The 72,089-nt window shown below is 38.7% G+C and overlaps 3 pseudogenes; all 3 read right to left on the bottom strand.

The window, feature by feature from the left end:
* Positions 1-22,783: 22,783 nt before the first annotated feature.
* LOC149193638 (E3 ubiquitin-protein ligase At1g12760-like) lies at positions 22,784-23,731 on the bottom strand (annotated as a pseudogene).
* Positions 23,732-28,021: 4,290 nt separating this feature from the next.
* Positions 28,022-28,863, bottom strand: LOC149193637 (E3 ubiquitin-protein ligase At1g12760-like; annotated as a pseudogene).
* A 4,347-nt stretch (positions 28,864-33,210) lies between these two features.
* Positions 33,211-55,988, bottom strand: LOC149193636 (E3 ubiquitin-protein ligase At1g63170-like; annotated as a pseudogene).
* Positions 55,989-72,089: the final 16,101 nt, after the last annotated feature.

The following is a 72,089-nucleotide window of genomic DNA, read 5'->3' as shown; positions in this document are numbered from 1 at the left end:
AATCTGCCTTGCAACATTAACCAAGTACTGAATCCAAGACAACAAACTCTAATGCTCATACAACAACTAGAAATCTATGTTTTTGGGGCTGCTGAAGGGTCCCTTCCTCAAGTCATGGTCCCAGAGGGAGGAAGTGAGGCTGAGACACTTGCTGACAACCTTGTGGTGATCCTTTTTCTCCTTGATAACCTGCTACTTGAAAGAAGGCACAATTGGAAGCAAACTGTCACACAACCAATCTAACCTACACTGCTATAATGGAAATGCAGCTACCAAACAAATGAACAATTAAGCTATGAATCTACACTAGCATACATGTACAATAAATAGAATCCTTGGCTACTAGGGTTAGGCCCTAACCCAAGAGCTTCATCCCTCTGAGTTAACTCAATGCTGGCTCAAAAAAAAACTCATTCTTATTACCAAAACAATGGATTACATAAAAAACTGTCACAAGTCTTGCAACTAGAAAATAGAGTAGAGTTTTACAATAAAAAATCCGAATCCTAATGAGGTCCTAGGCCTCCATACTTATACATTTGAAGTCTCCAAATACTTCCTTAAAATTAGGGAGGCTCAACTCCCAAACTCAAGATAAACTGGTGCTTTGTCTTTCACTTGCTCGGCTGCCTTCTAGTCCTCATGAATTGGCTATTTGCACTCCGAGCTGATGGAGGAATATTCAAACGGAGGGGTAGTAAATGAGGAGGATTTACCTCCTATAATCCCTCTCTCTTGTCCCATTCGTGTTTTTACCTTGGTCTTTGCCAAAATTCCTTGCTTTTATCCTTTAATCCTGCATTAAATGCACATTAGACCACAAAGCAAAATATCCAACTCTAACTCATCTCATAAACAAAATATAATCAAAAGTATGCAATAAGTTATGAGAATAGTTGGTTTGACTAAGCTAGGAGGTGAATTAAGGCCCATATAATTACCCAATGATGAGGCTCATCAAATAGTTAAATCAACAATATGACCAACAGGTAAAGCTTTAAACCATTTCTTGACATCTCCTGCTAGTGTTTGTGCAAATAATCTCATCTGTACATATTCTTCATCAATTTCATGTAATTCAAAATAATCATTCATTTTATTTACATGTTGTTGTGCAGTATATTGACTAGTACCATCAAACTGAAAGATTTTACTCTGGTAGTCTTGGGGCATGGCATGCACTTGAGCTGGTAAGACTAAAGGAGCATATCTGGAAGCCATGGCTAAGATTCTAGCTTGGCTAGGAGGTAAAGTGGTAGTGCTTGAAGATGAACTTGAAGTGCTTGCAGATGAGCTTGAAGTGCTAGAAAATGTAGCAGAAGTGCTAGAAGATGAACTTGAAGTATTTGGAGATGGAAATAAAACTCTGGGCTGAAGAGGAAGCTTGGGGATGAATGATTATGTGGAATGAAGTGTAGTGGAAATAATAGATGAGGTGGTACTAAATAAATATGAATTTACAAACTCTGAAGGAATGGTAGAAGGCTTAGGAGTAGCAGCAATTAGGGCAGCTAATTCAACTGACTGTTGAAAATAGGCTTCGTCTATGTGTCTTATCAAAGTTGAGGTTAAAGCATCAAGTTTGTCAAAAGTGTCTAGAACATGTTGATCTAAATCAGGATGTATAGTATTCTTCTTTGATTCAATAAATTGAATAAAAGTAGGGTCTATTACAGTATCATGGACTGAATTTTCAGATTTGGTACGAAACAAAGAATGCTCAAATGATAAATCAAATTGTAAATCCTCTAAGTTTGATAACTCTTTAGGAAGTGAATTTGCTTTGATTCGCTGACTAATGCTTTCTTAAGTTTCTACTTTATTGTTTTTTCTTAAGATTCTGTCGTGATTATCAACAATTATAGTAGGGTTTGGATCTGGATGTGCCCTGGTATAGTGTTGGAAATAATACTGAGAGGGGGGGTGAATCAGTATTATCAGAACTATAAAACTTTTTCAATGCTCAGAAACATATACGCTACTTTAGTTAAGTGAACCAGCGTGTACACGCAACTGTGTCTAAGGAAAATAACGTATAACCAAAAATCTTATAATTCAGTCAGTTTATCTTCAGTTAAGTGCATAAGGACATTATTCACCATGTTAAGAGTAAACAGATGCAGTAGAACAGATCACACAAAAACCACACACATGAACACCATGATATAAGGTGGAAACCCAATGTGGGTGAAAACCACCTGCTGCAAGTCGTCTCTATCTTTCTTTAATATGAAACTTCAGTTTACAATCATTTTGTACTGGTGCAGCCTTATACCAGTACGCAGGCTACAACCTGCAGAAGGCTACAACCTTCTCTCGTTCTCCAAACTTCCTTGGAAGGGAGCTCCAACCCCCTTTGCTCTTGTACTAGCCAAGATACTAGTACGTAGGTGCTGGCCTACAATCTTCTTTCTTTCAGGTACCACCTTTCATACATTTTCAGACTGGATATTCCTGAAGCACAACATTACAATCTGAAGACCACAATTCATTCAATTTTCACAACAAATCATTGAAGCACAAAACATCCAATACTAGCATCATCAATCTCTGAACCACTGAAACCCTGTCAAACACCAGTTACCAGAACACAGAGCAGACTACAGAACTCTGCAATAACAGTCAGATCCAACTGTAACCCAAAAATCAAGCTCCAAAAGATATATGCTACTTCAATGAGAGAAACCCGCGTATACACGCGCTTTTACCGAAGCCAACCTGCGTACAGATCTAAAAATAAATTCTCTCAACTTGCAGCTGTACCAGACATCAGTTAGACCCAGAACATAACATTGCGTCAGTATGCAGATCTAGAAATACGCATAATCAACCATATCATAATAGTGCATTTCAAATCATTAGATCCCGATCTATCCTTAGATCTAGTCTTCCATCAACCGAAGTGATCTCTCCTTAGCTTAGATCAAGCAACCCAGAACCTGCATACCAGATCTCTTTCTTCTTCAGATATTCAAGCCTTTTCAAGATGTCTTTGCCTAATGATCTTCTTCTCCTTATATAGCCTTAAGCCTTGCTCAATACCAAGGGCCAAACCATAGAAAACCAATACCATCAACTTAGAAACTAGGGATCAACACGTCTGTCGAGATACTTTGGTCCAAATACATAGGCTCAAGTACCGAGGACTAACTACCACGGACCAAAGGGAAGCTTCCCGACATATACGCCCTTTTCTGTTCATGCATAAGCGTGTATACGCTCCTTAGTATTAGCTCTCCTGCGTATACGCGACTTAGTATGCAGATCACTTGCGTGTATACGCAACTTAGACTTAATTAACCTGCGTATATGAGATTTTTCTTCATTCTGTAATCTGAACAGAGATCTGTCATCAAAGAGAGTTGCCATCAAGGACAACACCTGTATCATAGCGCCACACCTGTGCAAAAATGCCAACAATCTCCCCCTTTGGCCTTGATGGCAACCTCAAGATCCTTAGAATCATTCTCCCCCTTTGTCATCAAGGGCAAAGGGCTGTGCTCCCCCTGAGAACATGCTGATACCTCTGCTTGGCTGTGCTGAATCATGCTCCCCTTGACTGTAGGCCAGATCTGCAAAAGATGTTCTTCAACAAGAACCAAGACTTAGACACCATAAGGGACCTTCCTATCACCAAAAGACTCAATACAGACATCCATACTCCCTACCAAGAGGGGACACATCAGAAACAACCAATTATATTACATCATTCATCCCAGGCATAGTGGGGAAACCAACATAGGCCGTTACATGACCTTGACACCATAAAAGAGATATCACAAAAGAGATACATGACATAGAGACAATAGATCTAGACCAAGACTTATGAAAGTGACCAGCAGCATCTGATAAACATCTTTTAGATCAGCAACCAGGATTTCTTTCTGAGCTCCTTCTCCTGAAACCAACAACCAAAACATCTAAATGCCAACAATAATGCTTTATGAGACTTTTAAGCTGCTCCCCCTGAACCTGTGCCTGCTGCACCCCCTGAAACTGTGTCTGAAGGATTCTGACATACCCATCTCAGACCATTTCAAACCAGAGTTTTCCCTTGCTGTTCAGAACTCCATATACGCGATTTATCCTGCACAAACCAGCGTATGTACGTGGATATACTCTCTACAACATGCGTACACCATACACGCAACTTTCCCAGCATAAATCGGCGTACATACGCGTATATCCCTTACGTAACTTGCGTATACCAGCTTTTCTGTAGAACAGACAAGCTTCAACAGTAGGATGAAGCATCAACTACTCCCAGCTTTTGTCTGAGATATTCAAAAGTTTCCCTGGGCAGTGGTTTTGTGAGAATATCAGCAACTTGTTCCTTAGAAGGAACATACTCCAACTTGACCTTCTGCTCAAGCACTTGTTCCCGAAGAAAATGGTACTTGATTGGTATGTGCTTGGTCTTTGAGTGCATGACTGGATTCTTTGAAATGCTGATTGCACTTGTATTATCACATAAGATAGAGACTGGTGGAGTGCAAGTGATTTGAAAGTCCTGCAAGGTCTGCATCATCCAAAGAAGTTGTGTGCAACAAGATGCCGCAGCCACATATTCTGCTTCAGCTGTAGATAAGGCAATCGAACTCTGTTTCTTGCTGAACCAAGATACTAATCTGGAACCCATGAAGAAAGCACCACCACTTGTGCTTTTCCTATCATCCACACTTCCAGCCCAATCTGCATCTGTGTAAGCATGAAGAGTGAGATCTGTATTTCTAGGATACCATAAGCCATAGTTTTGGGTCCCTTGAAGATACTTGAAGATTCTTTTGACTGCCTGAAGGTGAGTTTCCTTTGGGTTGGCTTGAAATCTTCCAACAATTCCTACTGCATGTGTAATATCTGGTCGGGTACCTGTCAAATAGAGCAAACTCCCAATCATGGATCTATAAGTGGGTTGGTGAACTGCTGCTGATTCATCATTTGCACTGAGGCTGTATCCTGTAACCATGGGTGTACATACTGGCTTTGACTCTTCCATGCCATACTTCTTCAAGATCTGCTTGAGGTATTTGGTTTGAGACAAGAAGATACCTCCTTTATTTTGTTGAATTTGCAATCCAAGAAAATATGTCAATTCTCCAAGTAGTGACATTTCGAATTCTTTCTGCATAACCGAGGCAAAGTTCTGACTCATAGTCTCTTCATTGCTGCCAAAGATAATATCATCTACATAAACAACAAGAATTAGCAATTTGTTATTTTCAACTTTTATATAGAGATTGTTATCTGCTGATCCTCTTGAAAAGCCTTGTTGGTGAAGATATTTGTCCAACCGATAGTACCAAGCCCTTGGAGCTTGTTTGAGTCCATAGAGAGCCTTTTTTAATCTGCATACAAGGTTTGGATCATTCCCAAGAATGAAACCATCTGGCTGCTCAATATATACTTCTTCTTCTAAGTCTCCATTCAGAAAGGTTGATTTCACGTCCATTTGAAATACCTTGAAGTTTTGAAAGCTTGAAAGAGCAAGGAACATTCGGATGGCCTCAAGTCTTGCTACAGGAGCAAAGGTCTCTTCAAAATCTATTCCTTCTTGTTGTGCATACCCTTTACAAACAAGTCTGGCCTTGTTCCTAATTACTTCTCCATTTTCATTCAATTTATTCTTGAAGACCCATTTTGTTCCTATTACATTCTTGTCTTTTGGTCTAGGAACTAATTCCCAAGTGTTGTTCTTTTCGATTTGCTCAAGTTCTTCATCCATTGCTTTGACCCAACATTCATCTTTGCATGCCTTTTTCACATTTTGTGGTTCAGTGGAGGAGAGTAATGCCAAATAGCTTGAAGCTTCTGCAAGTGTCCTTCTTGTTTGTACTCCTGCTTCTTTCTGCCCCACAATCTGAGATTCCGGATGATTCTTTTGAACATATCTGGATGGATTCTTCTCTTCTATTCTTGTCTGCTCGTCTGGTTCTTCTTGAGGTTCTTCTTCTTCATTATTCCGTCTTTGAGGGTAGCCTTCATCTTCTTCAATGTCTTCATGATGAACTTGCCTAGGAATATATCCCTTCTCATCAACCACTACGTCAATGCTGTCAACAATTTTGCCAAGTCTTTTATTGTAGCACTTGTATGCTTTGCTATGTGGAGAATAACCAAGAAGAATTCCCTCATCTGCTCTTGGTTCAAGTTTGCCAAGTTGCTCATCAGTATTCTTAATATAACATTTGCTCCCAAAGATTTTGAAGTGCTTCACCGAAGGAGTCTCACCACTCCAGAGCTCATGAGGTGTTTGAGTGCTGTTTACTCGGACATTTGTTTTGTTAAGAATAATAACCGCATCATGTGCAGCTTCACCCCAGAAGGTTGCGGGAGTACCTGATTCATCAAGCATAGCACGAGCCATTTGTTGGATTGTTCTGTTCATTCTTTCCACAACCCCATTTTTCTGAGGAGTTCTAGCTGTAGAGAATTCTCTTCTTATCCCATGTTCTTCACAGAAATCGAAAAATTCGTTTGAGGTAAACTCCCCACCTCTGTCAGATCTGAGGCACTTAATTTTGTGTCCTGATTCATTTTCAACCAAGGCTTTGAAGGATTTGAATTTTTCGAATGCTTCATCTTTGTGCTTCATGAGCCCTAACCAAACAAATCTGGAAAAATCATCAATGAATAATATCAGATATTCTTCTCCTCGAGGTGTCCTCTTCCTAAATGGACCACATACATCTGTATGGACTAGCTCAAGAGGCATGCTAGCTGATCCTTCCTTCTCTGGAAAGTTAGTTCTGGTTTGCTTTCCAAACTGACAAGATTTGCATATGGTATTGTCTGGAATTTTGATATCTGGAAGACCACAAACTGCCTGATATTTGCATGCTTTCCTTATTTGTGAAAAGCTTAGATGCCCCAACCTCCGATGCCATAGCCAATGTTCATCATCCTTGCTTAAGTAGCATTGTTGTCTTTCCTCAAAGATATATAGATTATTTGGAGTCCTTCTTCCTTTGATCACTGTTTTACCTGTATCAAGATCGCGAACACAACATCCATTTGATCTAAATATTACCTCAGTTCCTTGATCGCACATCTGACTGACACTGAGAAGATTATGCTTCAATCCATCAACATATAAAACATTTCCTACTTTGACCTCCTCTTTCAACGGAGCAACACCTTTTCCTTTTATGGCTGCAGAGATATCGTTCCCGAAAGAAACTTTCTTCCCCTTTTCTAATGCGGTATATGACTCAAGCTTTTCTTTGTCCCCTGTCATATGCTTCGAACATCCGCTGTCAATGTACCATAGACTTTCTTGACCTTCTGCATAAAAGGCTATCCCACATCTTTCTGGTTGTGATTCTTTTATTCTCCATGTTCTAACATTTGAGGTTTGTTCCTTCTGAGTTGTCTTCCGGAACCTGCTCCTGCATTCAGAGTCTTCATGACCAAAGTTATTACAAATAGAGCATTCAACTTCATTTTCAAGAACCGAAAAGTTGTTATAAGTCCTTTTCATGGTTTCAGTCATTCTCCCTTGTTTTTGAGCTTCTCTAGTCATGATCGTTTTGTAGGCAACACATTGAGCTGCTTTGTGACCGAAGTTATGGCAAGAAAAGCATTGGCCATTAAAGAAACTTCTGCGATAATCAGATCTATCATCCAACCGATTGTAGCTTCTATTCATTCTTGGAGCAAATTGGGAAGATTTTACCTGTGGCTGATTGTAGCTTCTGTTTAAGGCAGTTTGTCCCCGAATTTCTTGATGGTCTTTATTTGTTCTTGAGGTAAACTGTCTCTGATTCACCTGATGACTTTTATTTGGCCTTTGCTCGCTTCTCCTTGCTGCATCAAGATAACTTTTAGAGGTAGAGGCTTGAGATGTTTCTCCATTATATCCAAGACCTGTCTTGATCAGAGGAGATCGCTGCACATTGATAATCTCATCCAAGGTTTCAGATCCTTTAACAAACTTAAGATTAATTGCTTTGGTTTTCTCAATCTCCTTTCTAAGACAAACAATCTCACATTCCAATTTTTAAAGATGTTTTTCCTTTTTAGCTAGTTGACATTGTAGAGAATCAATAATAGCACTCTTCTCTTCTAAACAAACTTTGAGATCTTTCATTTCTTCATAAAAGCCTTCTACATCTATAGCATCCATGTAGTCATCATCTTCAAAAGCCATTAAAAGTTTATATCTATTACCTTGTTCATCTTCATCACTATTTGAAAATCCATCACTATCTTCATGAGTGTAGTAGCTATTCTTCTTTTCATATTGTTTCTTGTTCCATTTAACAGGTTCCTTTCCCTTGTCATTCTTATCTTTGTGAGGACATTTGGCAGCATAATGACCTACTCTTCCACAAGCAAAGCATTTAAAAGGTAACTTACCTCTGAACCTTCCAGAACCCCTTTGAAGATTTCTGACGAAATTTGATTCCTCTTCTTCATCTTCTGGCAAGTGACTTGCTTCATAATAATCTTCTTTGCCTGGAGCCTTGAAGGAAGCTTCTCTTCTGTCTGATGGACCTCCCTTTCTCATTTCATAAGCGGTTAGAATTCCGTGAAGCTGAGACATAGTAAGAATTTGCAAATTTTCCTTTTCTTCTATGGAAGATACTTTAGATTCAAACTTGGGGGACAAAGATCTTAGAATCTTTTCAACCACAATAGCCTCTTTTATTTCTTCACCCAAGTTTTGCATGCAATTCACAATCTCATCTACCCTAAGGAAGTAGTTAGCCACACTTTCATCATTATACATTCTGAGAGTCTCATACTTAATCCTGAGAGTTTGAAGTTTAGCACGCTTTACCTGATCGTCTCCTTCATAGCTCGTGACCATTTTGTCCCATATTTCTTTTGCAGATTTATAATGCATTACCTTCATGAATTCTGATTGAGAGATGCATCCCAATAGAGTATTGACTGCTTTCGCATTTGTTTCATATTTCTTTTTCTCGGCTGGATCTGTAGGAGTAGCTGAAGGAAAAGTGTAGCCTGTTTCTACGATGTTCCAAACTTCTGTACCAAGAGATTGAAGATATGCAGTAACTCTTACCTTCCAATAATTGAAGTTTGTCCCATCAAAAACCGGTGGCCTGATTGATGCTTCTTTCTCGTAGTTGCTCATGATGATCGATCTACCTTCAAGCGGTCAATCTTCTCTGAAGGACCTGCTCCGATACCAATTGTTGGAAATAATACTGAGAGGGGGGGTGAATCAGTATTATCAGAACTATAAAACTTTTTCAATGCTCAGAAACATATACGCTACTTTAGTTAAGTGAACCAGCGTGTACACGCAACTGTGTCTAAGGAAAATAGTGTATAACCAGAAATCTTATAATTCAGTTAGTTTATCTTCAGTTAAGTGCATAAGGACATTATTCACCATGTTAAGAGTAAACAGATGCAGTAGAACAGATCACACAAAAACCACACACATGAACACCATGATATAAGGTGGAACCCCAATGTGGGTGAAAACCACCTGCTGCAAGTCGTCTCTATCTTTCTTTAATATGAAACTTCAGTTTACAATCATTTTGTACTGGTGCAGCCTTATACCAGTACGCAGGCTACAACCTGCAGAAGGCTACAACCTTCTCTCGTTCTCCAAACTTCCTTGGAAGGGAGCTCCAACCCCCTTTGCTCTTGTACTAGCCAAGATACTAGTACGTAGGTGCTGGCCTACAATCTTCTTTCTTTTAGGTACCACCTTTCATACATTTTCAGACTGGATATTCCTGAAGCACAACGTTACAATCTGAAGACCACAGTTCATTCAATTTTCACAACAAATCATTGAAGCACAAAACATCCAATACTAGCATCATCAATCTCTGAACCACTGAAACCCTATCAAACACCAGTTACCAGAACACAGAGCAGACTACAGAACTCTGCAATAACAGTCAGATCCAACTGTAACCCAAAAATCAAGCTCCAAAAGATATACGCTACTTCAATGAGAGAAACCCACGTATACACGCGCTTTTACCGAAGCCAACCTGCGTACAGATCTAAAAATAAATTCTCTCAACTTGCAGCTGTACCAGACATCAGTTAGACCCAGAACATAACATTGCGTCAGTATGCAGATCTAGAAATACGCATAATCAACCATATCATAATAGTGCATTTCAAATCATTAGATCCCGATCTATCCTTAGATCTAGTCTTCCATCAACCGAAGTGATCTCTCCTTAGCTTAGATCAAGCAACCCAGAACCTGCATACCAGATCTCTTTCTTCTTCAGATATTCCAGCCTTTTCAAGATGTCTTTGCCTAATGATCTTCTTCTCCTTATATAGCCTTAAGCCTTGCTCAATACCAAGGGCCAAACCATAGAAAACCAATACCATCAACTTAGAAACTAGGGATCAACACGTCTGTCGAGATACTTTGGTCCAAATACATAGGCTCAAGTACCGAGGACTAACTACCATGGACCAAAGGGAAGCTTCCCGACATATACGCCCTTTTCTGTTCATGCATAAGCGTGTATACGCTCCTTAGTATTAGCTCTCTTGCGTATACGCGACTTAGTATGCAGATCACTTGCGTGTATACGCAACTTAGACTTAATTAACCTGCGTATATGAGATTTTTCTTCATTCTGTAATCTGAACAGAGATCTGTCATCAAAGAGAGTTGCCATCAAGGACAACACCTGTATCATAGCGCCACACCTGTGCAAAAATGCCAACATATAGTATGTTCTTTTGGAAGCCAAAATTTTAAATTTTTTATTTTTTAATGAAACTTTTTGACAACCCTAAAATGGCCTTAAGGTGAAAAGATGAGATTTAGGATTTCCTTTAAGGTTTATTAAACTAAGGACTGATTTCCCAAGTGGAGTCACCACTATGTTATCACTCCAAAATTTCCTTAGGGTTTTTATTTTGTGTTTAAAGAAATAATAGAGGTAACCACAAACCTACTTTTGAGATTAGGATCTAGCCTTCCTAATGCTCAGAGAGGGCTCTCTCTTAATAATTTAACTTTGTTGAATTAATTGATTTTAGGCTAGTTATTTAAGCTTGATTGGGTTTTGATTTGATTTGGTGGTGGAATCACTGATTTAGATGGATAGATGAATGTCTTTTTACCATTGGGCTATGGAGTCAAAATGTCAAGAAAACATGACTGAATCAAGTTCTAAAGATAGTGTCCATAGGGCAAGGTAGCTGAGTAATTTCAGATCTTTTAGGCTGGATGGTGAAGTGGTTTTTAATCGGGATCAAGGAGCAGTTAAGGATTCCTCAAATCGGATAATGAGGGAAATGAAAGAGGTCAATCAAAACTAGGGAGCAATGAAGAATTCCCTACTCTAGATATCAGAAGAAAACATCAAAATGAATAACTGTTCAAGACAGAGTGTACTTAAACAAATTTTGTATTAATATTCCAGTTATTACATCCAAATTTGGAAAACATGTAAGTATGTGAAATACTTAAGAAAATAAAAATTTAACAAATGAAAGATACTTCACTGAAGTGGCCCAACACATGAATCCTGTAATGCAATGCTTTTATTACTCAGTCTAGTCTGCTGACTTGAAAATGTTACAATAAACCCTTAGGTTTCAAATCAATACAACCATAGAAAGGTTCAACAATCCACACCTCAATACTTGGAATTGTGAATTATTTATACAAAAACTATTACAAAATATCCTTAACTGATTTAGGAATTATTCAAGGAAAATGAAATATCTTCATGCAAGAAGATAGAGACAACTATCTAACTAATGCAAGCTGTCCTTGTTTATTTGGCTTTGCTGTTTTGCTTTCACTGATATTTTGTTGCTTTATCTCTTTTGTTGTTTTGCTTTATGCTCGCTGTCCCTTTACTCTGCCTTTGAATTTTAAACTATGTCTTTCATCTGATACTCTTTAACTTTCACAGTAAATCATTCAATCTTTACCATTCTTCTGAAGATTTCATCAGTTTCTGTGTACTTTGCAAAAGTAGGCTTGTTTATAAAGAGATGTTTTACCTCATGCTGGAGGTAAAAGAGGTTCTCAAAAGTCTGATAAAGCACTTTTCCTGTAGGAATTCCTTTCATGGAGGAATTGTTGGACTGTTCTTTGGCCACTTCTTTGATTTTCTTGTCATAATCTTCATGTTTCATCAACCTGTCATTAATCACCAATGGATTAGGCAGACCTTTCTGCCTCAAAACATCAAATTTGACCATGAACCTGGCTATTGCTAGCTCCATTGTTTGGCATTTCTCCTCAAGTTGTATCATCAAATTCCTTTTGGTGATTACTTTCTTTACTTCTAGTATGGTTTTTGTTTTGTCAGTTATTCCAAGCTCCTGCAATTCATACTTGTTTTTTGAATTAAGGAACTGGATTATTCTTGAGGCTTCTTCTGGCTTATTTCCAAGTTTGGCTCTTACCCTTTGAATTTCCTCACCAACTTCTTTGACCAAATCATTCTGCTCAAATATCACCTGTATAGAAGGCCAAATATCATTAACTGAGTTAATGATATTGGCCCACAACTGCTGCTTTTCTTGGGCAAGTGGTTCTTTCAATGTCAATTCTTTCTCTAACTTCTGTATTCTTTCAGTCAATCTGTTTGACTTTTGTGTTTCATCTTTATGCATGATTTGTACCAACTTCTTTTCATCTTCTAGACTTTTTATTTGATCTTTAAGTCTATTTATTTCATTTGTTTGGATGGACATATCTTGCATAGCTTTGATTAATTTACCCGCTTCATCACTAGGATGAGCTGTTGCTGTAGATGATTCTGTAACTAATGTATTTGCTGATGTAGTAGGAAGTGTTGTAGCTATTGGAACTACTATGGCTGCTGAAGCTGCTAAAGTAGAAGAAACTTCTGTAGTAAATGTAGGAATAGTAGTGACAATAACTGCTTCCATGCTAGCCTTTTTCTCATGGACTAATTTATCCATCTCTTTTTCCATTTCTATTAATTGAGCAGTTAACTGAAGAATGAGGTTCATCATCTCATCTTTTTGGTTTTGATTCTCTAGAACTTCCTTGGTCTGTGGATGTTCAGTAAGAGGCAATTTTAGCTGCTTCTTCAATGCATTCTTTTTCTTAATGAGTTCTTCTGCACCTTTGACATTCTTTGGATCATATCCCACTTCAATAACCAAGCCTTCCAGTGATTTAATTCTATTATCCTTTGCTTGTGAGGATGCATTCTCTAGTTTTAACTGTGCTTTGATATTCTCTAGAGAATTTTGTAGTTGTTGTACACTCATAGCTTTGTTGGTCATAGTTGAGTATAGAATTTCTCCTACTTGCTTATGAAATTCTATTTGGTCTATAGGATGAACATCTTTGGCAGGAATCTCATAATCTATCCTTTTGTAATCTGCTGATGACTTAGGATGCTGTACTGTGGGCTGCAAAAAGGTCATCTGCATTTTTCCTGTCTTATAATCAAATGCAGAAAGTAATTTGTTATGGTTGCCAGGAGGACGCTTCAAGTACTGTGAATATATTTAAGCTTTAATTTCTTCATGTTTGGCCTTAATATACTTGTATCTTTCTTTGATGTATATTTCTCTGTCCATTGGTTTACTTGAAGAAGGGATTGCAACACTATGTTGCTTCTCGAAGACCTGAGCACTAGAAGTTGAAGGCTGATGAGTTTCCCTTGAAACTGATGGAAGTGCATTTTATTTAATTGTAGTGTCTGTATCAATGATCTCAATGGTATCAATTACTTCTTCTTGCTCATTTACTGGATTAAGCTTTGTTTTTCTATACAACATTTCAAATTTGTTATCTGTGGTATCTTTGTTTGAGCAAGAACCTTCTTCTTTAGTCCTTTTTTCATTTCTATCATGTAGGGCTAGAGTATGTAGGATGGAACTAGTATCCATCTGCTCCTCCATATCTAGTGAGGTGTTTTCCAACCACTATGACTGGTTGGCATATCTTTCAATCTCTGGCTTGGACTCATGCATAAAAGGGCTCAATTTAAACTTGAGTCTCAGCTTGTTTATGACACCCAAAGGATCATACTGCCATTTGGAACTATCACTGAACTTCATTTCTTGTAAACATCTTTCTGCATCCTCTCCATCCTCCCTCTTATTGCAGATAAAAGGACCAAGCTGGTTCTTGATTTTAAACTGTGTTTTGTTCTTGGCTAATAGAAAATTAACATCATGTGAATTTATGATCTGCCTGATATATTCTAGTGTAAATATCTTCATGGGGAGATATTTGGGCAGCTTATACGGAGTGAGTTGACATCCATACACCCTAATTTCACTATAGTTCTGGTATAAATACTAGTCTCCTGTCCTACTGTTTTTTGACAACTGTAAAACTTTCTTTATTTCATCACTGACCTTGGGTTGACTGCTACTGCTTAGCATGTTAACAACTGGGTGAACAAATGAATCAATGAAATTCTTGTAGCAAAAATCAGTGGAATATTTTCGGATTAAGGGTGTCCAAAAGATAACAAATCTAGGATTGCCCTTAGTTTGCTTTCTAATTGGAAGTATAGAAACATATGGAACAATATTGAAGAGTATTTGAATACTCTTTCATCTGGTAATCTGATCAATTGATCATGGATTCTGTCTGCTAAGAATTGGGCAAAATTGAAAATTGTAGCTGGAGGGTTGTCTAGGCAAAAAATAGAAAGGAAACCAAGTATAGGCTCATCTACATGTTCATCAATAGTATATCCTAGAATACAAGACAACATGGTTACAATCTATCTAGCTCTTTCAGAGAAAATGGTGGCAGAATATGGAGGGCTGTCTATAGGAACTTGAGCTTTTTCTAGGAGGAAAGTCTGAAAAATTTGGGATCTCTTGGGAAGGTCCAGCTTTAAGTACAGATCAATTAGGTTTTCAATAGAAAATGGGGCTTCATTAGGCTTTGGTTGGATCTACAACATTTCATTTATTGATCCTGCAGTGATTGTGAACAAAATTTGCTGGTTAGGAGAGATTATGGCTCTTTGACTTGGGGAATAACAGAGTTGGCATAGGTGGATGATTTCAGGGAACTAGTATACCTGTGGGAAGAAGTATTTGGGTAAATTTGACTCCCATAACTGAATATCATCATTATGGTTGAGGAATTTATGTTTGCTCCATAAGTGGAGTTTTAACAGATTGTTAGGGGAGGCTGTGTTTTTGACCTGGAAATCTCTATTAGCTAATGCGAGGTGGTCAATATATAGGTGAGGAGTTTGCAGGGGTTTTTCATTCAGAATGCTTTGGGAAGCCATAGATTTGCTTATTTTTTTCAATTTATCAGTATCTGGCTTAAAAAGTAGGCTTAGGACCCCTAGAATAGTGTGAAAAGATGAATATAGTCTGCAAGAAGGGTTTTTGATGCAACAGTGGCTTTCTTTAGGTTGGCAAGGCTTTTAAATTGGTTCAATTGATTAACCTATTAGAAATGTTGTGTAAAGCTTAAGTACAAGCCTTCGGAACTTTAGGAATACTTGGAAAAATGAAGCTTTGGTATGCAGAAGGGTTCTCTTGGGGCAGCGGAGGCTTTCTGAGGCTTCAATGGTCTTTATATTGCTTCAAATCGGAGTCGGCAACGTCTTCTAGTAGTAAAAGTTTGAATTCTAGTTGTAAATGGCTTACAATAGTTGGGCAAATATTCTGGCACTTTAGAATAGGCCGACATAGGTTCTTTTCTATAATCCTTAATAGAATAACAGTGAAAAGATTGGAAAGGGCAGTTTTTTCTTTTTTAACCAACAGTGATTAATCTTTGGGCGTGGGGTTAAATTTAAATGGCGGGGCAGTTTCATTTGACGTGAGGAGGCGGTAAGGTGGTTTATCGCACGCTCAAAAGTGGTATGGTGGTATTATTTTGGAGGATGCGATATAACGTGGGGCTGCCACATAGCAAAAAGGCGGGCGGGGAAAATAGCTTATCTTGCGCACTTTTGTGATGTTAAAAGTCGGACGTCGGAGCGTGCGATATGGAATGCGGGTCGTTGGATCTGGAGGTGGGTGATCGGAGGGTTATCAAGTGGCGGAGTTGTGAGGGATGAGTCGGGGTGTGGGGTCGGGTTAATTAATAAGGTGGAGATTAATATATTATTTTAATTAAAACTAAGTTTTAATTAAATTAAATATATGGAGGGGTAGAGGTTAATTAAGCGGGGTTAATATGATGACATGAGTTAAAATGAAGTGGGACCTGATATATATGAAGTGCTGCAATCTTTGGATAAATGGGTTTTTCCTGTTTTATATGAAAAAAGCGGAGTTAGTAAGGGGAAGGAATTATTAGTGATGGAAATGGGTTTTAAACTAGGGAAAGGAGTTTTAGGAAGGGGGAATGTGTTTTTAGGAAAGGGGGAATGTGTGGAATAAGGGGAAAAGGTTAGCCTGAAGGGAAAGGGATATTTTTTACAAGGGGTAAATGAGTTTGGAAGGAAGTTAGTAATATGAAATAAACCAATTGATGCTTTCCATGCCTTGTGAAAACTGCTTCTGCCTACCCATCATTTACCCTAACATTTTTTCTTCATTTACTGGGTGCATTTGAGCTTGCTAACCCTTTATTTCTTTTTCTTTTGTAAGAAAACTATCTAATTCTAACCTTATGACTTTCCAATGGCTCAGATTAAACTGTTGAGCTCATTATTATTCTCTACCTAACTATTGATTTGCCAAGATTAAACAGTTTGGCTAGATCTTTATTCTCTATCTATGAGCATGAAATTTAAAGCATGAATGAATCAAGATTAAACTATTTGACCATCATGGATTGTGGCATTTTTGACAAGCTGCACACAATCTTATTTTTCAAAGTAAAGTAAAAAGTAGTGGCATTTGAATTTGCATCACTTTCAGAATCTATTTTTTATCTCTTTTTGGTGGGGTTTATACTTTATACTCTTTTTTGATCTTTTTCTTTTATTAGTCCTTTGATTTTTCTTTTAGGACTTCACCCTCTTTACATTTTTTATTTTTAATATGGGAAAACATTTTGCAAAAAGAAAAAGTATGTACAATATTACAAGACTAATCATAGTCAATTCAAAATTATGAATCCTATTATTATAGGACCCTAACAGTATGCAATTAAAATATTTTATTGGATAAAGATATAAAAATACATAGTAAAGTTGTTTATAACTAAGATGTATGTTGAGTTGTAATTACTTCATTATTCATTTTTTTGGTCTTTCTCATATTTAATTTATTAGATTTATGTGGAAAGAATCGAATACTAAAAATCTATGAAAATATTTTCATGTAGACATTTTAAAATTGGGTTTGCATTATAAAAGGGTTCAAACATGGATTTTAAAGAATGGATAAACAAGAGTTTATTTCACACCCCATGGAATGATGTTGTAATCTAGTGTATTATATATATGTGTTACTAGAAAACACGAACACAAAGAAAATACTATATAAAGAGATACATGCAACATATATAGAAGATAGAATAGAAGAGAATAAGTAATGTTAGACCAATGATAGCACATTTTGCATCAATACACAATTATCATTACATTCATCATCGGATACATGAATATTTATACTAGAATATAATAGTTACAATATATTAATTGTCTAAATTACTTAGTTGGTTGACCAAACAAGCAAGTTCATCTAACTTACATCTTGGTATCTCAACTATAGAGTCTATTCAACTGTTTCGATGTGTTAGGTTTAGTCGACTAGGTCAACTAGCCCCTCCAAATACTCCCACACTCTCAATTCCTTCTTCTTGCTAAAGGGTAGCTCTAGAACTTTGCATTACAAAATTTGGAACAAAATTACAAGAATTATCAAATGTCAAATGTTAGTACTTTATTGTTGGGGTTATTGGTTACTATACTTAATTTTTTAACAAACTAGTTTATGGTTTATTCAATGACTTATTTCTTCTTAAGTAATGAAAATAAATGAAACAAATATACAAAATTCCAAAGGATAGATTGTCAATAAGTGGTTTTTGTTAGAATATTTAGACACTTAGGAGTTAGCTAAGTTCAATTGGATCTAATGTGTTTATTAGGTAAAAGGGTGTTTCTTTAGTATGCATTACTTGTATTATAATCTCACAGTCATGATATGGTCTAGATTGATCCACGTAGATATTGGTGGCCACTTGCCTATTCCATGTGGACCCCCAACACTATTTCCTTTCATTTTCCTATTTTCCAGCATACTTTCTATTTTTTGCAGTTGTTCAGGTCCTAAACTTCTGAAGCCATTTTGAAGTCTAAAATGACATTTTTTAAGTAAATAAGCAAACAGGTGCCATGTTATATACCTAGGGGGGATAATATGGGGTACCAAGGGAGGTACCCAAGGTAATAATGTAATAATGGGATGGGCCATAGTAATAAATAAGGTGGTTAACCCATATCATGTAAGGGACCACAAGTAGTTAATAATAATGTAATGGGCCCATGGTATTAGTTGATGGTATGAGGGAACCATGGTAATGACCCATGGTATTGTATGTATGAGGCCTATATAGAGGCTAGAGACTCCACAGGGGATATAGTGAAGGAATATTGTATGAACAGGCATATGGCTTGTGGAGTGTTCTCCTTCCTTAAGGAGTGAATGTATGGTGTTGCCCTACCTTAAGGGTTTGATCAATAAAGAAGCATTTCTATCTATTTCTATCTTGTTATTCTTGGGTTATTTCTATTATCATAATATCTTTGGGTCAAAGCTATAACAAGGAAGGTACCTCAATCCCAGGAGCGTTTTGATAATAAAGAAGCATTTCTATCTATTTCTCTCTTATTGTTTCTGGGTTTATTTCCATTATCATATATTTTCGGGTTAGATCTATAACAAGTGGTATCAGAGCTATAAAGGTACCCCATATTATCCCCCCTAGGTATATAACATTCCATTCTTGTACTATTTTCAATAAAAAATTATTGTCCCTGGATAGGTCTTTCTAAAGATATATCGTGCACACCAAACAGAGATTGCATGCCAAAGTTACAACCCTAGGAAGTTGACATTCCAACTAACTCCACCGGGGCCCACAAAATTTTGGTGCTTCATCTCCTAGGGTTAGGGTTTTTGGATGTTTAGGGCTTCTCTTCATGATGAGAAGGCCCAGAGCCTCATTGTAACTCATTTCATAAGGCATGTAGTTGTCACATATATTCTCAAAGATAATCTACCATCACCTAAGCGAGTTTGTCTTTTTTCTCCATGTAAATAGTTTTCAGTGGTTATTATTTATTATTTGAAGTTATTTTTTATCACATCTCTATGTTTTTTTTAAATTTTGTATTTCATTTCAATCCTTCATAAATCTATATTAGTGGTATCAGAGAATTCTTCTCTTTCTCTATTTTTTTGTGCATGTCCCCAACGAGGTTGAGGTATAAAGTTGAGACTTGAACTGGTTGAACCCTTGAAAGACCGACCTTGCTGACCCCAATGACCTCCCATGGTGGAATAAAATAAAGATGAGGTGAATGATATCCTTTCAAAATATTGCTCGAAGAAGCACTCAAGTGACAAAGGAATGAAATGATGGACATTTTTTCCCAGATCCTTTGGTGGGTATCAACGAGTGAAGCATCTTCATCTAGAAATCACTTTGGAGGTGCCGTCCTCTTTAGGGTACAAGTTAAATTTTACATTCCTATATTTGAAGGCCAAATAGATGCAAATAGCATAGAAAGATGGTTAAATCTGCTGGAAGGATATTTTTCGGTCCATACTTTTTCCGATAGTGAAAATGTTACTTTTTCACTGCTTAAAGTTGTCCCCCATGTCAAGGACTGGTGGGGAAATTACGGTGAATAGAGGGAAGAGAAGGACCCTCACTATTTTTAGTCGCATCCTATTCAAATTATTTCCAAGATGTTGTCAAGGAAAAATATTACCCTATTGGGAGCTATGAAGATAAGTGCATAAAGTGAACCACACTATGGTAGGAAAGGGAGCAAGATGTGTCAGAGTTCATGAACATTTTCCATACCTACGCACGAAGTTGGATATCAAGGATTTTGATCGGCATATAATACTTAAGTACCCTCGCTGTCTACTCAAATACATTCAAGCATAATGGAGTTCTTGAACATCTCAGCACTTGGTGCAACATACCGATATGTTTTGAGTATCGAGAATAAATTTAAACAAAAGAAATGACAATTTGGATCTGTGAACCCAAAGTAGGTAAAAGGAACCTCCATACGGTAGAACAAAGGATAGAGTGAAGGTGGAGAGACACAGGATAACCCATCGAAGCCACTAGAAAACAATAGCACCATGAAGGCAAAGAAGGACACCGAAAAGTGGTGTGATTTCCAAAAGAGCCCACTCACAACACAAATGAGTGTCGCACCTAGAAGTCACTGGTGGCTGAGCTAAAATCTTCAGAGTTAGATGCATGCTTCAACTCTGAGCTAGAACCTGACAAGGGGAATGACAAGGGGAAGTAGATTATTGATGGAGAACCTAGTGCCATTGTTGCCACAACCAAGGTAAAAATGATTCAGCCTAAATATCCAAAGGAGGGGGAGCATCTCTTCTACTCTTCAAAGTGGGTGGAGGGTTCTCCACTATAGTTCATTGTCGATAGTGGGAGCCAGAAAAACCTCATCTCAACAAAGGTCGTTAAGCTATTGGGCTTACTGACAAAACCACACCCACATCCATAAACCATTGAGTGGCTCCACTAAGGATGAGATCTTTGTGTCATCCATCTGTTATCACAAAATCGTGTACTAAGGGCTGCTACTTAGTAAGATCTCATGTAACTATTTCAAACCAGGCTTTAGACTAAGGCTTAGCCTCCTTAGTCAGAGAGGGCTCTCTCATAGATTTTTGATATACATTAATGACAAAAAGATGGCTAACTCTTCAAACTGTAGATGAAATTTAAGCTGGTTGGAACAACAAAATTAGGCTTCTCCCATTGGGCTCATGGAGTCATACACTTCTGCAGTAAACAAGTAGCTACTCAATCATGGAAACCAAGGCATATAATGTCTAAATGCTCAAAACATTTACCAAGAAGAACCTCAATTCAAAAAACATACACAGGAAGTCTGAGCACTAGGTGAATTCAGAGTGATTGCATGTTTAGTGAACTGTAAAACAAGATGAATAAAAACCAAACCACACATACTCTGAGCATTTGAGACACAAGATGAATCTTGGGAAGAAAAAGTATTCTTTCTATTACTGTCAAAGTCTTTTACATAAGCCAATATGAAAACTCTGTTTTTATATAAATCTCCAACCCTTATTACATCGGAGTTTTTACTATATATAAGAAAACCAAAACTAAAACTATCTTGAGTCTCCTCAACAAGCATGAGGGGAGAGCTCGATGATCTACCATTTATTAAACTTATCTATTTCTAAACAAACTTATTAAATACATAAGGTATTGTGCTGTAAATACATAGAGTCCTAATTACATTGAAAGTCCAACTCTATCTCCTCGTATGCATGATTCTTCTTGGATCCTTGACAGCTGTACAATTTATGTTGTGGCTGAGATATGTTGAGGAACATTCACTGAACGAGCTGGCCTTCGGGTGCTAGCTGTGTAGATGGCTCATAAATTAGTAAACATGAACACCCTATTTTCACGGTCCCTGTATCCTACCATCCTCCGAAAATGTAGCAGCATGTTCCCAAATCTTTAATAACTCAAAGTATTGAACGCTGCTACCAAATACCATGTCTCCACCAAATACCATGTCTCCAGATGAGCTGTAGGCTGTATTGATGTACAAGTGTCTCTCTACTAACATTCCTGGTCAAGCTGTTTATTCTGCATCGAAAACATCACCTACAGCAGTTTCGTAGCGCGCTACGAAACTGCTGTGTGATTTAAAAAAAACACAGTCTTCATCAATAAATTTGACTGTCTTCAATTAACAAGGAAGAAGAGATGTATGCCAATTATTGGTAATGAAGACAAAATCCTCCCCATAAGGTTCACTAAAGTGTTCACTGTTTGAGAGATTTAGAATCCTTGGAGCTTCAATGTCTGCCTCCATTTAGTGCCATCATTCTGGCTCAAAGCATAGCAAAATATCTCAACATGCTAACGCTTTTCCATTTTCATGTCCTGTCTTGTCCACAGCATTATTAAGAGGATATGTGATAATCTTGACACCTGAACGAAGCACTAAATTATTCATATTGACCTTACGTTCACACTTCTAGTCTTCACTCTGCCCCAACTAGATGTGTTTGTCACTGCAGCATTATAACTAGAGCTATCTGCTTTCCTGAAAGTACTTGTGACCCAAGAAAAACAAAAACTTGCTATTTAAATGGCTCAAACAACCTTGCTAAATGCCGCAAAACTTAATTTCTGAAATTTTTGCACAACATCAATAGCACGCACTCCTCAAATATAAAACCTTGGAGAAATCTGTATAGCAGCTCTACATGGTCATTCTTAATTCACACCATGCAATTATTCATCCCTTTAGTTGCAAGAACTTTTGTAACTATTCTGGTTCACCGATGCAGTTGTTATCTCAACATTTCACATTGTATGATCTTGTGAAAATATAGATAAAGTTACTCGTTTGCACAGTAGCTCCATATTCTGCAACCTTCAATATTTGGATACTGAACCACTTGCACATTCCAATCATGTCTTTTAACTTCAGTGTTTAAGAGCTATGCTTAGTTTTACAAACTTTTAAAGTCTTCCCTAGCTGTAACGATCATGCACCATCAGGTTGCTCTCTTTTATGGCAAAAGATGCATTGTCTACAACTAGGAAACAACAATATTGAGGGTTATGTTGCTCCTTTCCTCACTATGGTTCATCTATGCAGTGCAGCACCAACTCATGCCTGACTCTTACTGGCTCATCACACCAATTGTCCATCTCTTCGCTGTCCTGCTTGTGCAGAAGATTCTGGTGCTACTTCACTGGATTCCCCAATTTCATGTTTGCAAAGAGGACAAGATGCATTTATTTTCAACCATTTATCAACACATTCTACATGGAAGCAGTGTGTACATGATAACTCCCTTAGCTCATCATTGTCCTGGTATTTGCCCAAGCAAATGGAACAAATCGCATCTTCGCCTGAAATAAGTCTCTCTTTATCAGTTCCAGCTGCTATAAAGCCACCCTCACCTGCGCTTTCTGAGTCAACTTCACTGTCGTCTTTATTTACATTACTTTCGGTTGTTCTTTTTGCTTTGAACTTGTAAGTTGGCAAAGCATTAATCACTTCAGGTGAAGCTCCTCTTGTCTGACTCTGGTCCTCTCGAAATCCAAGAATATGTATTATACAGGGTAGGCAGCAACATACTGTCGCACACAAAATGAATGGCATGGCATAACCTATACAACCTGTAAAGATTTGGAGCATCACTTGAGGATGAGTGACCACCAAATATCCACACGTTCCCAGCAACAAACCAAACAGCAAAGAAGCAGTCTAAAGCCAATTTGAACCGTTCTACATATACATTAAACCTGGGATTCCTTCCTGCCATATGCTGACGGCTCGTTGAAGCCTGAGATGTACTTGGGCCTTCTTCCTCTCGTGAATCTTGAGGAACTGACATTGTAGTATAAGAGGTAGTTTGAGGAGGAGGAGGACTAGAATGGGAAGCAATGGATGAAGATACAGGATCTTGCTCCGGCACATGAATATATCGGTGTGTGTATCGCCAATACAAAAGAGGAAGTGTGGCAAGACACCATGTAGCATAACCCATGACCCAAACAAATAATGGGGCCCGAGGATTCTCATTTCTTGAGAGTGATAAAACAATAATGGAAGCCACTATCTGACTAACTGTTATGGTAAGTTCAATTGAAATCCAAAGTCCTGAATTCAATGGGCTCGCTCGTTGCTGGCGGCCATAGTTTCGTAAGTCAGCAGGTCTGGAAAAGGAGCTGCTTCTCAACAGGAGTTCACTCAGCTCCGAATGCCCCTTTGCTAGCTTTGCAGAGAGTTGACATTGGAACTGTTGATAAGAATCTGGAAGACTGCCAACAACTGCTGCCCGATATCGTCCTGCGCCTTCACCTTGTCAATGGCAACCTGTAGGTACCAGTTTGCATATCATGTTCTCCTCGGAATATTCAATCCCAACCCAGGTTCAGACCGCAGTGAAGAGTCAGTTTGCCAATTACAAAAGCTTCACGTTGGCTTGTCATTTGGGTGTAAGGTACAGGAGTAGTCGAGGTGAATATACTACTTGCCACATGCCGTGCTGTGTCCAGAGCCGATTCTAATGGCTGATTAACACTCAGCACATGTACATTAGCAATATATTCTCCTTTCTCAACCGCTTTAAGAAACCATGATAATGCTTTCGCATGGTCACGGGGAACCCCCTTCAAACCAAATTAGTAGAATACACCAACTTTATACATTGCCACTGCATTCCCTTTTGGGCCTTTGCATCACTCTGCTCATCATCTAAATTTAGTATATGAACCTTCTACTGAAAACCCGAGCAAATCCCCAATTTCGTAGCGCGCTACGAAATCACTTGAAGCATGCTGCGCTGCGAAACTGTTAAAAGAGGATTCATGCGCTGCAAAAACACCTTGTCCTTAAGGTAGGCTAAAAATTTTTTGGCAACATAATTTTCAGTGATAACAGTGGCTCCACTTGGGATAGTGTGCCCTTGTGGTACACTAAGAACATGCAGCTCCAGTGCCTTATCCATTTGTGACAAACATTAATTTTCTTGACAAGCATAACTGTAGGAGAAAGAAAGCTACATCTACTGAAAAAAGAAATGCTCAGTTAACCTTGAGCTTATTTGCATTTACCTCTACCTACCTACCCTAACAATTTCAACTTTTTTCTGCTCAATCAATATGAAATTTCCAATGTAGCCAATCCTCTGTTTTATCTGATATTTGTTTTCTTTGACTGCATTGGAGTTCAGAGCCAATCTGATAGTATGATGACCGCTGCCACTGAAATTGTCTCTGACTGCATCGGATTTCAGAGCCAATGTGATAGTGTGATGACCGCTGCCACTGAAATTGTCTATGATCTTCTTTGAAAAACTGAAATACTGGAGAGTAAAACTCTTCCATGTAATCAGCTACAGGATCCCAGAATACATGATCAGCTTGTTTTTCCTTGTAACTTTCCAGCTGTGCAAACTGATCTTCAACAGCAGTGTGCATTTCCTCAAGTGTAAAAGAGAAAGGAAACAAGACTCTCTCCTTATGTTCTTCCATAGAGAGCTGCTGAAAATAATGATCATGGTTATGAGAACTATATGCCTGAATTTGTCCTTCTAAACCTTCAATTTCTTTTTCAAGGTCCTCAGCAAATTCATCAAAAAATCTCATCCTATCTTCTGTCTTGCAGTCAAGGGATTTTAGATATGAGGACAAAGACAAAGAAAAATTTTCAACTGTTTCTCCATTACTACGATCATTATTCCATTGTTTAAAACTTTCAACTGAGGGAGAGTCTACCACCACCTCTGACCTATCTATCCATTCCTCCAAAAACATAAGCCATAAGTCTTGAAATGACTTAACGGATTTGATAGGAAAACTTTCAATCCATTGTTTGCATTTCCCTTGAAGTGAATCATAGAATAACATAATGCAAACATCCTCATGTTTAACTCTAAGAAGCTCAGTAAAATGACAAAATTCTGTTATATGCTTCAAGGTTAAACTCAAATCTTCTCCATTAAATTTGGGACCATTCCTTAGAAAATATGCATCCTTGGGAAAATGATTTGGGAAACCATGAATTCCTGAGAAATCTATGCATGCATACCTTGAACTAAGAATGGCAGCTTCTGGGTCCTTCATAACTCCAGTGGAATCACCATGAATGTATGAACTTTGAATTCTTCAACAATGGAGTCGCCAAGGTAGGTTTGCAGCCTTGAAAACCGCTTTGAACGCCTGCTACCTTCAGAAATTCAATCTTAAAACTTCGGGAATGAGTAATCATCAGGCTCCCGGCAGACGCACCAAAATGTTATCACAAAATCGTGTACTAAGGGCTGCTACTTAGTAAGATCTCATGTAACTATTTCAAACCAGGCTTTAGACTAAGGCTTAGCCTCCTTAGTCAGAGAGGGCTCTCTCACAGATTTTTGATATACATTAATGACAAAAAGATGGCTAACTCTTCAAACTGTAGATGAAATTTAAGCTGGTTGGAACAACAAAATTAGGCTTCTCCCATTGGGCTCATGGAGTCATACACTTCTGCAGTAAACAAGTAGCTACTCAATCATGGAAACCAAGGCATATAATGTCTAAATGCTCAAAACATTTACCAAGAAGAACCTCAATTCAAAAAACATACACAGGAAGTCTGAGCACTAGGTGAATTCAGAGTGATTGCATGTTTAGTGAACTGTAAAACAAGATGAATAAAAACCAAACCACATATACTCTGAGCATTTGAGACACAAGATGAATCTTGGGAAGAAAAAGTATTCTTTCTATTACTGTCAAAGTCTTTTACATAAGCCAATATGAAAACTCTGTTTTTATATAAATCTCCAACCCTTATTACATCGGAGTTTTTACTATATATAAGAAAACCAAAACTAAAACTATCTTGAGTCTCCTCAACAAGCATGAGGGGAGAGCTCGATGATCTACCATTTATTAACCTTATCTATTTCTAAACAAACTTATTAAATACATAAGGTATTGTGCTGTAAATACATAGAGTCCTAATTACATTGAAAGTCCAACTCTATCTCCTCGTATGCATGATTCTTCTTGGATCCTTGACAGCTGTACAATTTCTGTTGTGGCTGAGATATGTTGAGGAACATTCACTGAACGAGCTGGCCTTCGGGTGCTAGCTGTGTAGATGGCTCATTAATTAGTAAACATGAACACCCTATTTTCACGGTCCCTGTCTCCTACCATCCTCCGAAAATGTAGCAGGCATGTTCCCAAATCTTTAATAACTCAAAGTATGGAACGCTGCTACCAAACACCATGTCTCCAGATGAGCTGTAGGCTGTATTGATGTACAGGTGTCTCTCTACTAACATTCCTGGTCAAGCTGTTTATTCTGCATCGAAAACATCACCTACAGCAGTTTCGTAGCGCGCTACGAAACTGCTGTGTGATTTAAAAAAAACACAGTCTTCATCAATAAATTTGACTGTCTTCAATTAACAAGGAAGAAGAGATGTATGCCAATTATTGGTAATGAAGACAAAATCCTCCCCATAAGGTTCACTAAAGTGTTCACTGTTTGAGAGATTCAGAATCCTTGGAGCTTCAATGTCTGCCTCCATTTAGTGCCATCATTCTGGCTCAAAGCATAGCAAAATATCTCAACATGCTAACGCTTTTCCATTTTCATGTCCTGTCTTGTCCACAACATTATTAAGAGGATATGTGATAATCTTGACACCTGAACGAAGCACTAAATTATTCATATTGACCTTACGTTCACACTTCTGGTCTTCACTCTGCCCCAACTAGATGTGTTTTTCACTGCAACATTATAACTAGAGCTATCTGCTTTCCTGAAAGTACTTGTGACCCAAGAAAAACAAAAACTTGCTATTTAAATGGCTCAAACAACCTTGCTAAATGCCGCAAAACTTAATTTCTGAAATTTTTGCACAACATCAATAGCACGCACTCCTCAAATATAAAACCTTGGAGAAATCTGTATAGCAGCTCTACATGGTCATTCTTAATTCACACCATGCAATTATTCATCCCTTTAGTTGCAAGAACTTTTGTAACTATTCTGGTTCACCGATGCAGTTGTTATCTCAACATTTCCCATTGTATGATCTTGTGAAAATATAGATAAAGTTACTCGTTTGCACAGTAGCTCCATATTCTGCAACCTTCAATATTTGGATACTGAACCACTTGCACATTCCAATCATGTCTTTTAACTTCAGTGTTTAAGAGCTATGCTTAGTTTTACAAACTTTTAAAGTCTTCCCTAGCTGTAACGATCATGCACCATCAGGTTGCTCTCTTTTATGGCAAAAGATTCATTGTCTACAACTAGGAAACATCAATATTGAGGGTTATGTTGCTCCTTTCCTCACTATGGTTCATCTATGCAGTGCAGCACCAACTCATGCCTGACTCTTACTGGCTCATCACACCAATTGTCCATCTCTTCGCTGTCCTGCTTGTGCAGAAGATTCTGGTGCTACTTCACTGGATTCCCCAATTTCATGTTTGCAAAGAGGACAAGATGCATTTATTTTCAACCATTTATCAACACATTCTACATGGAAGCAGTGTGTACATGATAACTCCATTAGCTCATCATTGTCCTGGTATTTGCCCAAGCAAATGGAACAAATCGCATCTTCGCCTGAAATAAGTCTCTCTTTATCAGTTCCAGCTGCTATAAAGCCACCCTCACCTACGCTTTCTGAGTCAACTTCACTGTCGTCTTTATTTACATTACTTTCGGTTGTTCTTTTTGCTTTGAACTTGTAAGTTGGCAAAGTATTAATCACTTCAGGTGAAGCTCCTCTTGTCTGACTCTGGTCCTCTCGAAATCCAAGAATATGTATTATACAGGGTAGGCAGCAACATACTGTCGCACACAAAATGAATGGCATGGCATAACCTATACAACCTGTAAAGATTTGGAGCATCACTTGAGGATGAGTGACCACCAAATATCCACACGTTCCCAGCAACAAACCAAACAGCAAAGAAGCAGTCTAAAGCCAATTTGAACCGTTCTACATATACATTAAACCTGGGATTCCTTCCTGCCATATGCTGACGGCTCCTTGAAGCCTAAGATGTACTTGGGCCTTCTTCCTCTCGTGAATCTTGAGGAACTGACATTGTAGTATAAGAGGTAGTTTGAGGAGGAGGAGGACTAGAATGGGAAGCAATGGATGAAGATACAGGATCTTGCTCCGGCACATGAATATATCGGTGTGTGTATCGCCAATACAAAAGAGGAAGTGTGGCAAGACACCCTGTAGCATGACCCATGACCCAAACAAATAATGGGGCCCGAGGATTCTCATTTCTTGAGAGTGATAAAACAATAATGGAAGCCACTATCTGACTAACTGTTATGGTAAGTTCAATTGAAATCCAAAGTCCTGAATTCAATGGGCTCGCTCGTTGCTGGCGGCCATAGTTTCGTAAGTCAGCAGGTCTGGAAAAGGAGCTGCTTCTCAACAGGAGTTCACTCAGCTCCGGATGCCCCTTTGCTAGCTTTGCAGAGAGTTGACATTGGAACTGTTGATAAGAATCTGGAAGACTGCCAACAACTGCTGCCCGATATCGACCTGCGCCTTCACCTTGTCAATGGCAACCTGTAGGTACCAGTTTGCATGTCATGTTCTCCTCGGAATATTCAATCCCAACCCAGGTTCAGACCGCAGTGAAGAGTCAGTTTGCCAATTACAAAAGCTTCACGCTGGCTTGTCATTTGGGTGTAAGGTACAGGAGTAGTCGAGGTGAATATACTACTTGCCACATGCCGTGCTGTGTCCAGAGCCGATTCTAATAGTTGATTAACACTCAGCACATGTACATTAGCAATATATTCTCCTTTCTCAACCGCTTTAAGAAACCATGATAATGCTTTCGCATGGTCACGGGGAACCCCCTTCAAACCAAAGTAGTAGAATACACCAACTTTATACATTGCCACTGCATTCCCTTTTGGGCCTTTGCATCACTCTGATCATCATCTAAATTTAGTATATGAACCTTCTACTGAAAACCCGAGCAAATCCCCAATTTCGTAGCGCGCTACGAAATCACTTGAAGCATGCTGCGCTGCGAAACTGTTAAAAGAGGATTCATGCGCTGCAAAAACACCTTGTCCTTAAGGTAGGCTAAAATTTTTTTGGCAACATAATTTTCAGTGATAACAGTGGCTCCACTTGGGATAGTGTGCCCTTGTGGTACACTAAGAACATGCAGCTCCAGTGCCTTATCCATTTGTGACAAACAGAAATTTTCTTGACAAGCATAACTGTAGGAGAAAGAAAGCTACATCTACTGAAAAAAGAAATGCTCAGTTAACCTTGAGCTTATTTGCATTTACCTCTACCTACCTACCCTAACAATTTCAACTTTTTTCTGCTCAATCAATATGAAATTTCCAATGTAGCCAATCCTCTGTTTTATCTGATATTTGTTTTCTTTGACTGCATTGGAGTTCAGAGCCAATCTGATAGTATGATGATCGCTGCCACTGAAATTGTCTCTGACTGCATCGGATTTCAGAGCCAATGTGATAGTGTGATGACCGCTGCCACTGAAATTGTCTCTGATCTTCTTTGAAAAACTGAAATACTGGAGAGTAAAACTCTTCCATGTAATCAGCTACAGGATCCCAGAATACATGATCAGCTTGATTTTTCTTGTAACTTTCTGGCTGTGCAAACTGACCTTCAACAGCAGTGTGCATTTCCTCAAGTGTAAAAGAGAAAGGAAACAAGACTCTCTCCTTATGTTCTTCCATAGAGAGCTGCTGAAAATAATGATCATGGTTATGAAAACTATATGCCTGAATTTGTCCTTCTAAACCTTCAATTTCTTTTTCAAGGTCCTCAGCAAATTCATCAAAAAATCTCATCCTATCTTCTGTCTTGCAGTCAAGGGATTTTAGATATGAGGACAAAGACAAAGAAAAATTTTCAACTGTTTCTCCATTACTACGATCATTATTCCATTGTTTAAAACTTTCAACTGAGGGAGAGTCTACCACCACCTCTGACCTATCTATCCATTCCTCCAAAAACATAAGCCATAAGTCTTGAAATGACTTAACGGATTTGATAGGAAAACTTTCAATCCATTGTTTGCATTTCCCTTGAAGTGAATCATAGAATAACATAATGCAAACATCCTCATGTTTAACTCTAAGAAGCTCAGTAAAATGACAAAATTCTGTTATATGCTTCAAGGTTAAACTCAAATCTTCTCCATTAAATTTGGGACCATTCCTTAGAAAATATGCATCCTTGGGAAAATGATTTGGGAAACCATGAATTCTTGAGAAATCTATGCATGCATACCTTGAACTAAGAATGGCAGCTTCTGGGTCCTTCATAACTCCAGTGGAATCACCATGAATGTATGAACTTTGAATTCTTCAACAATGGAGTCGCCAAGGTAGGTTTGCAGCCTTGAAAACCGCTTTGAACGCCTGCTACCTTCAGAAATTCAATCTTAAAACTTCGGGAATGAGTAATCATTAGGCTCCCGGCAGACGCACCAAAATGTTATCACAAAATCGTGTACTAAGGGCTGCTACTTAGTAAGATCTCATGTAACTATTTCAAACCAGGCTTTAGACTAAGGCTTAGCCTCCTTAGTCAGAGAGGGCTCTCTCACAGATTTTTGATATACATTAATGACAAAAAGATGGCTAACTCTTCAAACTGTAGATGAAATTTAAGCTGGTTGGAACAACAAAATTAGGCTTCTCCCATTGGGCTCATGGAGTCATACACTTCTGCAGTAAACAAGTAGCTACTCAATCATGGAAACCAAGGCATATAATGTCTAAATGCTCAAAACATTTACCAAGAAGAACCTCAATTCAAAAAACATACACAGGAAGTCTGAGCACTAGGTGAATTCAGAGTGATTGCATGTTTAGTGAACTGTAAAACAAGATGAATAAAAACCAAACCACATATACTCTGAGCATTTGAGACACAAGATGAATCTTGGGAAGAAAAAGTATTCTTTCTATTACTGTCAAAGTCTTTTACATAAGCCAATATGAAAACTCTGTTTTTATATAAATCTCCAACCCTTATTACATCGGAGTTTTTACTATATATAAGAAAACCAAAACTAAAACTATCTTGAGTCTCCTCAACAAGCATGAGGGGAGAGCTCGATGATCTACCATTTATTAACCTTATCTATTTCTAAACAAACTTATTAAATACATAAGGTATTGTGTTGTAAATACATAGAGTCCTAATTACATTGAAAGTCCAACTCTATCTCCTCGTATGCATGATTCTTCTTGGATCCTTGACAGCTGTACAATTTATGTTGTGGCTGAGATATGTTGAGGAACATTCACTGAACGAGCTGGCCTTCGGGTGCTAGCTGTGTAGATGGCTCATTAATTAGTAAACATGAACACCCTATTTTCACGGTCCCTGTCTCCTACCATCCTCCGAAAATGTAGCAGCATGTTCCCAAATCTTTAATAACTCAAAGTATTGAACGCTGCTACCAAATACCATGTCTCCACCAAATACCATGTCTCCAGATGAGCTGTAGGCTGTATTGATGTACAGGTGTCTCTCTACTAACATTCCTGGTCAAGCTGTTTATTCTGCATCGAAAACATCACCTACAGCAGTTTCGTAGCGCGCTACGAAACTGCTGTGTGATTTAAAAAAAACACAGTCTTCATCAATAAATTTGACTGTCTTCAATTAACAAGGAAGAAGAGATGTATGCCAATTATTAGTAATGAAGACAAAATCCTCCCCATAAGGTTCACTAAAGTGTTCACTGTTTGAGAGATTCAGAATCCTTGGAGCTTCAATGGCTGCCTCCATTTAGTGCCATCATTCTGGCTCAAAACATAGCAAAATATCTCAACATGCTAACGCTTTTCCATTTTCATGTCCTGTCTTGTCCACAGCATTATTAAGAGGATATGTGATAATCTTGACACCTGAACGAAGCACTAAATTATTCATATTGACCTTACGTTCACACTTCTGGTCTTCACTCTGCCCCAACTAGATGTGTTTGTCACTACAGCATTATAACTAGAGCTATCTGCTTTCCTGAAAGTACTTGTGACCCAAGAAAAACAAAAACTTGCTATTTAAATGGCTCAAACAACCTTGCTAAATGCCGCAAAACTTAATTTCTGAAATTTTTGCACAACATCAATAGCACGCACTCCTCAAATATAAAACCTTGGAGAAATCTGTATAGCAGCTCTACATGGTCATTCTTAATTCACACCATGCAATTATTCATCCCTTTAGTTGCAAGAACTTTTGTAACTATTCTGGTTCACCGATGCAGTTGTTATCTCAACATTTCCCATTGTATGATCTTGTGAAAATATAGATAAAGTTACTCGTTTTCACAGTAGCTCCATATTCTGCAACCTTCAATATTTGGATACTGAACCACTTGCACATTCCAATCATGTCTTTTAACTTCAGTGTTTAAGAGCTATGCTTAGTTTTACAAACTTTTAAAGTCTTCCCTAGCTGTAACGATCATGCACCATCAGGTTGCTCTCTTTTATGGCAAAAGATGCATTGTCTACAACTAGGAAACAACAATATTGAGGGTTATGTTGCTCCTTTCCTCACTATGGTTCATCTATGCAGTGCAGCACCAACTCATGCCTGACTCATACTGGCTCATCACACCAATTGTCCATCTCTTCGCTGTCCTGCTTGTGCAGAAGATTCTGGTGCTACTTCACTGGATTCCCCAATTTCATGTTTGCAAAGAGGACAAGATGCATTTATTTTCAACCATTTATCAACACATTCTACATGGAAGCAGTGTGTGCATGATAACTCCCTTAGCTCATCATTGTCCTGGTATTTGCCCAAGCAAATGGAACAAATCGCATCTTCGCCTGAAATAAGTCTCTCTTTATCAGTTCCAGCTGCTATAAAGCCACCCTCACCTGCGCTTTCTGAGTCAACTTCACTGTCGTCTTTATTTCCATTACTTTCGGTTGTTCTTTTTGCTTTGAACTTGTAAGTTGGCAAAGTATTAATCACTTCAGGTGAAGCTCCTCTTGTCTGACTCTGGTCCTCTCGAAATCCAAGAATATGTATTATACAGGGTAGGCAGCAACATACTGTCGCACACAAAATGAATGGCATGGCATAACCTATACAACCTGTAAAGATTTGGAGCATCACTTGAGGATGAGTGACCACCAAATATCCACACGTTCCCAGCAACAAACCAAACAGCAAAGAAGCAGTCTAAAGCCAATTTGAACCGTTCTACATATACATTAAACCTGGGATTCCTTCCTGCCATATGCTGACGGCTCGTTGAAGCCTGAGATGTACTTGGACCTTCTTCCTCTCGTGAATCTTGAGGAACTGACATTGTAGTATAAGAGGTAGTTTGAGGAGGAGGAGGACTAGAATGGGAAGCAATGGATGAAGATACAGGATCTTGCTCCGGCACATGAATATATCGGTGTGTGTATCGCCAATACAAAAGAGGAAGTGTGGCAAGACACCCTGTAGCATAACCCATGACCCAAACAAATAATGGGGCCCGAGGATTCTCATTTCTTGAGAGTGATAAAACAATAATGGAAGCCACTATCTGACTAACTGTTATGGTAAGTTCAATTGAAATCCAAAGTCCTGAATTCAATGGGCTCGCTCGTTGCTGGCGGCCATAGTTTCGTAAGTCAGCAGGTCTGGAAAAGGAGCTGCTTCTCAACAGGAGTTCACTCAGCTCCGGATGCCCCTTTGCTAGCTTTGCAGAGAGTTGACATTGGAACTGTTGATAAGAATCTGGAAGACTGCCAACAACTGCTGCCCGATATCGTCCTGCGCCTTCACCTTGTCAATGGCAACCTGTAGGTACCAGTTTGCATGTCATGTTCTCCTCGGAATATTCAATCCCAACCCAGGTTCAGACCGCAGTGAAGAGTCAGTTTGCCAATTACAAAAGCTTCACGCTGGCTTGTCATTTGGGTGTAAGGTACAGGAGTAGTCGAGGTGAATATACTACTTGCCACATGCCGTGCTGTGTCCAGAGCCGATTCTAATGGTTGATTAACACTCAGCACATGTACATTAGCAATATATTCTCCTTTCTCAACCGCTTTAAGAAACCATGATAATGCTTTCGCATGGTCACGGGGAACCCCCTTCAAACCAAATTAGTAGAATACACCAACTTTATACATTGCCACTGCATTCCCTTTTGGGCCTTTGCATCACTCTGCTCATCATCTAAATTTAGTATATGAACCTTCTACTGAAAACCTGAGCAAATCCCCAATTTCGTAGCGCGCTACGAAATCACTTGAAGCATGCTGCGCTGCGAAACTGTTAAAAGAGGATTCATGCGCTGCAAAAACACCTTGTCCTTAAGGTAGGCTAAAATTTTTTTGGCAACATAATTTTCAGTGATAACACCATCAATGTCTCCTTCCCTACAACATCAAGCCCTTCACGAGAGAGGTACTATATGATGTTTCTCCTCTTTAACTCTATGATGTTTTATTAGGCCAACCATACTTTTGGAAGCATCATGTTCTATATGAATCTAAACCTCACACTGTTATTATTTCTTGGAAATAAAACTATACAAGATACCGGAGGTAGCTCTACCTGTTTCCATTTCTTTGATCTCTGCTAAGTAATGTAGTAAGAATGTCTCCCATACTAGGAATTTTTTTTCCTTTATGATTCACTCTCAAAGTAAGGGGAAAATCATGGCCACATCGATGGCCCCCATAAAGGGTTCCTCTTTGTAGTAGAAGAAAGTTGATAAGGCCATGGAGGAGTATAGGGAAATCTTCTCCTCATCCACATGGGCACCCTTGCACTATCAGGTCAAGCATTCGATCGACCTGAATCCTGGAGAATCTCTACCCAATGGGCCAATATACCACTACTCTCTTCTAGAAAATGAGGAAATCAAATGACAGATCCAGGAGTTACTACAAAAATGACACATTCGACCAAGTTCCTTACCTTGTGGGAGCCCAATTGTACTTGTATAAGAGAAGGATGGGACTTGGAGACTCTGCATTGATTATTGGGCATTGAATAAGATCACAGTAAGTAAAAAATACATCATCCCATGGATTGATGGCCTCCTAGACTAGCTCAATGGGGTCAAGTACTTCAACAATATTGATATGAATTATGGCTATAACCAAGTTCCAATATAACCCACAGATGTATGGAAGACCACCTTCAAATCCAAGGAGGGCCTCTTTGAGTGCTTCTTCATGTCCTTTGGGTTAAGAAATGCCCCTGCAACTTTTATGATATTGAAGGAGGACATTTTGTGACATTTCACCAACTCTTTCATGGTTATATATCTAGACAAAATCCTCGTATTCAAAAAGAGTTGGGTAGAGAACTTGCAACATATTCGACAGGTCCTTCAAACACTAAGGCATCACAAACTATGTGCCAACTTGGAGAAATGTTCCTTTGGCATGAACTAGGTTCAATATCTAGGCTACATAATTGATGAGCAAGGCGTGCATGTGGATCTAGCTAAGATCCAAGCCATTCATGATTGGCCAGGCCCAACAACTCTCATAGAGATTCGAAGCTTTTGGGGCCTTTCTAGTTTCTATTGAAGGTTCGTGTAGGGATTCTCTCATATCACTTGGCCTATGAGTCAAGTTACTAAAGGCAGAGCGATTTTTTTTTTTTTTGGTCTAAGGCACGACATAAGACATTTGTTGAGATGAAACATCACTTTTTCTCCGCATCAGTGCTCACATTTCCAGACCCACAACAACCATTTGAAATTGAGGCAGATGCCTCTGATTATGCTATTGGAGCAGTTCTCACTCAACAAGGGCATCTGGTGGGCTATCATAGTGAGAGACTCTATGATACTATTCGATAATACCACACCTATGATAAGGATATGTACTCCATCATGTAGGCTTGCTAATAAGGGAAACATTACATTCTGGGGAAGGAGATTATCATCTACACAGATCACCGACCTCTTCATTTTATGCCGACACAAGTGAATTTGTAGAATAATCACTATTATAAAAGGTCCACATATCTGCAAAAAAATCATTTGAACATTAAATGCAAGAAGGGAAACAATAATAATGTTGCAGATTGCCTCAGTCAACCCCCAGTTTGTTAGAAATTAATTAACAGAGCAATGAAATACATAAAATATTGTGCAAACACAAATACAAAAAGGCATAAAATAAGAGAGACAAATATATACATGGTAACCCCAATTTGGGCTACGTCCATAGAGAAACAACCAATCCTTATTTTTTTATTATCCAACAAAATGAAGAGATACAACCTACAACAAATGCGTTGTAATTTCCTCTTCACTCTCACACAATCTCCTTTCTCTTTCTCGCTGAGAATAATAATACACAACTGTAATATAATTCCCCTATATAAACCAAGGGTTTCCTTCTAGGGAAAAAATCCCTATATTAACATAACTTCTATCGTTAGATCATATGGTTAAAAACCTAGATTGACTATGAAATTACAATATTTTACAAGGTAATTTTTTATTTATTTTTAGTTTTCAGGGTGTTGTCCCTGAATCCTCGTAAGGGGGGGGGGGGGGATCCAAACATACAACTGCCCCCACCTAGGCCCCCCCAGGAAGAAATAGTGGGGGGAATCCCCCCCCCTCCCACACCCCCCTGCCCCCCCAAGGAATAAATAGTGGGGGGAATCCTACCCCCCCATCTGCGATTAGGATCCAACGTGGTTGAAACGAGACCTCTAAATTAGGAAGATAATCAAGCTCCACATCCAACAATATCCCACTTCGAGACTGATTATATCAACTCCATCATTGCCTCACTTGCTAGACAATGCTTCCACTTTGGATTTTGATGTTTATCATCATCATCATCATTCTTGAAGACCAATTCTAATGGTAGACCTAATAAATAGTTTAAAAGGCCATTTGCATGCATTTTACGGCTACTTGACACGCCCAAGCATAGATCGAGTTATCGCTTCATTCTTCTCTCTCTCTAGCTAGGAAATCACTCTCATTATATATGTCATTACGGCAGCAAATGAATTGGATTCAAGTCCATATGCTCATATATAACTACCACCATTTCACCGGGCTATCAATTAGGAGGGAATGAGTCAAATGTGCACCTCTCCTATTGGTCGAGTCATGCTTACGCATCCTCTCCTTAACAGTCGAGCATGCTTACGCATCCTGATTCCATTAGCGGAATGACTGAAAGATATTAGCAGGGATGAGGGGACTTTCTCACAGGTGATTTAGAGATCCTAAGTATAAGTATGTAGATCCATAGTATCAGTATGACATTTTCTTGACGGGGATAACCTTGATCCCCACCTACTAGCGGGGATAACCTCCCTACCTACTAGCGCGGTTGAACATGTGAGTGAATTGAATGGTTGAATGAGTCCCGCGAGTCCCACTGATGATAGAATTTGCAAGTGATTTCCTGCTGATGACTGCAGCATTGAATTGATGTTCCCCCCTGCATTGAATGGTGAGACTAGGCTTGAAAGCTGGCATCTATATTTCCTTGCCCCCGGAGGGACAAGCGGCTTCGCACCTTGGTACGAAAGCTAAGCAAGAGAAGTCTAGCAAATGAGGTGAAAAGGTCAAAGTGTGGAAAGGGATAAGAAAGTAAGCAACGAAGTCAAGGGTGGACTTGGGTACTACGAAGGTAAGTAGGATATGCTAACTAAGGTGAGGGAGACAAGGCCTAGTGCTTTGGACTAAAGAAGAGGAGTGAAGGTATGAAGGGTGACTAATGGGCAAAGGAGTCAAGGGGTCTTTGAAGGGGAAGAGGTAGGATAGAAGAGATGGAAGAAAAGGAAAGCAAGAAATAAAGGATGCGTAAGCAGGCTTGACCACCGGGAAAGGATGCGCAAGCAGGCTCGACTGATAAGGAGAGGATGCGTAAGCATGGCTCGACCACCATCACCCACCCAATAAGCATCAAGGGACGGAGTCACTCACTATTCCGATGGTGAGGGCCGGCAGGGTGAGGGTGATCCTGTCGAACTCTCGACCTATGGGAGAGGTACGAATGCTCGACTAATAAGGCCGCCATCGCTCGACCACCGGGAGAGGAAGAAATCAGAAGTCTAATATTTAGAGATTTCATATCAAGACTACTGGGTGGGGGGAAGACCTTCATCATATTTAGAAGGTGGAAGGTCTCAATATTTAGAAAGCCTTGATGGGGCCCCATCACCCCACCTTCCAACCAAACATCCCTCAGCCCTCCAACAACCTTTTATCTTTTCTAGAGATGTAGATTTCAGCACAGCCAAATCTGACAGTGCCTCCTAAAGATTGGGCATCATATATACAAATGGGCAAAAACTCCTGACAAAGAAAACTGACTCCTGACCAACAAAACCATACTCCTTCATTATAGCTAAAACCAGCAGGGCGGCGGACACCAGACACAAGACACTAATGGAACACCAGCTGTCAGTTTTACTGACCAACAATGGGCTGATTTTGGACCGACCCTAATCGAGCGTTGGGTCGGTGCTCCAAAAGAGAAACTGAGCAAGATCTCAATTTCTCCCTGGTTACAACTTTTGTTAACATGTCAACAGGATGCTGGCTAGTGTCTATCTTTTCCAGCTTCAATTTTCCATCTTCCAACACTGACCATATGAAATGGTACTTGAGTTGTATATGTTTAGTCTTATAATGAAATTATGAGTTCTTTGCAAGATTAATGGCACTCTAGCTATCACTGTATATCCTTCCCATCTCCTGCTTCTTGCCAAACTCATCCACAAACCTTTTTAACCAAATCATTTCTTTACTAGCCTCTGTAGCAACAACATACTCTTCTTCCATTGTTGAAAGTGAAACAATGTTTTTCAACATTGAAACCCAACTAACATTTGTTTCACCTACAGTAAACACATACATTATGGAGCTCCTCATGTTATCTCTATCACCTACCAGATCTACATCAACATATCCCTATAGAGCAATATTTGAACCTCCAAAACATAATGCTTGATTTGTGGAACCTCTCAAATACCTAAGAAACCACTTCACTACCATCCAATGCTCTTTTCCTGGATTGTTCATATACTTGCATACAACTCCCACTGCATGTGCAATATCAGACCTTGTGTAGACCATTGCATACATTAATCTTCCAACTGCTGATGCATATGAACTTTACACATATAATACATCTCTTCCTGAGTCTTGGGACACATCTCCTTACTTAGTTTGAAATGGATAGACAAAGGTGTACTGACTGGTTTTCTATTCTACATATTAAATATTTCCAACATATTTTCTATGCACTCGCTCTGAGACAATGTTAATTTGTGATTTTTTGTTAAATTGGCAACAAGGGCCAAACTCCATGTGGGTCGGCTTATTTATGGCAGTTGATATTTTTATTGGATCCCTCTCGTCGCGAGGTGTAGGATTGATCCAAAGATCATCCGATTCCGATAAGTATTTATGGAGATATGAATTTATTTTGTTTATGTAATTATTATCAAGCCGACCAGCTCTTATGTAGGCTCTAGAAGCCCAATCGTCATGTCTATTCAATCATCCACCTTTAGTATAAATAAGAGAGGATTTGGAGTCATTAACACTCACATTCTTCATGTGATCTCCTCTCCACGTCTTGGGTTTTTGGTGAAGGAGATACACTAATGAAGAATGCCTTAGCTGCAGTCACAGTCAACGTAATACCCTAATTCATGAAGATATATATATATACGCTGAAATGGCACAGCATGGAAATCTATATATATACGCACAACATTCAAGGGATATATATGCGGCTATATGTATAACACAGATACGATGTTTACGAAAAGACATCTACACGCTGTCATGAAAATACCTTACTCACAGTTATGTTATGACATTTATACACAGGTCATAAATACGTTGGGACATGAATGCGCAGGAAAATGGAGATACCCTATCCGCAGTAAATAGAGACACCCTATACGCAGGCCATGGAAACGTATTAGATACAGTGATCTACGAATTAAGTCAAGGCATGAAGCCACCGTCCAGGCATGAAACCACATCAGAAAATGCTGTAGTCAAGGGATTACTAAAGCAACCATAAAAACGCATGTAATCATGGCATTATCCTAACGCTGTAATAACGCCGTATTGGAAATGCATACGTTGGGCATGAGAATCATATTCACGCTGTTTAAGAAGACTGATATTCCGCTTTCATAAAAGGAACAACCACAGTCTCATAAGGCTAACAATGAAGCCGCAGTCATATGGATCCGCATTATGCCTGCAGTTAAAGCATAAGGTATGATTAGGGAAAAACAAACTCGGGTATCCACTCTGTAGCCATAGTCAAAGCATAACTTGGGTATACGTAAGGTTCCAGAAAATGTGTTGAGGACACAGTCTAAATATATCTCTTGGCACACCTATAAATGATGCCCTCGGATGGTCCTGCAACAGCCTCAACACTATGTACTATAGAGCTATCATAACAGAGATATCACAGGACGCAGTTATATTGATAATGAATGGAATGCAGTGATATGCGGGTCATATTCATTATGAACGCAGTCATGTTTATGATGAATAATATATATAAGTCATATATATTATGGAACACAGTCACCATGGATTATATACGCTGTTCATAAGGATACAAATACACTGTTCATTATGAATCATATGCAGCCCTAATATAATGAACAACAATGATATTTTCTATGTATATAAACTTCGTTGGCATAGAGATAAGGACATTATCATTATGTGTAATCTGGGCACATATATAACACCGTCATGGGCAGCAGCATTATGTGTGATCTGGGCACATATATAACACCGTCATGGGCAGCAGCATTATGTGTGATCTGGGCGCATATATAACGCAGTCATGGGTAGCAGCATGATGTATGGGCTGTGTGATATATGAGATCATGAAGAACATGATGATGCATGATGCGCATGATGGAACTACACAGTAAGGTGCAGCAAATGGACGAGATGCAGCACGATGATAGGTGAAGGAGTCACCTTGAGAATCAGTTGAAGCAAAATGTCTTCAACTGATCTCATCATTATACGAAATGATCTATGCTAGATCTAGATAAGTCAAAGTATTGACTTTTGTTGTAAATGTACTCTCTCTCTCTCTCTTTCTCTACTGAACTTTGAAGATAAAAGAAGATTTGATCAAAGGGTTTCCCCACACATTGTGGGGTTTGTCCCTGGCTCGCGCCACATCTTGTGTCCTCTTGTATTGGCTTGTCTTCTGCGTTTTATATTTATGTTCTATCTGCAGTTTATCATAATGCTGATGTGATCACTAACTGTGAAAATTCAAATAAATTGCTCTAGCATAGAACATACCTAAACTTAACATGGTATTAGAGCTGAGGTGAAGACAATGCCCAAGCAAGAGTGAAAGAGCAATCACCAAAGGCAGTTGGGACAAGACAGAAGGATCAATGCGTTCCTCATAATTCACCTAGGGTGAAGTCGAAGCAGAGAATGCTATCAGAATGGCGTAGTGGAAGTTTCTGATGACCCATCTAAAGATCACTTCATTGGGAAGTTCGGATCTAAGGGTAGAAGGAAAGGCGGATGCCTTATTGAAATAAGTTCAGCCGTTATGCGAAGGAGTGTCCGAATGGCAGAGACACATCTCTTGATGAAGATAACAATCATTCCTGGGACATCTTCAATGATCAAAGGAATGACTGGTAATGCAGGTCATCAAGGAAATGGTCGACTCTTCCACGAAAGCAAGGAACCGTAGAATCTCTTTTATGTACCTGATCGCAAGAAGAACCTGATGTCCATCTCGGAAATGGAAGTCAAAGGTTACAGGATGGCACTTATCGATGGAAAGGTACGTGTTTGAAAATAGATCTTTCAAAGATGTTTTTGAGTTCAGGGTTGTATCAAGTTGTAGGAAGTCCACTGGGGACCATGTCCTTTGACTCAGCACCAGAGGTCTGTGAGTCAGATGGTGACTAGGATGCCTGAATTCAAAAAGGAGCATGAAGGTACATGTCTGAAATGTACCAAAGGAAAATATTATAAGGGGACCATTCCCCTCATGCAACAGGTCCACAGGCTTGGAACAACCCGAGGAGTTTGAGAATAATGATCAGGGAATCTCATGTATACAGGTGGAAGAAATCCCTCTATGGCTTGAAGAAAAACACCTCGAGCATAGTATGAGAGGATTGATAGCTGTCTAATGCAGATGAGATTCACTAGGAGTGAAACCGATCCAAACCATTACTCGAAGGTTGTGGATGATAAACCTCTTGTATCGGCACCTATGTCTGACAGGTGCAGACCCTCTCATTTATAGGAGATAGAGGGAGTTGGATTCTGAATGTGGAAAGATAAGCTGCAAGCCTGTGACTACCTCAAGGATCTTAATTTTCAGAAGTTATATGGTAGTAATGTCGGACTTGATTTGGGAAATGCCTCTAAGTTTCATAAACTCATTCGTGTTGATGTTCTTGGAGAACCTCCGTCCGGAAATCTGTGTTGCAGTTAGCATGGCGAGCTCATATTTGGTTGAGCCTCACTGGATTGGTGCCAAGAATCTTCTGAGATATCTTCAGGGCACAATCTCTCATGAATTGAGATACACTACCGAGAATATGAAACCACATGATTATTCGAATGATGAGTGAGCAGGCAGTATGGAGGATCACTAGAGCATTTCTCAGTGCTGTTTCTCTTTGGAATCTACCTCGATATCCTGGATGAGCAGGAAGCAGAAATTGGTGACTCTGAGCACCAACAAGGCAAAATACATTGCTAATAGTATGGCCTTTTGTGAGGCAGTTTGGTTGTTGACGCTCTTCAGTGAGCTGTTTGTACACATGATGAATACCACTGTGATTCTCTGTGACAACCAGAGGTGGGATTCAATTATTGAGGACTCCCGTATTTGACAATTGCTCCAGCAGATAGACATCAAATAATGCCTTATCTGGGATATGGTAAGTCGATGATCAAGGAGACTCCATCGCACTGAGATGATGTACAAGACAGAGCCCCGAGGAAAGATCAAATTTGTGATTTTCCTGAATGACTTGGAGTCATCAAGAGACCTTTGTAAAAGGGTCCTGCATGTTGCATACATTGAGCTCTGGGAGCTCTGGGGGGCTTGCAGTTCTACTTGAGCAACATATGACCACAGGGTGACTCACCCTCCCCTGGTGGTGCGCACTGGAACAAGATGATTCACTCTCTTGTGGGACAAGATGATTTGCTCTCTTGTGGAACATCATGATTTTCTCTCCTGTGTAGCAGGATTGATGTGTTCTCCTGTGAGGCCTGGATTGATGTGTTCTCCACGGCGGCCTGGATTGATGTGTTCTCCATGGCGATTGTAATAGGATTGATGTGTTCTCCTTTGAGGACAGGATTGATTAAGTTCTCCTGTCGAGGCATCCTACCCATGCAGTCTGGGACTCATGGGAAGTACCTCTCATCTGATCAATGAGCAGGGAAATGAAGTTAGGGACCATAGTAGTACCGATGGATGCATCGTTGTATCTACCATACTCCCTACGCTAGGATGTCCTCCATTGATCTGGGATCAATGATACTGGTCTGGGACCAGTGGTAGGAGTTGTACATACTATGACGCTGACTTCGGGTCAGCTGAGACTAGTTTGGGACCAATGGTACATACTCCGAGACTGACTTCGTGTCAGTGCAGGACTGGTCTGGGACTAGTGAGAGTCGTACATACTATGACGCTGACTTCGGGTCGGTTGAGACTAGTCTGGGACCAATAGTACACTCTCTGAGCCTGCGATACTGGTCTGGGACCAGTGGTAGGAGTTGTACATACTATGACGCTGACTTCGGGTCGGCTGAGACTGGTCTGGGACCAGTGGTACATACTCCAAGACTGACTTCGTGTCAGTGCAGTACTGGTCTAGGACCAGTGAGAGTGGTACATACTATGACGCTGACTTCGGGTCCGCTGAGACTGGTCTGGGACCAGTGGTACACTCTCTGAGACTGCGATACTGGTCTGGGACTAGTAGTAGGAGTGGTACCTACTATGACGTTGACTTTGGGTCGGTTGAGACTGGTCTAGGACCAGTGGTATGCACTCTGAGACTGACTTCGGGTCAGTGGAGAATGGTATGATACATTCTCGATCAATTCTTCTTCTTCATAGTTCAGCAGAGCAGAGCTAGCAGAGCCGGCAGAGCAGAGTAGAGCAGAGCAGAGCAGAGCAAAGCAGAGCAGAGCTAGCAGAGCCAACAGAGCTGAGCTGAGTAGAGCTAGCAGAGCCAGCAGAGCTAAGCAAAGCCAGTAGAGCTGAGCAGAGTAGAGCAGAGCCAGCAGAGCTGAGCAGAGTTGGGCAGAACAGTGCAAGGCACTGATGGCAGAGATAGTACAGTCGGACTTATGGATCAATGGATGGAGTTATCCCTAGTTGAGAGCGAGTGTTAAATTGGCAACTAGGGCCAAACTCCATGTGGGTCGGCTTATTTATGGCATCTGATATTTTTATTGGATCTCTCTCGTCGAGAGGTGTAGGATTGATCCAAAGATCATCCGATTCCGATAAGTATTTATGGAGATATGAATTTATTTTGTTTATGTAATTATTATCAAGCCGACCAACTCTTATGTAGGCTCTAGAAGCCCAATCGTCATGTCTATTTAATCATCCGCCTTTAGTATAAACAAGAGAGGATTTGGAGTCATTAACACTCACATTCTTCATGTGATCTCCTCTCCACGTCTTGGGTTTTTGGTAAAGGAGATACACTAATGAAGAATGCCTTAGCTGCAGCCACAGTCAATGTAATACCCTAATTCATGAAGATATATATATACGCTGAAATGGCACAGCATGGAAATCTATATATATACGCACAGCATTCAAGGGATATATATGTGGCTATATGTATAATGCAAATACGATGTTTACGAAAAGACATCTACACGCTATCATGAAAATACCTTACTCACAGTTGTGTTATGACATTTATACACAGGTCATAAATACATTGGGACATGAATGCGCAAGAAAATGGAGATACCCTATCCGCAGTAAATAGAGACACCCTATATGCAAGCCATGAAAATGTATTAGATACAATGATCTACGAATTAAGTCAAGGCATGAAGCCACCATCCAGGCATGAAACCACAGAAGAAAATGATGTAGTCAAGGGATCGCTGAAGCAACCATAAAAACGCACGTAGTCATGGCATTAACCTAACGTTGTAATAATTCCGTATTGGAAATTCATACGTTGGGCATGAGAATCATATTCATGTTGTTCAGGAAGACTGATATTCTGCTTTCATAAAAGGAACAACCGCAGTCTCATAAGGCTAACAATGAAGCCGCAGTCATATGGATCCGCATTATGCCTGCAGTTAAAGCGTAAGGTATGATTAGGGAAAACCAAACTCGGGTATCCGCTCTGTAGCCGTAGTCAAAGCGTAACTTGGGTATACGTAAGGTTCCAGAAAATGTGTTGAGGACACAGTCTAAATATATCTCTTGGCACACCTGTAGATGATGCCCTCGGATGGTCCTGTAACAGCCTCAACACTATGTACTACAGAGCTATCATAACAGAGATATCACAGGACGCAGTTATATTGATAATGAATGGAACACAGTGATATGCGGGTCATATTCATTATGAACGCAGTCATGTTTATGATGAATAATATATATAAGTCATATATATTATGGAACACAGTCATCATGGATTATATACGCTGTTCATAAGGATACAAATACACTGTTCATTATGAATCATACGCAGCCCTAATATAATGAACAACAATGATATTTTCTATGTATATAAACTTCGTTGGCATAGAGATAAGGACATTATCATTATGTGTAATCTAGGCACATATATAACACCGTGTGATCTGGGCACATATATAACACCGTCATGGGCAACAGCATTATGTGTGATCTGGGCGCATATATAACGCAGTCATGGGTAGCAGCATGATGTATGGGCTGTGTGATATATGAGATCATGAAGAATGTGATGATGCATGATGCGCATGATGGAACTACACAGTAAGGTGCAGCACGATGATAGGTGAAGGAGTCACCTTGAGAATCAGTTGAAGCAAAATGTCTTCAACTGATCTCATCATTATACGAAATGATCTATGCTAGATCTAGATAAGTCAAAGTATTGACTTCTATTGTAAATGGTCTCTCTCTCTTTCTCTGCTGAACTTTGAAGATAAAAGAAGATTTGATCAAAGGGTTTCCCCACACATTGTGGGGTTTGTCCCTGGCTCGCGCCACATCTTGTGTCCTCTTGTCTTGGCTTGTCTTCTGCGTTTTATATTTATGTTCTATCTGCAATTTATCGTAATGCTGATGTGATTGCTAACTGTGAAAATTCAAATAAATTGCTCTAGCATAGAACATACCTAAACTTAACATTTTTGCCGTCTCTAGTTATTCTCATACCAAGGATTTGTTTTACAACACCCAAATCCTTCATTTCAAATGAATTTTCCAATTTTCCTTTGAGCACATTTATTTCCTACATGTTAGACCTTGCAAAAGATCATTTCATCTACATACAATATCAATATAATATAGCTTCCATCATTTTGTTTCTTAAGATAAACACAGTGATCATAATGACATCTAGTATAATCTTGTTCAGACATAAACCAGTCCAAGTTTAGATAACACTGCCTTGGATCCTGTTTTAATCCATACAAGCTCTTCTTCAAATTGCACACTAATTTCCCCTTCCCTTTGATCTCATACCCTTGGGGTTGTTGCATATATATTTATTCCTCGAAATCCCCATAGAGAAATATTGTATTTACATCTAACTTCTCAAGATGCAAATCTTCTACTACGACTAGACTTAAAATAGTTCTAATTGAAGTCATTTTAACAACAGGAGAAAAAATTCCACCAAAGTCTATACCTTTCTTTTGTGAAAATCCATTCACCACAAGTCTAGCCTTATACCTATTTTTACCTCCATCTTCTCCCTTCAAGCTATAAACCCATTTATTCTGCAATGTTGTTTTACCACCACACAACTTGACTAAGTCCCAAGTCTGGTTCTGCATCAAGGAGTTTGTTTCTTCTTCCATGGATTCCTCCCACTTCTTCCTAGTTTCTACCTGCATTTCTTCTTCATATCTTTTCAGTTCACCATAATCAGTCAACAATACATAATATAATGAAGGAGAGTACTTTTCAGGGGGTCTACTTATCCTGGTAGATATTCTAACACCAGTTTTAGGTGTTTGAGGTGGTTGTTGCTGTTGTGGTTTTTTTTTTTGTGGCTACTAATCATTCTGATTTTAAGGAAACATTACTTTTTCCGTGATCTCATCAAACATTGTGTATTCTTTGTTTCCTTTTCTTGTTTCTTTTCTTGCATTTGATCCTTATACAAGACCTTTTCATTGAATATGACATCTCTGCTCCTAATGATTTTGCGATTTTCATAATCATATAAGCGATAACCAAAATCATTTACACCATATCCAATAAATATACATTTCTTTGATTTTTCCTCAAGCTTTGTTCTATTTTGTTTACTGATGTGGACAAATGATTCACAACCAAAGGTCTTTAAAAAATGAGTAGTTTACGTTTTTACCTATCCATGCCTCCTCTGGAATACAACCATCCAAGGAAATTGAAGGTCCTATGTTTATTAGATAAACAACAATATCTACAACATCTACCCAAAATTGTAAGGGAAATCCTACATGTAATCTCATGCACCTTGCACACTCCATGTTTGTCTTATTCATCATTTTTGACACACCATTTTCCTGTAGTGTTCTTAGAAATGTCTTCTCGCTACGAATTCCATGCTTTGAACAATAGTTATCAAATTTTTTGCTACAATATTCACCTCCATTATCTAATCTGAGACACTTCAACTTATTTCTTGTCTCATTCTCAACCAAATCTTTCCATTTCTTGAAAGTATCAAATACATCATATTTATTTCGAATAAAATAAATTTAGGTTTTCCTAGTTGCATCATCAATAAAAGTAACATAATAGTGAGAGCCACCGAGAGATGATACATGAGTAGGTCCCCATACATTTTTATGCACAAGCTCTAATTTTTCTCTCTTATTTTCCTTCCCAACTCTGATAAATCTGATTCTCTTTTGTTTTCCATAAACACAATTTTCACATAAATCCAAATCAACATGCTTCAAACCTAGCAACAAATTTCTTAAGTGAAGAATCTGCATCCCTTTCTCACTCATGTTCCCGAGCCTATGATGCTAGAATGTTTTATCTGCTCCTATGGAGGTTAAATCATTAACAGAATTAGAAATAATATTGCATAAATACAATGCACAAACATTTTCTCCTTTTTCTATTACTAAGGCTCCTTTAGTGACCTTCTAGGTTTTGTCTATAAAAGTAGTTACATAGCCTTCACCTCCCAACTGCCCAACTGAAATAATATTTTTCTTCAGATCTAGAACATGCTTACCTCCTTCAATGACCATTGGTTTCCATTTTGTTGCTTTATAAAAACCTTACCCATTCCAACTATTTTACAGGGTTTATCATCACCCAAACGAATATGTCCAAAATATCCTTGAACATAATCATGAAAATGTTTCCTACAGGTGTGGAATGGAATGAGGCCCATGAATCTACTACCCAAGCATCAATAATATTATCTAATGAAAGAATTAAAGGATCTTGCAACACATCACCTATCACATTCGCTTCACGATTTTTCTCTTGTTGTCCATCTCCTTCTTTTCCTTTCCGATATTTGAAGTCTTTCTTTAGGTGTTCTTTCTTCCCACATTTCCAGCACACTATCCCTGATCTAGATTTGGATCTTCCTTTTCTTGACTTACTGTAATTTCCTAGGCTCCTTCCTCTTTCCATTTTTATTCTCCTAGTCTCTGCAGTCAAATAATTACCTAATGTCTCACCAGAGATTTCCGTCACATTTCCTTACTAAAGATGGCACCAACAACATCATCAAACTTTAAAGTAATAGATCCAGAGACAGATCCCTAAATTCATCATCAAAATTTACCCCTACAGAACTTAACTAAGTTGTAATCGTATTAAACTCATTTAAATGATCAATAACAGATCCATGTTCTAACATCTTCATATTAAATAGATGGTTCATAAGAAATACCTTATTTGAGACCAATGAATTTTCATATAGTTTGGAAAATTTTGTCATTAAACCTTTTGTTGTCATTTCCTTTGAAATGTTGAATGCCACCGATGCTGCCAGACAAAATTATATTGTTCCTAGTCCCTTTCTAATGAGAATCTCCCATTCTATGTCCGCCAAACTCGTTTACTTCTTTAATTTTCCGCTCAATGGTAGGTACAGATATTTTTGATACAAATAATCTTCCATATGCATCTTCCATAGCTAGTCATTTTGGCCATTAAATTTCTCAACCCTAAACCTACCATCTTTTGCCATTGCTCCCACTCGAACGAGGAACCATTCTCTCCTGTGAGTTTATCAGCCAAATAAACTTGGCTTTGATTGTTGGGTTGTGTTATATTCTTTCCACGTAGTTAACCGGGGGGTTAGAGGGGGAGTGGAGCCCCCCCTTCGTTACGTCGATTGCGTAGCGGGGGGTTCACAAGGGTTTGAGGGGTGCAGGTAACCCCACTCTATGGGGTCTGGGGTAGCGCCCTAGAAAATTTTGGTTTTGGACCCTATGTTAGGTTGGGCGGACCCACCTATGGTTTTGTGCATGATTTTCACACATGGTTTTGGACACGATGGTTTTCGGCCCATGGTTTTGGACGCGATTGTTTTCAGTCCATGGTATTGGATGCTTCGACATGTATAAATATGTATTGTAACATTGAATGGAACATAATGAAAAAATGAAGCTGGTAGTCTCGGTTTTGGGATCCAGGGGAAAATCTTTGTGTATATGTGTTTTATGTGTTATGCTCTTGCATTGTTTATTTTCTGTGTTTTAGAATTTGTATGCAGGTAATTTCTGTATGGGGTTAAAACCTACATTTGGTATCAGAGTTGTTTTGGCTTCAAGGGGACGCCTTTGTTGCTGAGGGGTTTCGCTCGGGCCTGCGGTAGACCCTGTTCAGTAAGAGATCTACAGGATCGATTCTGGTGGTGAAAGAAGATGGCAAGCAGTGGAAAGATAGAGATCAAGAAATTTAATGGTCAAAATTTTGAGTTGTGGAAACTCAAGATGGAGGATCTGTTGGTGGATAAAGATCAGTGGATCGCGATAGATTTGGGTACTAAACCAACGAGAGTGTCTGATGAAGAATGGAAGAAGTTGGATCAGAAGGCAAAGAGCACAATACGATTGTGTGTCTCAGATTCAGTATTGCTGAATGTATCAGGGGAAGCTACAACGAAGGCTTTGTGGGACAAGTTAGGGACTTTGTACCAATCTAAGTCTCTGGTGAATAAACTGTTCTTACAGAAAAACCTGTATAACCTGAGGATGAAAGATGGAGACTCGGTGACAGAGCATATGAATGCGTTTAATACTGTGGTAAGTTAGTTATCATTTGTTGATATCAAAATTTCAAATGAAGATAAGTGCATTAGTTTGTTGTGTTCTCTACCAGATTCATGGGATAGTCTGGTTATTGCAATAGGTAGCAATGCAACTGCCTTGCAGTTTGATGAAATAGTCTCATCCTTGCTAACGGAGGAGATGAGAAGGAAAACTATGGAGAGCCAGAATGGTGATTCCTTGTCTGTACGAGGACGGTCCCAGAACATAAACAAAAATAAGTCATCGAGTGGGAGATCTAAATCTAGAGGGAGATCTAAATCTCCAGGAAAACCTGTAAAGGTGATGTGTTGGAAATGCGGAAAGGAAGGTCACTACAAAAGGAACTGTAAATCTAAAGCTCCTGATAAAGGAAAGGGATCTAATGATGCTCCTTTTGCAGTGGCGAAAACCACCTCAGATGAAGGTGGGGATGTGTACTTGGCTTCTTCAAGTACACATGTAGATCATGAGGCATGGTTGATTGACTTAGGTGCATCCTTTCACTTCACTTCCCATAGAGAGTGGTTCTACGAGTATGAGAAATATGATGGTGGTGATGTCTTCTTAGGGGATGATAGGAAGACTAGAATAGTTGGTTGCAGAAAAGTAAAGTTGAAGTTGCAAGGTGGAAGGGTTAGAACACTTCTAGGTGTTCTCCATATTCTTGCATTGGCCAGAAATCTGATTTCTGTAAACAAGTTGGATGATGCAGGTGTGAAAACAATGTTCGAGGAGGATACCTGCAAGATAGTTGGGGGAACACTGGTATTGATGCGGGGAGTTCAGATTGGAACTTTTTACAAGCTGCAAGGTAGCATGGTTGTTTATGGGTGCAACAGTTCTATGGTTCTTGAAAGTGGAGCAGAAAATCTAGTGGTCTCTGTAGAGAAGACCATGCTGTGGCATCAAAGGCTTGGACATATTGGAGAGAAGGGCCTTCAAATACTTCATGGTAAAGGTATGGTAGAAGGTATGAGTAATAGTTCTCTGGATTTTGATTTCTGTGAAAATTGTGTATATGGGAAGCAGAATTGGGTGAGCTTCCCCTCTGGTGGTAAGAGGGTGAAATAGATATTAGAGCTTGTGCACAGTGATGTGTTTGGACCTGTGAAGGTTCCATCACTGGGTAAGTCTGTGTAATATGTATCATTTATAGATGAGTTCTCAAGGAACACATGGATATATTTCCTTAAGAATAAATATGAAATCTTTGACAGGTTTAAAGAATTTAAGGCTCTGGTGGAAAACCAGACAAAGAAGAAGATAAAGGTGCTGAGGACAGATAATGGTGGAGAGTTTTGCAGTAAAGAATTTGAAAAATTCTGTATGAAGTGTGGTATAGCATGGCAGAAGACTACTCCATATACACCTCAGAAAAATGGAGTTGTAGAAAGAATGAACAAGATGTTGATGGAAAGGGAAAGAAGCATGCTCAGTGGTGCCGGGTTAGGACAGGAATTCTAGGTAGAAGCGGTGGAGACAACATGTTACCTAGTCAATAGATCACCTTCATCAGCGTTGGAGGATAAGACTCCACAAGAGGTATGGACTGGTAAGAAACCCTCTCTTTCACATTTGAGGGTATTTGGATGTGATGCATATGTACATGTTCCAAAGGAGAAACGAACCAAGTTGGATAGTAAATTTGAAAAGTGCATCTTTATTGGGTATAAGGATGGTTTAAAGGGTTATAAGCTTTGGAACCCAGTAACAAGGAAGGTTGTGTACAACTGAGATGTGGTGTTCAGAGAGGTGAAAGATGTTATTAAACATGAAGTCCAACCAAAGGAACCTGAGAGGATAGAGTTTGAGCTAAAGGAGGAAGAATCAGACTCTACAACAGAGTAGGAATCAGAAGATGAAGAGCCACAAACTCCGGGTGTGAGAAGATTAGTTCAAGAAAGAAGGCAACCAGAAAGGTATAGTCCATCTGCTTTCTATTCAAATTTTGCTTTCTATTACTGATGATAATCCCAGAATTGTGAAGGAAGCAGTAGATTCAGAGGATGGAAAACTCTGGAAAGAGGCCATGGTTGATGAAATGGCATCTTTGCATAAAAATGAGGCTTGGGATTTGGTGGAGTCGCCGACTGGAAGGAAACCCATTGGCAGCAAATGGATGTACAAAAAGAAGACAAATGCAGAAGGAAAGGTGGAGAAATACAAAGCTCGGTTGGTAGCAAAAGGTTATTCCCAGGTGCCGAGAATTGATTTTGGTGATATTTTTTCTCCTGTTGCCAAGGTAGCTTCTATTAGATTACTTTTATCTATTGCTACTAATTTTGATTTTGAGGTAGAACAGATGGATGTGAAGACAACATTTCTTCATGGGGATTTGGAAGAGGAGATCTACATGAAGCAACCTGAAGGCTTTGTGGTGAAGGGTAAGAAGGAACTAGTATGCAAGTTAAAGAAGTCTCTATATGGGTTAAAAAAATCACCAAGGATGTGGTATCTGAAATTTGATACATTTATACGGGGACATGGCTTCACCAGAAGCAAAGCAGATCACTATGTCTATTTTAAATTAATTGGTGACCATGTTATTTATCTGGTCTTGTATGTGGATGATATGTTGCTGGTTGGAAATGACAAAGAAATTATCCAAGATTTGAAGACTCAATTGTCCTCCGAATTTGACATGAAAGATCTTGGTGCTGCAAACTATATTTCGGGCATGGAAATTAAAAGAGATCGGGTAAACAGGAAGCTCTAGTTAAACCAGAGGAAGTATGTCGAGACAATATTGCAGAGGTTTAATATGTAGGATAGTAAATCGGTGAAGGTTCCTATTCCTATAGGTGTAAAGTTATCTGCTGAACAATGTCCCAAGACACAAGAAGAGAAAGAGGATATGTCCTATATTCCATATGCAAGTGCAGTCGGTAGCCTGATGTATGCGATGGTCTGTACTAGACCAAACATTGCACATGTAGTGGGAGTATTGAGCAGGTTTATGTCAAAACCAAGGAAGGAGCATTGGACAATAGTGAAGCGGGTTTTCAGGTATTTGCATGGCACTAGTGATTATGGTTTGTGTTACCAAGGTAGACTAGGATTGGACAAAGTTTTGGGTATCCATGGCTTTGTTGATGCGGACTGGGATGGAGATCTGGATCAAAGAAGATCTACAAGTGGGTATGTGTTTAACCTATTTGGAGGTGCAGTCAGTTGGATGAGTAAGAAACAATCTGTAGTGGCACTATCAACTACAGAGGCAGAATACATGGTAGCCACTCATGCAAGCAAGGAAGTAGTTTGGTTGTAGAGATTGTGTTCAAGTATGGGGTTAGTACAGGGAGCTATAAGGATAGACTGTGATAGCCAAAGTGCAATTTTCTTGGCAAAGAACCCTGCATATCATTCAAAGACAAAGCACATTGATGTTCATTATCACTTTGTGAGGGATATGATAGAAGACAAAAAGGTGTTGCTAGCAAAGGTGGACACTTTGAAGAATACTGCAGATGCATTGACAAAATCTGTGAGCTCTGAGAAGTTCTCTTGGTGTAGAGAAACAATGGGCGTTGCAGGGCTAGATAAATGACTAAGCTCTCTTGTGGCCCCCTGTGGAAAGAAAACAACAAGTGGGAAAATGTTGGGTTGTGTTATATTCTTTCCATGACTAGCCCATGTAGTTAACCGGGGGGTTAGAGGGGGGGCGGAGCCCCCCCTTCGTTGCACCGATTACGTAGCGAGGGGGTCACAGGGGGTTTGAGGGGTGCAGGTAACCCCACTCTATGGGGTCTAGGGCAGCGCCCCGGAAAATTTTGGTTTTGGACCCTATGTTAGGTTGGGCGGACCCACCTATGGTTTTGTGCATGATTTTTGCACATGGTTTTGGATGCGATGGTTTTCGGTCCATGGTTTTGGACACGATGGTTTTCGGTCCATGGTATTGGATGCTTCGGCATGTATAAATATGTATTGTAACATTGAAAGGAACATAATGAAAAAATCAAGCTGGTAGTCCCAGTTTTGGGATCCAGGGGAAAATCTTTGTGTATATGTGTTTTATGTGTTATGCTCTTGCATTGTTTATTTTCTGTGTTTTGGAATTTGTATGTAGGTAATTTCTATACGGGGTTAAAACCTACATTGATACCAGTTGTTAGAAATTAATTAGCAGAGCAATGAAATACATAAAATATTGTGGAACACAAATACAGAAACGCATAAAACAAGAGAGACACAAATATACGTGGTTCACCCAATTTGGGCTATGTCCATAGAGAAACAACCAGTCCTTCCTTTTGTATTATCTATAAAAATGAAGAGATACAACCTACAGTAGATTCACTGTAATTTCCTATTTTCTCCCATACAGTCTCCTCTCTCTTTCTCACCCAAAATAATAATACAAAACCACAATACAATTCCCTCATATAAACTGAGGGTTTCCTTCTAGGGAAAAAACCCTAAATTAACATAACTTCTACTGTCAGATCATCCGCCTAATGAATGACCTAGATTGACTATGAAATTACAATATTTTACAAGGAAAATTTTCATCTAATTTTAGCTTCGAGGGCACTTCCCCTGAACCCCTACCTTGGGGGCTCCAAACATGCAGTTGCCCCACCTGGCCCCCCCAGGTAGCAATAGTGGGGGGAAAAGCCCCCCACACCCCCCCATCAAGGATTGGTATCCAAACGCAGCTAAAACAATACCTCTAAATTAAGAAGATAACCAAGCTCCACATCTAACATGGTTGTGGCATTGATTAATGTTCTCGACTCTTGTGGGTACGATACTTCTAGCTGGTTGTAGCTATACATAAATTATCCAAAATTTTCCACCACATATCGGATGATGATGGATAACAAGCAATTACCGTATTTCCACCTCCAGAACTCATTGTTATGCTACATGGGGCACCTTTGTGTTCCTTCAAGAAAGAAACCCAAGATGTTTTGGGAGGCACACTACAATTGGGTCATAGGACACTTTGGTTTGAAAAAAGCCATGGTAGTACTACACAAGTGTTTATAATGGTCAAAATTCCAACATGATGTTGGAAAATATCTTATATCTTACACTTCTTGTGCCATCACCAAGCCAACCGTTAAGAAGTAAGGCATGTACACTCTTCCTAGTCCTAGTTAGCCTTGGGAATCCATCTCCATAGATTATATGTCTGGTCTTTCTTCTACCAAGCATGGTAATGACTATGTATTGGTGGTTGTTGATATATTTTCTAAGATGGATATATTGAATTCTTGCGAGAAGAGTATCATAGTAGAAGACATTCCCAAACTCTTCTTCGAATGAGCGTGGGTACATTTTGGGATTCCACAGACCATTATAGCAGATCAAGATAATAGGTTCCTGAGCACGTTCTGGTCGAGCCTTTGGTCATTGTTAGACACTAAACTCATGTTCATGGTGTTGGATACCACTAATATACATGGGGTCTCCTCAATGTGAAGTCCCAATTAGACCTCACATCGTTTGGATTAGGAGCCCCATCCAGAGTATCACCCCAACGACCATAGCTATAAGTTTTTCCTTGGTATCAATGGATAACATAGGAGACTATACATATAAAATTTGAACAAACAAGTAAGTTGACATTGTGAAACACTAATTTTAATGTGTAAAAGGAGGCCTTCATGAGAGGGGAAACAAAAGTGAGTATCTAGAAGGAAATTAATATTACTCTCCTAGGAGAGGCACATGAGAGTAAGGAAAGATTCATTAGTTATCTAGATAAATATTTCACATGGACACAATGACAATTAAAGAAAATAAAAACTACATTCAACAAGATAAGCACCAAATCCAATGAAATAGTTCAATTTCTTTGGTACATAACATAACATATACCACAAGAGTCCAGAGAATAGTCTTACAATATTCGTGATACATGCATGAAAATGTGTTGGCTCAGTGAGATTCTAATTATTAAGTGAAAGATCCAAGTACACAATTACAATGGTGAGACACTAGTTACAAAAGTGGAACATTAAGTCACTTCTTGCTTCCCTAAGGAATGATCTTCTCTCCTATGCCAAGTTGAAGAAGCCAAGGCTAGCTCTCCAAAGTCTAAGCCTCCGAAAATCCCTTTGCTTGAGTTATGAGGTTTCTCTTGTAACAATAGGAATGAAATTTCATCTCCCCTTATGACTCTTAAGCTCCCCTCATGACTCTTGGACTCATAAATGACCTTTGGACTTCTATTGACACTTTGATCCTCATGTGACTTTTCATATTCCAAATGTGACTCTTAGACTTCAATACATTTACATTTTGTCATTTTCTTGAAAATACATCATTACATTCCACATCATGTGGCAAGACCCATTGACACATATGAAATTGTGATGACATTTGTACAAGCCATAACCGTTGAAAATAGCAACAAGAAATGATAAAAATAGAATCCAGAAATTCCAGTTCAATTTGTCCTTGAATTAAACTGAGAATTAAAATCAAATTCTATTCTCATAACAACTTGTGATAGTTAACTAGAGTGATTTGACTTAGTTAACTTAGGAATTTCAAGTTGGAAATCTTTCTAAAGTCATGTATATGTTCTCCTTATATTATAGGGGTCCACCATGAGTTACGTATGAGTTGTCATTAGCTAACTCTGTTTACTGAGTTAAGTCCAGGTAAATTAGTTCCAAACTGTTTAAGGAATTAATAGTGAGTTAACATTTAGTTGGTGCAGTAATGCATTGACTAGTGCTACTCCAGTTAACTAAAAATTCCCTCAGTAGAAACTCATGCATGTCAATTTTGAGAAAGACCTAGTTTAGACTAGAGTGCAGGGACAATGTACTATTTGTTGTAGATTTTTCAAAGTTGTACATATGGTAAATGCAATCAAGAACTGAGCCTAGAAGGGATTGCGTAGTTTTGGATGCACTGATTTCCCTTTAAGATGGGCTAATAATCCATAGGAATTGCGCAAGGAAATAGGGACGTGGAGAGTAGGAGAATTGGCTAAGTGTTGGCCAAGAGTTTGCTTGTGAGTTGGAGATTGATTTTACTGAGTTCTGGAATTGTTCTTGAGAGAACAAGCATTGTATTATCATCTTGGATTTCTAATTAATGCAATATAGATAGTAGGGTTTTGAGCTGTTTCTTTCCCCGGATATTTATTGTGTTATGTGCCATTAATGGTCTTCCACTTCTCGATTATTGTTTTGCTCGATCTTTATGTGCTTTCGCTGTAAAGAGTAGAAGTATATTATTGTCTCTTGTTTTAGTTGATTACACGAGCTTGTGAATCTATAGGAAAATATACATGGTATCAAAGCTGAGAACAATATACTAGAGGATATTTTGAAGTTTTTGAGTTCCGGATTACATGTGAAATTTGAATTTGCAATACATACTTCAGGATCGACAGATGGCATTCTACGATTTGCGACTTGAGTATGCCTTGGATGGAAGCTTGAATTATATAGCCTGGAAGGACAGGATGGAGGTCGTGTTGGAATAAAATGGCTTGAAGGAATTCATTGATCAGGACATTCCTAAGCCACCAACATCAGATGCTCAGAATCTGGCCAAATGGAAGAGTTGTGTGGAAAGGGTGAGGCAGATAATATTTGAGGGGGTTTGAGACCACATTATCTCGAGTCTCTGTGGGAAGGAAACTCCACATGCTATGTGGAAATCATTGAAGTACCTTTTCCAGAACATCAATGACCAAAGGAAGTTGGCACTGAAAGATAAACTTCAAAAAATCAATATGGAGATGGGCGACTCATTTCCAAATTACTTGACCAAGTTCACTCAGTGTCATGATGAACTTGGAAGTCTTGGAATCATGGTTTCCAAGGATGATATGATGATTCTTTCTCTTCTAGGACTCCCAAAGAGTTGGCATAGTTATCAGGACTCTGTTAATGGTCGGGAGAAGCTTCCAGATTGGGAACAACTGTGGTCGGATTTGATGTAGGAGGAGATCGGGAGGAACACTAGAAATGGGAACTCTTCCAAGGAAGTGGAAGAGGATTTTTCCTTAGCGAGTAAAACAAAAAGAAGCCCCAAGGTGAGGAGGGCGAAAGGAAGATGGACTTGATGAAATTCAAGTGTTTTCACTGTCACGAGCACAGGTACCATGCCAAGAATTGCCCACAAAAGAAAGAAAGAAAGAAGGAGCCGATAGTAGCGGTAGTAGGTGAAGCTCTAGCTTCACAATTCGAACTTGATTTCACTCTCATTGCATGCATGGCAGGAACTGCCATGGGAGGTGTGTGGTATCTTGACAGTGGTGCCTCATTCTATATGATTTTTTATTATGTTCCTTTCAAACAATACATGTATATATATGTATTATATCATTGAAAGGAACATAATGAAAAATCAATCAGGTAGTCCTAGTTTTAGGATCCACGGGAAAATATATGTGTATATTTATTTTATGTGTTATGGTATGACCATTGTTTATTTTCTCTTTTTATAATTCATATGCAGGTAATTTCTGTATGGGGTTAAAACCTACATTTGGTATCAGAGTTTTTTTGGCTTCAAGCGGATGCCTTTGCTACTGAGGGGTTTTGTTCAGGCCTGTGGTATACCCTGTTCAGTGGGAGACCTACATGATTGATTCTTGTGGTGAAAGAAGATGGCGAGCAGTGGAAAGATAGAGATCAAAAAATTTAATGGTTAGAGTTTTGAGTTGTGGAAACTCAAGATGGAGGATCTGTTGGTGGATAAAGATCAGTGGATCACAATAGATCCGGCTACTAAACCAATGACAATGTTTGATGAAGACTGGAAGAAGTTGGATGAGAAGGTAAAAATCACAATACAATTGTGTGTCTTAGATTTAGTATTGCTGAATGTATTAGGGGAAGCTACGGTGAAGTCTTTGTGGGACAAGTTAGGGACTTTGTACCAATCTAAGTCTCTGGTGAATAATTTGTTCCTATGAAAAACACTGTATAACCTAAGGATGAAAGATGGAGACCCAGTGACAGAGCATCTGAACACATTTAATATTGTGGTAAGCCAATTATTATTTGTTGATATTAAAATTTCAGATGAAGATAAGTGCATAATTTTTTTGTGTTCTCTAACAAATTCATGGGATAGCCTGGTTGTTGCAATAGGTAGCAATACAACTACCTTGCAGTTTGATGAAATAGTCTCATCCTTGCTGACGGAGGATATGAGATGGAAAAATATGGAGAGCTAGAATGTTGATGCCTTGTAAATTCATGCCTTGAAAGGTGTGCTAGAATGGTATGCCTTGAAAGATGGTGCTAGGGGATGACATGAAGGCTAGAATCATTGGTCGCAGAAAAATCAAGTTGAAGTTGCAAGGTGAAAGGATTATAACATTTCTCGGTGTTTTGCATATTCCTTCATTAGACAGAAATCTGATTTCTATAAGCAAGCTGGATGATGCAGGTGTAAAAATAATGTTCAAGAAAGATACCTGCAAGATGGTTCAGGGAGCACTGGTATTGATGTGGGGAGTTCAGATTGGAACTCTGTACAAGCTGCAAGATAGCATTGTTATTGATGGGAGCAACAGTTTCGTGGTTCCTGAAAGTGGAGGAGAAAATCTAGTGGTCTTTGGAGAAAAGACCATGCTATGGAATCAAAGGCTTGGAAATATTGGAGAGAAGGGCCTTTGAATACTTCACGGTAAAGGTATGGTAGAAGGTATGTCTAATAGCTCTCTGGATTTTGATTTCTATGAAGATTGTGTGTATGGGAAGCATAATCGGGTGAGTTTCCCCTCTGGTGGTAAGAGGGTGAAACAAATATTAGAGCTTGTGCACAGTGATGTGTTTTGACCTGTGTCGATTCCATCACTGGGTAATTTTGTGTACTATGTATCATTTATAGATGACTTCTGAAGGAATACATGGATATATTTCCTCAAGAAGAAATTTGAAGTCTTTGACAGGTTTAAAGAATTTAAGGCTTTAGTGGAAAACCAGACAGAGAAGAAGATAAAGGTTTTGAGGGAATATAACGGTGGAGAGTTTTTAAAGAAGGAATTTGAACAGTTCTGTAAAAAGTGTGGTATAGCACGGTAAAAGACTACTCCATACACACCTGAGAAAAATGGAGTTGCAGAAAGAATGGACAAGACGTTGATGGAAAGGGCAAGAAGCATGCTCAGTGGTGCCGGGTTAGGACAAGAATTCTGGGTAGAGGCGGTGGAGACTGCATGTTACTTAGTCAACAGATCACCTTCATCAGTGTTGGAGGATAAGACTCCACAAGAGGTATGGATTGGTAAGAAACCTACTCTTTCACATATGAGGGTATTTGGATGTGATTCATATGTACATTTTCCAAATGAGAAAAGAACAAAGTTGGATAGTAAATCTGAAAAGTGCATCTTTATTGGGTATAAGGATGGTTTAAAAGGATATAAGCTTTGGAACCCAGTAATAAGGAAGGTGGTGTACAACCAAGATGTGGTGTTTAGAGAGGTGAAAAATGTTATTAAACATGAATTCCTACCAAAGGAACCTGAGAAGATAGAGTTTCAACTAAAGGAGGAAGAATCAAACTCTACAGCAGAAGAGGAATTAGAAGTTGAAGAGCCACAAACTTCGGTTTTGAGAAGATCAGTTCGAAAAAGAAGGCAGATAGAAAGATATAATCCATATACTTTCTATTCAAATTTTGCTTTATCTATTACTGATGATGATCCCAGAACTGTGAAGGAAGTAGTAGATTCAGAGGATGGAAAACTCTAGAAAGAGGCCATGGTTAATGAAATGGCATCTTTGCACAAAAATGAGGCTTGGGATCTGGTGGAGTTGCCAACTGGAAGGAAACCTATTGGCAACAAATGGGTGTTCAAGAATAAGATCAATTCATAAGGAAATGTGAAGAAATACAAATCTCAGTTGGTACCAAAAGGTTATTCCCAGGTGTCGGGAATTGATTTTGGTGATATTTTTTCTCCTGTTTCCAAGGTAGCTTCTATTAGATTACTTTTATCTGTTGTTGCTGCTTTTGATTTTGAGGTAGAAAAGATGGATGTGAAGACAACATTTCTTCACAGGGATTTGGAAGAATAGATCTACATGAAGCAACCTCAAGGCTTTGCGGTGAAGGGTAAGAAAGAACTGGTATGCAAGTTAAAAATGTCTCTGTATGGGTTAAAATAGTCAACAAGGATGTGGTATTAGAAATTTGATACATTTATACGGTGACTTAGCTTCAGCAGAAGAAAAGAAGATCACTGTGTGTATTTTAAATTAATTGGTGACCGTGTTATTTATCTAGTATTATACGTGGATGATATGTTGCTGGTTGGAAATGACAAAGAAATTATCTAGGATTTGAAGACCAAATTGTCCTCCAAATTCGACATGAAAGATCTTGTTGCTGCAAACTATACTTTGGGCATGGAAATTAAATGAGATCGGGCAAAGAGGAAGCTCTGGTTAAACTAGAGGAAGTATGTCAAGCCAGTAATGTAGAGGTTTAATATGCATGATAGTAAACCAGTGAAGGTTCCTATTCCTGTAGGTGTAAATTTATCTGTTGAACAGTGTCCCAAGACACAAGAAGAGGAAGAGGACATGTCCCATGTTCCATATGCAAGTGCATTCGATAGTCTGATGTATGGAATGGTCTTTACTCGACTAGACATTGCACATGCAATGGGAGTATTGGGCAGGTTTATGTCAGAACTAGAGAAGGATCATTGGACAACAATGAAGCGGTTTTTCAGGTATTTGCGTGGCACTAGTGATTATGGTTTGTGCTACCAAGGAAGACCATGATTGGACAACGTTTTGGACATCTCTGGATTTGTTGATGTAGACTCGGCTAGAGATCGGGATCAAAGAAGATCTACAAGTGGGTATGTGTTTAACCTATTTGGAGGTGCAGTAAGTTGGATGAGTAAGAGATAATCTATAGTGGCACTGTCAAGTACAGAGGTAGAATACATGGCATCCACTCATGCAAGAAAGGAAGCAATTTGGTTGCAGAGATTATGTTCAAGTATGGGGTTAGTACAATGAGATATAAGTATAGACTGTGACAGCCAAAGCGTAATTTTCTTGGAAAGGAACCCTGCTTACCATTCAAAGACAAAGCACATTGATGTTCAGTATCACTTTGTGAGGGATATGGTAGAAGACAAAAATGTGTTGTTGGTAAAGGTGGACACTTGGAAGAATACTGCAGATGCATTGACAAAGTCTGTCAGCACTGAGAAGTTCTCTTGGTGTAGAGAAACAATGGGCGTTGCAGGGCTGAATCAATGACTAAGCTCTCCCGTGGCCCCCTGTGGAAAGAAAACAACAAGTGGCAAGAGCATAACACATAAAAAAAATATACACAAAGATTTTCCCCTGGATCCCAAAACCTAGACTACCAGATTGATTTTTCATTTTGTTCATTTCAATGTTACAATACATATATATACATGTCAAAGCATTGATAAACCCCCATTCATTAACCCTAGATTAGAACATAATCGTAATTCGCTTCACCGGATCTACAAAATACCATGAACTGAAAACCATCGTGCCCAAAACCATGTGTGAAATCCATGCACAAAACCATAAGTAGGTTCGACCACCTATTATAGGGTCCAAAAAAAATTTCCCAAGGCACTGCCCTCGACCTCGTAGAGGGGGGCTACCACCCCCCCCAAACCCGCCGATAGGGGGGGCTGCTGCGCCCCCAGCGCAACAAAGGGGGGTTTGAACACCCCCATCTAACCCCCCAACTTCACTACTAGGACTAGTCATGCAAGGAATATAACACAACCCAACAATTATGGCACAGATTATGGAGCTCTAATGATTTAGAAAATCTAGGAATGTGTTCCCTGCCATTTAATGCAGATTCCTAGTATTGGGAACCAGATCCACTAATCAAGGGATTTTGGTGGGGAAAGGTTCCTCCTTTCATCAGGAATGATTCCTAATCATTTTTTATGAGTACCAAATCGTATTTGCCTCTAGGGTGGATTTTTATTAGTCTTCTTGTGGAGAGAACTTGTATTTTTGCAGCTCCATTGCCATTTCTTGCAGGGATGTAATTGTATTGATGGAAATAATGAATATTGGTGACATGTTCAACTTCTAGATCTTGGTATTCTTCATAGGACTCTGAGTTTCCTTGGGCTTGGCCATCTCAGGAGCCTGAAAGCCCTTTTGTATCATTTTCTTTTCTTCTTTTCACTGCTTATTCACATGCATCTCTTGTTCTTGTTTCTTTCTATTTTTGCATTTAGTATTAATGATTTCTTGTTGTAGGATTGGGTTAAATGGTTGATGTAAGTTCTTTTGTAGGATCACAAGCATCATTTCATCCTTGGAAAATATTTGGAAGGTCATAGTAATCATTGAACTACTTGGATTAGTTTTCTTATTCCCAAATCTAGATTTCTGGAACTCCTTTGTGGAAAATAACAGTAAATTTATGCTATTTTTTAGAGCATGCTAACGAGCTTCAATCGATTTGGTTCCACTTGCATTAGATCACAAAAAAAATCTAGTTAATAACAAAAATTACTAGCTCACTAGTTCACGAATTTCTAGATTTTATACTTGTAATTTTATACCATTTTTTAGCATGGGTTAATAGAGGTCTTTTTGAGTGATTCCACTTGGAATGGAGACCTAACACATCCTAGTCAATAAAAAAAATTGTCCCATCCAATTTTGATTTTATTTACTTGGTCATTTGATGAATTATAACTTCCTGTAGTAAATTTGTAACATCCTTAGTTTCCTGTAGTACTCTTCCAGCGTGTATATACTTGCCCAGATTTCATCAAAAGGATTTGTTTTGGTCCCTTAGGGTTGAATCATCACCCTTAGGCTTTAAATCAATTATTAGGGAATACTAAATACTACTTAGGATTTTCCTTTTTACCCATGCAAAACATTTCAGCAATTTGTGTTAATGGATAGATTTATGGATTGGATAATAAAATGATGATTTTCTTGATTGCCACCTCCAATGAACTTTGTTAATGGATCTAAACTCTTTGAAATGTAATGGTTGAAATTTAGTTCATTATCTTTACTTTATGCAATTAGAATAGGTTTCTTTCTTTGTTCTTTCTTTCTTGCAATAGGTTAAGGTTTCCGTTTCGAGCATTTCATTTTTTGCAATTAGTTTAGGATTTGACTTCAGTACATGCACTCCATTACATCATGACATCAAAGGAAGGACACATTGTATGCTACACATATAGTTCCGATACCTCTTAAGTTCGTACGAACCCTGGATTGATAAGTAAAGTCGGTAGCCTTGGGAGTTGCATCATTCTTGTTGCAATACCAAGGCTCATCACTTTTTGGCATCGTTGTTGGGGAGGTGTCAAAGTATGCATTCTTTTCTTCCCTAGTTAATTCATTTCTTTTTATTTTTTGCAAAAACAAAAAATATTTGCATTAGGCATATTTCATTTCAAAAATAGAAAAGTGCATTGCATTAGTGTTTTCATTCAATCATAAAAACAAAAAAATTCTCCAACACCAACCCACCCCCCCATTTGATCACGTGGTGCAATAAGAGCCACATCACCATCCACTTTTGTAGGTAGAAGAAGAAAATATGGCAAATAATGTAGAAGAAATGGATGGAGATGATGACAATGAGGAATATCCTCTCGGATTTCCCATTCAAGATATTGATGGTAGTGTGCACATGAAGAACATCCCTCCATATTTTCTTCCAAAATTTCATGGTCTAAGGTCAAAGGATCCAGAAACCTTTCTCTTTGAATTTGAAATCCTTTGTAGATCTTATGGTTACTTACTAAACACTCAAAAATTGAGATTGTTTCCGACAACATTGAAGGATAGAGCTCTTAAATGGTTCATGAGTTTAGGGACTAATTCAATAAGATCATGGAGTGAGATGCAAAAGATATTTCTAGAAAAATATAAAGATCGTGATCTTAAAGAAGAAATCTTTAGAATGAATCAAAAATAATATGAGAGCCTTGAGGATTTAATATAGAGGTTCATGTACAATGTTAAGAGTGGAAAATTTCATCATTTAGGATCTGACACACTAAAAACCCTCTTACTTAGAACAATTAGGGATGAGTGGATTGATCTCCTTGATCTCATGAGTAGAGGTGATGTATACCAATTATCATTTGAAGAAATTTTTGAAACATGCAAACACATATCAAGAGGAAGGGCAAGAGTAAGTCAATTAGCATCAAGATCGGTAAGTCAAGCTAAACTTGGAAATTTGCTTGATAAATTTAAAACAAAAATTCATAGCAATCTAAGTGAACAAGTAGAAATGTTAAGAATACAAAATGAGCAAAAAGAAGATGTTGATATTTGTGTTTTCCATGCATAATCACATGATGTTAAATATTTCCCCTCATTACCAAGGTTGAAGGAAGCTTACCAAGAGGACAATGTAGTAAGTCAATTACCAATGCAACTATGTTATGTAGCTCCAAGAGGAGCATGGAATACTATTCAACCTGATATGATTCAAGAACCTAATTCACAATTTCAAGCTTATGCACATTCATCTCAAAGTAATTGGAACACACCCTTTCCTTGGCAACATTGGCCATATCACCGCCAAAACCAATCTTGGCAACAAGGTTGGCAAGGAAATTATGGGAGACATCCACAATATCCTCAATATTTTCCTCAATATCATACATACTCAACTCCATTTTATCCCTACCATCAACCTCCACCACAACCACAACCCCAACCACATCCATCTCAAATATCCACTCCCACTCAACTACCTGTACCACCATTTCCAAACCCACACAATGAAGTAGCTCAACCCACTTACAATGCTGAGGTACAACACTTCCAAATATCTCCTCTTGATCTCAATGGTATTCATCTCAGCTCAGGAAGAGTATTGCAAAAAAGAGATTCTCTTGATGCCATTTAAGGACAACATGCAGAAGAAGAAGATTCAAATGAGAATACCAAAGGATCATGGGTTGCATTTGATGAAGAGTATACATCAAAATCAAATATTGAGAAATCTCCCTCATGGTTACCATCAAATCCTCCATGTGTTCAAGAGAACAATCAGCAAAAAGCACAAGATTTGAAGGTCATGGAAGAAGAAGACATCCAATATGATCCAAATCAGCAAGTGGACCAAGGGCATCACAACCATATTGAAATATGGTTCCAGACAGTCACTAAGTTGCAACAATACTCTTTTCTTCAACTGTGCTTGATATCATCAAATTCAAAGTATTTGATCTCTCAAATTCAGGTACATGTAAAAGTATACATTTCAAGCCTACACATCAGTTTTTCTATCATCTTGATGTGCATATGGCTCCATTGGAAGTATTCTTATACTTGAAAGTGATTTTGTTTTTAAATTAGGGTAGGGTAGAAAAAATTAAAAAAATGAAAAATAAGAGAAAAAATAAAAATCTCATGTGAAAACTTCCTTTGGGGCACCTGAAATTGGCTCATTGATTGAAAACCTCCATGTGGCAGTCAATGGGTTGGAAAAAAGAGAAAAGAAAAAATCCTAGGTGAAAACCTCCTTTGAGGCGCCTAGGCAGACTTACTAATTGAAAACCTCATTGAGGCAGCTAGTAGGCCTAAAAGAAAAAAAAAAAGAGAAAAAATAAAAAATCTTTGCTCCATGTATCACTCTGATGAATGTAGGTGCCCTCCAACATCTGCAAGCAACAAAAACAAGTTGGCACCAACAAAAGAAAAAATTGGTCAAAATTCTAGTCAAAAGAAGTCAAATTTTGACTTTCTCTTCATTTTCTCAAATTCTTCAACAGGACAAGGCCATGCCAATCCATCACCCTCATCTATTTCCATCATCCACCCATCATTCCCAAGCTTCCACCAATCATTTTCCTTGTTGTCCTGAAATACTACTGGAAGGCTCTGTTTAACTACAGGAAACAGGAATACATAGAGAAATTTTTTATTTTTATCATATCTTGAAAACCATGCATCCATTTTTCAATATATTTCAGGTGGAGATGCATGTGGATTATGGTAACATGCTCGAGCGATTCAGTAAATTCTAGTGAACAATTTTCGAGAAATCGACCTCCATCACCTACAACCATTTTTTATTTTTCTCGATATTCATGCATCCATTTAAAAAGTTGTTTCATGGGGAGGTGCATAAGGATGATGGAAACATGCTTAGAAAATTTCAGGTCAATCCATTCTACCGTTTCGGATATATGGACAAAACAAGTCTGTTACAAGAGGTTGTCCTGAATTACTACAAGAAGATCCTGTAGTACTACAGGATGATCGAGAAGAAGCTACAAGAGGAAATATGATTGGAGAAATGGGTCAAAAGGTCATGTATTCTTTAGGGAAGTTTAATATAGGTCCCCCAACACCAATTTCATCACTCTTCCACTCCATCTAACCAAAATCCATCCTCAAATTCCACTCTGCCTTACATGAAAAAAAAAAGAGAAAGAAAAAGAAAAGTCATCAACTTTTCCGCTACCTTCACCACCTATTGATGATTTTAACCCTGTCCTTATACCTCTTATTACTTTACATCAATACCACATACATCAATGAGGTCTCGAAAATGAATTAAATGACTACTATAGGAAGAGGATTCCTCTTGTAAGAAGCCTTCACAGTTACAACATATTTCAGCATCAATTATTTTGTTTCACTCACACAGTAGAAGATCTAGCCACCTTCAGCAACATGAAGCCATTTCTGAAGATTGAAAAGGGCAAACATCCTCCCTAGGAATCAGTCCATCCACTCCACCAGCAAAATATTGAACACTTGAAAGAAAATTGCACACAAAAACCTTATCAGTCAAAGAATCAGCAAGCTATGAAGATCTGCGCAAAAGAAAGCAAAGAAAATTAGCACCTCCAGGGAAGCAGGGATCGATCATCAACTCAAAATCAACATGCATGCCTCTCTAACAACCATCAAGTAGGTACAAGTATGAAATATTCTTGACCTCTTTTCTTGAGCATATTATAGTTATAAATTTGTTGTCAATGCATGAGAGATGAGGTTTTATAAGCTAAGGATGAGTCAATAGTCTCAGCCGCCTTCAACTAGTTAATTGCAACTCACTCCTTCACTCATGCAATGTGGAAAAGCCAAATTATGAAGGGTGATGATTTCGAGGAATGGGGACAACAATTAAAAGAAAAAAATTATGCAAAGGCCAATTGAACACATCACTCCAAGCCCTCCATCCACTTCATATCCACTATCTATCCATCATTCATCCATCCCATTTCATAAGAAAAAAATTAATATTTTTCAAGAACAAACCCTACACTTTGTCTCACCTTGAAAATTTCTTGAAAAAAACAAACAGAGCATCCTCTCCATTTTCACAAACTTACATTGCTTCCTCTGAGCCCTAGCATCATCCTCCAACCCCTCTACATCATTTCTCATCACTCCCATATAGTTAAAAGACCCTAAAGGAAGAGGGAATGACTGCTACAAGAAGGTAGAATGTTGCTACAAGAAGGAAGAAAGGAACAAATTGTGCTAAAACCAAAAATGGCAGTGCCTAAGAGAGACCTAATCAAAATAGAGAACTCCAAGGCCATTAGGAAATCATCTAGGCCATAAAAGAGAAGAAGAAGACAACAAAAGGAAAGAAGGCATTCACCATCAAAACAAAACTCAAACTGTAGTGATGAAAAGAGGTTTTCCAAGAGGTCTCTAATCTCTTTCTAGCTTTTGTCCAAGGCCTAAAAGATGTTATAGAAATGGGAGAAAGGCATGGAAGTCAAGTTGAGGGCCTACCCTAGGCTTAGACTATCATTTCTACTCAAAATGGGTTTAAACAAGGTTTCCTGTAGTTTTAACAGGGTTTCCTGTAGTTTTTACAAGAATTACTACAGGATGTCCTAGTTCTCATCTAAAGGCATTTTGAAGGTTTCAAAGGTGTCCAAATGGTGGAACAAGGTAGCAGAAGGTTGGAAAAGGATGTGGAAGACCTTTCCAAACTAAAAAATATTCAAGAACCCCTATTGATTAAGGGGAATAAGGCAGGCTAATGGTCTCAAGAAACACTGATTTTTTCTATGCACAAGCGATTTTGGAAAAATGAGTGAAAATGGACTGAAGGTTTCAAGGGAGAGGATATGAATGAAATGGATCTACAAGCCAACATAGTTCACTTGCAAAGAGGGATGTTATGTTTTTTTGCTTGAAAGATTGTTAAACAATCATGAAACGAACAACTACATTTTTGAGCTTGTCCTTGCGGAACTTACACCTGAGATTCTTAAGAGAAAGGAGTAAGGAATGCACAAGAGAGAGGCCACCAGAGCCATGAATGAGGAACAATGAGGTAATTAAGTTTCTCAAAGGATGAGAAACACTTTCAGCAGGGGTTATGATGGGCCTCTAAATTAGACATAAATTAAGGCCCATGCCTCTAAATTAAACATAAATTAAGGCCCATTTGACCATCCTTCAGTACATTCAACCTCTATTTTTGCATTAGATAAAGTACTTTTACCTCTAATATGTTCATGAGGAAGGCTGATGGATAATTTCATATTTGTGCCTAATATTATTTATTTTTGTGGAATATTGTGAGAATATTGGGCAGATTATGAAGATTTGGAGGAGGAGATAATTTAGGGACTTTCTCTCTACTACAGAAAGATCAATATCAAATAATAAATCAACACGATATTCTGGAATTATGGCACAAATTATGGAGCTCCAATGATTAAGAAAATGTAGGAATGTGTTCCTTGCCATTTAATGTGGATTCTTAGTATTAGGAACCAGATCCACTAATCAAGGGATTTTGGTGGGGAAAGATTCCTCCCTTCATGGGGAATGATTCCTAATCATTTTGTATAAGTACCAAGCCTAGATTTTTCTCTAGGGTGGATTTTTCTTAGTCTTCTTGTGGAGAGAACTCATATTTTTGCAGCTCCATTGTCATTTCTTGCAAGGATGTAATTGTATTGATGGAAATAATGAATATTTGTGACTTGTTCAGCCTCTATATCTTGGTCTCTTTCATAGGACTCTAATTTTCCTTGGGCTTGGCCATCCCATAAGCCTCACAACCCTTTTGTATCATTATTATTTTCTTCTTTTCACTGCTTATTCACATGCATCTCTTGTTCTTGTTTCTTTCCATTTCTGCATTTAGTATTAATGATTTCTTGTTGTAGGATTGGGTTAAATTGTTGATGTAAGTTCTTTTGCAGGATCAAAAACACCATTTCATCCTTGGAAAATATTTGGAAGGTCATAGTAATCATTGAGCTACTTGGAATAGTTTGCTTATTCCCAAATCTAGATTTTCTGGAACTCCTTTGTGGCAAATAGCAATAAATTTCTTCTATTTTTTAAAGCATGCTAACGAGATTCAATCGATTTGTTTCCACTTGCATTAGATAAAAAAACATTCTAGTTAATAAAAAAGATTACCCCATTTCATTTGCACTTGATTAGGTTAGGAATTTGATAGGTTTACTAGCTCACTAGTTCTCGAATTTCTAGATTTTAGACTAGTAATTTTCTGCCATTTTTTAGCATGGGTTAACAAAGGTATTTTTAAGTGATTTCACTGGGAATGGAGACCTAAGAAATCCTAGTCAATAACAAAATTTGTCCCATCCAATTTGGATTTTATTTTCTTGGTCATTCGATGAATTATGACTTCCGGTAGTAAATCTGTAACATCCTATAGTTTCTTGTAGTACTCTTCCAACATGTATATACTTGCCCAAATTTTCTCAAAAAAATTGGTTCTAGTCCCTTACGGTTGAATCATGACCCCTATGCTTTAAATCAAATATTAGGGAAGACTAAAGACCGCTTAGGATTTTCCTTTTAACCCATGCAAAACATTTCATCAATTTGTGTTAATGGACAAATTTATGGATTGGATAATACAATGTTGATTTTCTTGATTTCCACCTCCAATTAACTCTATTAATGGATCTAAACTCTTTGAAATGTAATGTTTGAAATTTAGTTCATGATCTTTACTTTCTGCAATTAGAATAGGTTTCCTTCCTTGTACTTTCTTTCTTGCAATA

Source organism: Pinus tabuliformis, chromosome 2_2, assembly GCF_031772625.1.
Source record: "Pinus tabuliformis cultivar Carrire ecotype Pingquan chromosome 2_2, CPIR1, whole genome shotgun sequence".
Classification (NCBI taxonomy): Eukaryota; Viridiplantae; Streptophyta; class Pinopsida; order Pinales; family Pinaceae; genus Pinus; species Pinus tabuliformis.
This window is presented reverse-complemented; position numbering and strand designations above follow the sequence as displayed.